Below are 54,527 nucleotides of genomic sequence, written 5' to 3' on the forward strand. Positions count from 1 at the left end.
TCGCTGCCCTGGGTTCAAATAGTCATTTGTAAAATGAGGACAGTGATGCTTGCCCCACTGCATTGATGTGGGTGTTTTGAAAGTGACACCATCTGCTGTCACACACACACACACACACACACACAGAGGCAGCTGTCCACCCTGCCTCAGTACCCCATCCCCTACTCCTGTGGTCCCATCAGATGCCTCCTTGAGCTGGGTTGGCCACTGCTTACCCCCCACAAAGTCCTGGAACCCACTGTCATTGTGTCCCAACGTGCCCCAGGCTCCATCTACCACCCAATGTATCAGGAACGACTGCCCATGATTCATACAGTTGTGAGAGCAGGTGGCTTCGGGGTGAGGAGAGACTTCCGGGGTCCAGACCCAGCAGGTGGGTGTGTAACCCGACCTTCGGGTGAGGGGTGATGGGGGACTCCTGACCACAGACTATCTCCACACCCCCTGGACAAGCAGAAAGCCAGAGCCCAAGACAAGGACACATGAGATTGTCACCGGTGAGACCCCCTGACTCCCTGAACTCAGGACACTCCTAGGAGCTTCTGCCCAAAACTCTCCATTTCATCTTTTGGAAACTGACAAAGTGCTGGACAGGAAAAGAAACATTTGAGGAAGTTGCCTGTACAGGTAAATCATAATGTGCCCAACAGTTAGCTTCATTATCATGTTAAAACCTCCCTCTGAATATTCATCCCAAGCCCTAAGAAAAGGAGCCTGCTTACCTCTGTTCAGGGATCCCGGCTTTGGAAATTATTCCCCTAGATCTCCTTATTTGCTGCAAATAAAGATCATTTTGAGAGGCAGCGCCACGTGGTGTAGTCTCCGCTTGCAGCTCACCAAGGAGCGGCCCCCCCTTCGGTCCGGTAACAAGACCACGCTACGTCCATCGGACCTTGCACACAGTAGGTACTTGTCTCAGTCTGGTTCGCCCAGAGGCAGACTTGACCAGGACTCCAATGCAGGTAGTTTATTCCAGAGAAGATCCCGGGAAAACCCAAGTAGGGGAGAGGGGGAGTGAGCCGGAAGATGGGCCGCAGCTGCGCAGGGAGGGTAACCAAGGGAGCGAGGCAGAGCTCTATCCCCCTGCGGACTAACGGAAGGCGGTGAGCTCCCACCTGACGGTTTTGACAGTTTGAGGGTATTTACACACCAGCGTCTCTCGGTGAGAAACTGCAAAACCCTTAGCCTGAAGTGCAAGACCATTTGGGGTCCTTCTGGAGCTGAATTTTCCTGCTTGCCCTCTTATTCCAGGCCCCTCACCTCTCCACCGTTCCCTGTCCGGGTTTTTCTTCTGCTGTTTCCTCTCCCTGGAATGCCTTTCCTTGCAGTATCATCCTGCATCCGATACCTGCCTCCCTCAGGCTTATTTCAAATGCGTCCTCTGCTCCTTCTAATTTGTTTTGTGAGTCTCCCCACCCTGACTGAAGTCTTATACCTCATTGTCATCTGTTCTCTGCCAGCTGTTGTGAGCCCCTCACAGGTCCCTGCCTCGGACTCCTTGCGAGTCTGGTTCATCTTTGTATATTCCCACCTGAGCACCCACCACGGTGCATTGTACCCAGAGGATGCTTAATAAGAGCTTACCGAAGATGTGATGGCAAGGGAAGTTGGCAAGGGCTGCCTCTCCTTTCTCAGTTTCTCTACTGCTCTCTAGCATCCCGGGGTTGTCCCCAGCCTGCCCAGGGCCTGCCCACTCCCCAGAGCAAGCGTAGCCCAGGCTCCCTGCCTCTACCCGCCCATGTCAAAGATTACCTGACCTGTGTCCCATCCCAGCGACACATGACTTTCCATCTTGTGAACTCATTCCTGCACTTGCGCGCACTGGCTAATGTGTTACCTTCCAGTGAAGATAGGGTCTTGGTCACTTAAGGCAAGTAGGCTCTGGAAGGCCCTCAAGGGTGGAAGTACCTTTTCCTCTCCCTACGGCCCTATTTTCACACGCCCTTTTCTGCTTCCACTCTTCCACCTTCCCTCCTTTCCTTCTTTCCTCTCTTCCTTCTTTTTTTGGGGGGGGAGTGGGGAAGAGAGAGAATTTCAAACAGATTCCCCACTAAGCACAGAGCCGACGCGGGGCTCCATCCCAGGACCCTGAAATCACGACCTGAGCCAAAATCAAGAGTCAGATGCTTAAGTAACCGAGCCACCCAGGGGCCCTTCGTCTCTTCCTTCCTCCCTTCCTTCTTCCTTCCTCCCTTCCTTCCTTCCTTCCTTTCTTCTTTCCTCCCTATTTCCTTCCTTTCTTTCCTCCTTCAACATTTATTGAAAATCAGCTGTGTGCCAGGCACTGGCCTGGGCTCTAGAGGCTGACTGTGTCCAGACAAATGAAGACCCTGTCCTGGAGGAGCATACTGTCAGGGCCTCGCAGACAAGCATATCCACAGCCGTGGCCCTGGGTGAGCGGAAGTGAGATGGGGGAGCCCGGAGGCCCTGAGCTAGCTTGAGGGCTGGGCTGTCAGGGAAGATGGTCCAGAGGAGGGGGCAGAGCTTGCTTTGAAGTCACTTAGCAATGCTAGGCCTGCAACAGGAAGGAGGGCTTCCGGTAGAGGGAACAGCATATGCGAAGCCACGGACGTGTGCAGCTGCATGGCTTCTCCCCAAGGGTGAGGGGGACCACGGAGGGCTCGGAGCCGAGGACGGCCTCTGGCTACAGGTGGATCACAAGAGTAAGCCTGGGGGAGGGAATCCAGGTGAAGGACAGAGGCCTGACCCAGATCAGGGACCGGGCACAGAGCACCTGTTTGTGTCCTAAGGCTGCTGTGTAACAAAGTGCCACAAACTGGATGGCTTTAAAACAACAGGAATTTATTCTTTCACAGTTCTGCAGGCTGGAAATCTGAAATCAAGGTGTCAGCAGGGCCATGTTCCCTGTGAGACTCTGGGTAGAATCCTTCATTGCCTCTTCTTAGCTTCTGGAGGTCACTGTCGGCCCTCGGCTGTAACTGCATCACGCCAATCCCTGTCTTCACATGGCATTGTCCCTGTGTGCAGATACACAGGACAATGCCACTTCTTATAAGGACACCAGCCGTATTGGATTAGGACCCACCCTAATGACTTCATCTTAACTTGATTACATGTACAAAGACCTTAATTCCCAAATAAGATCAGTCACAGGGAACTGGGGGTTAGGACTTCAACATATCTCTTTAGGGGTTACAATTCATCCCACAACAGAGAAGAACGGGTAGCTCCACTGAATTTCTCCCAAGGGACAGCCATGACCCTCGCCCTGGCTTTCACCTGCAGGCCCAGGCCCAACCTTGGGTGCCCCCAGCCCCTCGGGGCCAGGAATGTCCTGACTGGCTAGGATCAAATTTGGCACCATGGCGCCCTCTGCTGCCCAGGTGTGGCAAGAGCAGCCTGGCTCCTGCGGGCTACGAGCAGCTCAGCCCCTTGAAGACTTCATAACATTTTCAACCATGGAAAAGACCTCCGTCCGGAGGCTGAGGCGGCCAACTGGAGTGGCACCGACGGTCTGGAGGCTGCAAGCACCAGCCCTTGGTGTCTGACAGACCTGGGTTTGCATCCTGCCTCTATGGCTGCCTGGCTGGGTGACCCTGGGCTCACTGCTTAGCTTCTCTGCGTTTTGGTCGCCTCCTCAGGAGAGCAAAGGGAATTGTCCATGTTACTATAGGGCACAGAGCTGAGCACAAAGTGCTCGCTCAGTACCACGCAACCACTCACTGTTAAAATATTAATTACGTTAATAAATGAGTTAATGACTCTAATGTTCTTAAAACAAACCAGGCAGATAGTAAATGCTAATGGAGCAATTTACATTCTTGGCATCTACTATTTGCCAGATTTATTCCCCTAAGGGCTTAGAAGGGCCAATATTAATAATAAATAATTTGATGACATATAATATTGTTATTGGCATGTATAGGCCCTTAAGTGTCCAAGGAAATAAAATTAGGGGGTTCCACAAACCCAAGATATTATCATATTGCACTAAGTCATATCTCTCTTTGATTAATAAAAATGTGTGCCCGGGGGAAGATTATCTCGTGAATTTGGAGTCAATAATTTTCTTTCTTTCTTTCTTTCTTTCTTTCTTTCTTTCTTTCTTTCTTTCTTTCTTTCTCTCTCTTTCTTTCTTTCTTTCTTTCTCTTAGCTCTTTCCATATGAATTTAAGGCTTCCAAAGTGTGCTTATTTCTTGCTGCAAAGAACTTTAGGGAGATGTGCACGTTCCTGGGATTTGGGAACTTTCAGTGCAAAAACTGGGACAGTCCCAGGATACTGAGACAGTTGGTCACATCTTCTTCCCACCCTGCTTGCACCAGAAACTCACTCCCAGGAGAAAGACCGATTCAAATCCAGGGAGGGGTCCAGAGTTGACTGATCCGGCTTGAAATCCGGTTCTGGCAGTAATTAGATGTGTGACCTTCCATACATCACTTAACCTCTCTGAGCTTTGGTCTCTAAAGCAGGGATGTTGGCGATATTCAGATAAGGTGTACAGGTACTCGGCTGGGAGCCTGGTACAGACGGTTCTCCAATAAACTCATTTGCCTGTGGTTTCTGCCTTTCGTGTCTGGCTGCTGGCTCCTAGTTAGAGACCCAGGAGTCCTGGGCCCCAGAAAGGGCCCTTGTCCCCCTGGGGAGGCTGAGGGAGGTAGGTGGTTAGAGCTGATGCATCCTCACACTGCGGCAAGGGGTTTGGGGTCCCAGGGAGAAGGTTTAGTTTGCGGTCTGATGTGTACCTCAGTTAAGTCCGTTCTGCTCTCTCAGAATGTCAAGTCCCACATCTGTAATAAGGGATGGTAATCGGGCCTACCTCGAAGGGTGACTGTGAGGATTGATGAGATTATACAAGGAACCCTCAGCCTGAGCCCGGGGCCTGCTGCTCAAGGCTACACCAAGTACTCCCCACCTCCGCGTTCCCCCCCCCCACACACACACACAGACTCTGTCTTAATCTGGCCACACACTGCATCCTCCCCGGCCCCTGTTCCAGTCCTACTGCTTACTTGCTGTGTGATCTTGGCCAGATGACTTTCCCTCTCTGAGCTTCCTTCCTCATCACCGGCATGAGGAAATGACAGTTCCCACATTGCTGAGTTTTGATGAAGCTGAACTGAGATAACCCACTCAGCCTAATGCCGGACACATAACCAGTGCTGGGCTGGAGTCGGTGACATGTAGAGCCCCAGGATGATCACACACACACACACACGCACGCACGCACACACGCACGCACACATGCACCCACACACATGATCTTCCAGGTCTTGGTAGCTCCTGCGAGTCCTTCAACCACACAGGGCTTCAGCACGTAACAGGTGCACACCAAACCCTGCCACACACTGGGCTCTGTCCCACAGACATACCCAGGCACCCGCCCCGCTCTCCTGCGGGTCCCCCCATCCTCATCAGCCACCTCCCACCCAGGGCCCCACCAGTCAGCACCACTGAGGCTGATTAACAAAAAACACAACATCAAACGCCTTTACTTCTGAACTCTCCCCTTTAAGGGGAGGCAGGAAATAGAACATTCTTTTTTGGAGGGAAGAGGATTTAAATCTTTTTAAAAAAGCTAGAATTAGTCAAATACTGATCTGAGGCCCTGTGTGCCGTGGGCCCAGTCCCCGCAGCAGCCCCACCTCACCCCCAGAGCTGGGGTGGCACCAGGAGGGCACAGGGGAGGCCGGCGGGCCCCCTCCGCCCAGCGCCCCCTCAGCGATCCGGCGGGCAGAGGGGGCTGCCGGTGGGCGGGGCGTCACCACCTCAGAAAGTCCCGGATGAGCTTCCAGAGCTTAGTGACCCACAGGTTGACGCCAAGGTCCATCAGGTACTGGATCTCAGGCGTGAGCATGCGACGGCAGAGCTGCGCGTGCCGCTGCCCGATGCTCTTCTTGAGGTTGTAGCCGAGGATGGACTTGGCGCCCAGCGGCTGCCAGGGCTGCATGGCCGAGTCCTGGATGGCGGCGGCGTCCACGGCGCGGCCCCCGTCGATGCAGATGCGCCGCATGCGCTCGTTGGCGCGCCGCAGCGCGGCCACCTCGCGGGCCATGCGCTCCCGCCCGAACGCCTCCACCTTGCGCCAGAAGCTGGCGTTGAAGTGGCGGTAGAGGCGGGCGTCCAGCACGTTCCAGGCCGTGGCGCGCCGGTACAGCTCCCCGGAGAGGCGCGGCACGGCCGAGGCGCGGCGGGCGTTGAGCTTGAAGTAGAGCACGTCCTCCAGCTCCCAGCAGAGCAGGTCCTTGAGCAGCACCAGGGACTCGTCGAAGTACTCCTGCAGGAGCACCAGGTGGAAGCGGCGCTCCACCTCCAGGATGTGCTCCTGCACCTGCGGGTCGCCGGGGTCCAGGCCGCTGTCGTAGCCCAGGTCGAAGAAGAGCAGGTTGCGGAGGTAGTGGGCGTTGTAGCCGTTGGGGTCATAGTAGCGGTCTGGGTCCTGCAGGAACTCGGCCAGCTTGTCGCGGCCCGAGAGCTTCCACGTGAAGGGCACCACCGAGCCGAAGTAGTGGAAGGAGGACTCGAAGAGGCGGGCGGGGTCGCGGAGCACGGTGATGAACGTGGCGTTGGGCGGCACCAGCCCGCGCACCTCGTCGTAGTGGAAGCGCATGTGGTTGCAGATGATGTTGAAGCACGCGCCGGGCCGGTAGTCCTGCACCAGGCTGCGCGCGAAGAAGGCCGGGTAGTCGAAGTCGTTGCGGCCGTTGGGGAAGGCGAACTTGAGCCCGTGCTTCTGGCCAAAGCGGAACAGGATGTTGAGCAGCGTGCTGCTGGCCGTCTTGTGCGTCTTCATGAACACGATGTCGCGCCGAGGCTGGCACCCTCCCGCAGAGCGGTTGGCCGGGGCCGGCGCCTCGGACTCACCCGGCGCCGGGGAGCAGGGCGCTGTGCCCTCTGGGGTCCTGCTGTGGGTGGAATGGTGGGGGGAGACTCAGGGGCTGCTGGGGGCCCTCGGGTTGCAGAACCCCCAGCGCCCTGGTGTCTAAAGATCAGGGCTGTTGGGGATGGTGGGTAGCAGGTGAGCCAGGACAGGGGACCAGACCAAGCGATGATGCTCGGCCGGGTGGTTTGGTCTGTTTGGCCTCACGTGCCTGCTCTGTGAGATGGGGAATATATCAGGCCCATCTGTGGTGCTGGTATGAGGTCGAAGTGAGACAAGCGTGCTGGTTCTTGTCTCTTTCGTGGTCACCACGTCCTACATTTATCATGAATTAGCATTAGATTGGACCACATGAAATTTGGTAGGTCGGTTTTTGACAAAAATAGTCAATTATCAGTAATTTCTTCTGGTTCACCTTCATACCACCAACTGAGAGGCCAGGCCTCTCAAACCATGCCAGGCCTAGGCTGAGCAGCCCCAGGAGGGGGTGGGCTAGCCTCAAGGTGAGGAGGCAGGCTTGGAGGCAGACAGACCCCAGTCTGAATCCGGGCCCTGTGCCAGTGGGACAAGTCACCCCCACCTCCCAGCCCCACTGGGGCCTCCAATGATGATAACCCCAGCCCTGTACACGGACAGCATGATTTGATCCTCATGCCCCATCAGGCAGGCTCTGTTATTAGGCCCGCTTCACGGAGGAGGACACTGAGGCCCAGGGTTACACAGCTCTGCCCTCAGCAGCACCATTTCTGCCCAGCACAGCATGATGCAGGGCACAGGGAGCCCCCTCCCCTCCGGCTCCCACCCCTTGGCCCCCCAGGAGGGCCACTCACGTGGAGGCCAGGCCAGCGTGCAGCGGGGGGGCAGCATAGGAATACAGCAGCAGCAGGAAGCTGGTGAAGAGTGCCCCCAGCACCAGCCCCTTGGCCATGGACACCCAGCGCTTCTTCTGCGGCAGCGGCATCTCAGACACCTGCGGGGTCGCAGAGCAGGGCAAGCGTTAGCAGGCCAGCCCCAGGGAGCTTCCACTGCTGCCCCAGGCCTGGCTGGGTCGAGGGCAGCCTTCGACATCGGGACTGCCCTTTGCCAGCTCTATGGCCCCCCAGCAAGGTCCACAGAGGGACAGAGAGACAAACACATGGAGAGACATGCAACAGGGGTGCAGACAGAGATGGTGGGCAAAGCCAGTGCAGAGAGAGACTGGGGGATGGGGAAGGAAGAAGGTTCTGCTGCCTGGTTCAGTTTTAATTTTTAAGCCGAGGGGTAGGGTGGGTACTTGGGTGTCATCAGTTCATACATTTTGGGGCTTCATAATGAGATCATTTTCTAAGACGGAAAAGAAGACCCTCTCCCAGTGCCCTGTCCCCCCTGCCCCAGGCCTAGGGCCAGGGCTATTCACAAGGAGGGGTCAGGGGCCTCCCGGGGCCTGAATCGCCCACCTTTCAAAAGACCCAACCAGTGCCACCTGTTCCCTGTGCCACCCTTCCCAGCTGCCCAGTGAAGGGCTGAGTCTCCTCATCTCTTTTCACTGGGCCCTGGGCCCCTGGGCCTGTAGGACAGGCAGATGGAGAAACTGAGGCTCAGGCCTCTGCCCACACACCTACCTCCTCTCTGATTGCCAGCACGCAGGGTGGCCCAGGTAAATCTGAATTCTAGATAAACAATAAAATTTGTGTAATTTTATCTTTTTAAAGATTTTATTTATTTTAGAGAGCGCGCACATGCACAAGGGTGGAGAAGGGCAAAGAGAGGGAGAGAGGATCTGAAGCAGACTCCGTGCTGAGCGCAGAGCCCTACATGGGGCTCGATCCCACGACCGCAAGATCATGACCTGAGCCGAAACCAAGAGTTGGGCGCTTAACCAACGGAGCCACCCAGGCGCCCCAAAAGTTGTTTAATTTTAATATTGCACAGGACATACTAAAAATCATTCAATGTTTATCTAAAAATTACACTTAACTGGGTGTCCTTTTGTTTGTTTTGGGTTTGGGGAGAAGTTTTTGGTCTAGTCTTTTAGTCTAACTGTGGCCACCCTAACAGCGGGGGACTGAGACATGGACTGTAAGGGGGGTAGTTCATGCTGAGGGATGGGAGTCCAGGAGAGAGCCGGGGCTCGGGGCGCCTTCCTCCCTCCCCATAGCTGTAAGACCAGGGCTCAAAACTTTCCACTCCACTTCTGACACATGCAGCATGGGGACCTTGGGCCTCTCAGGCCACGAGAAGTCATGCGTGCTGCCCCATGACCATACGCAGGGCACGTCCCCACCATCCCTGGGGGCAGAGGCTACGTAGCCTACCTGGAGGAGGACCCCACATACTTCCCTCTGGGAAAGTTACCCAAGGCACCCATAAACCCTTCTCGGGGAAGGGGCACTCCAGGCCCCACCCCACCAGGCAGCACCAGTCCCTGAGTCTTCCACTCATCCTCTAGAAATTTCTCATCACAGGAAGCAACGTGCAGAGGAAGAAACTATGTAAGAGGGAATTTGGCCTCCCTCATGACAATAACGCATCTCCGTTCACTCCTAGGTGGGCAAGGTGGGCAAGTCAGGGGTAAATAAGAACGGGGGAGAATGTTTCCAGAGGGCAGTTTGTTCCATCAAACGATTCTACAGAAACACTTGGGCAAAGTCCCACATGGCATGGTGTTCATGGCAGCTTGGTCAGAAATTTAAAAAATTAGAAACGACCTCAACATCCATCAGTGGGAAACTAGTACACAAACCAAGGCCTGTTCCCAGATGGAGTCCTTTGTACCCATTAACAAAACAAGACAGAGCTAAGTGGACTGGCTCAAAAACACATCATGATCTAATAATGTGAAAAAAGAAAGTTCCAGAACACTATGCCCTCAAACCCGTATATGTATACATGTAGGCCCAGAAACAACTGGAGGGCGGTATTCTAAATTTTAACAGTAGTATCCTCTGCATAGCGAGGAGAAGGGGTATATACGGGAATATTTTTCTATATTATGCATTTCTATAACAATTGCTTTTTAAAAGGGAGCATGTATTACTTTTTTAATTTAAAAGAAGGGCAATAAAAGGTATTATATTTAAATAATAGGTGATAAAGAATGCAAGGTGGGGTAAGGTGGCTAGTCAGTCTGGTCAGGGAGGGGGAGGTGCTGACCCCAGGCTCTGGAGGCCCCAAGCCTGTGTTTCTTTTTTTTTTTTTTTTTTTTTAAGATTTTTATTTATTTATTAGACAGAGATAGAGACAGCCAGCGAGAGAGGGAACACAAGCAGGGGGAGTGGGAGAGGAAGAAGCAGGCTCATAGCGGAGGAGCCTGACGTGGGGCTCGATCTCATAATGCCGGGATCACGCCCTGAGCCGAAGGCAGACGCTCAACCGCTGTGCCACCCAGGCGCCCCACCAAGCCTGTGTTTCAATCACAGGAACCCCCATGGAGCCTCACTTTCTCATCTGTAAAATTGGGAAGCTGACAGCCCCCCCTCACTGGCTCTTGCAGGGATGGAGGGGGCAAAGAAAGCAATTGGAACATAGTTATTTCTCAAAGAGTGTTGGCTGTTTCCCTCCTGAGCCCCTGGCGACCTGCTCCAGGTCTCAGTCTTTGTTCCCCTCAGGGTGGGCACCGCTGAGCAGGGACTGGCTGCTGCCCACTCCCAGCACAGACCAGCTCCATGCATCAAGTGCCCCAGCTGGGCTTCTGCCACCCCTCACCCCGGGGGGAGCCAGTGGAAAGCAGGGCAGAGCCCTGGGCCAGGCCAGAGCCTCAGACTCGGGCCCAATCCCTGAGTGGGGCCTAGACCGCAGGTTCTCTGACTTTAAAACAGGGAAGGGTAAAATTCCTGCCCTGCCCCAATCCCCAGGGCCCACTCCTGCCCCAGCAGCCCCACTCACCAGGGCACTTTCCGGAAATCTGGGAGGCTGAGGGCAGAGGCTCTGGGATGGAGGCCCAGCAGCAGGGGGCAGACCAGCTTCCCAGAACCACCAATCAGGCTCCACCCAGCCCGGCCCAGGACAGCGCCCCCAACCTCCCCATCTCGGCTTCACTCATTTGTTTGTCCACTCTGCCACTTGGGCTTCCTGAAACTATGCCTGCCCTCAGGTTTCACTTTCGAGCCCCTGCTAGGAGCCAGGCCCTGGGCGGGGGCTTCTCCAGAGCATCTCCCTGTTTCTGCTCAGCTCTCCCAGCAGGCTGACCCCACTGTCACCCCCATTTTGCAGATGCGGAAACCGAGGTTCCAGGAAGTGATGTGACTTGCCCAGGGTCACTCGGCAAGGCAGGGGGCAGGGCTGGGATTCAAGCCCAAGTCTGTCGGCCTTCAGTATGCACCTTCCAGCTCTGTCTGTGGCAGCCCCTGCCTGGCATGTCCCAGGCCCGCAGGAAGGATGTGTGCAGCCAGAAGAGCCACCACAGGAGGCCGACGTGTGGCTAATGGGGCTCTGTCCCAGCAGCACAGCAGGGTCTGGCCTCTGTGGGCTGGGCCAGGGCAGCCGGGAGGAAAAGTGGAGAACCATCGGGGGCCCTGGTGGCTGGTCCCTACTGTGTCAGCAGCCCGAGGCATTCGAGGCTGGTGGCTCCCTCGCTCCCTGGCCTCTGTGAAATTGGGCACGCTGCTTAACCTCTCCGTCTTAGCCTCCTCACGTGTACGATGGACACACAGCACCAAGATCGGCCCACATAGGGCCCTTGGTAACCATAGGCAGAGTCCCTGGGTAGACCAAGGTCCAGACAGGGGCTGGCTGGCAGCCAGAAGCCTGGCTGAGAGGAACAGTCATAAGACTGCGATCGGAATGAGAGAATGCATGTACACACGCAGAGATCGATACATATTAATTATTATTATCATCACTATTGACCAGGGCCCAGGTTCCCAGGCCCAGCCTTATGGGAGGAGAGATCCCCTCTGTGCTCAGCGGCAGGCAAGCCCAAAGATAACTCATCCCTGCGCTGTCGGAGCCTGGCACCAGGTAAATGTTTGATGAATGACCCCCAGGACACTCAGGGCAGAATGTAGCCGGGGTTAACACAAGTGTGTGAGAGCCACATGTGTGAGTCATACATATTGGGGCCAGGGGCCTGGGTTTGAGACCTAGTTCTGCTGCTTCCTTTCTGTGTGCCCTAGGCAAGGCTGTGTCCCTCTCTGGGTCTCAGATTCTCCTCTAAAATGATGATGCCAACTCCCCCTCCATCACAGGGCACTATGCAGATCTTCCCTGTCCCACAAGGAAAGTGACCAGCACAGGGCTCGCATAGAGCAGACACTCCCTGGGCATGGGTGGCCATCATTACTACTATCATCATTATGATTGCCCTCCCAAACTCCCAGTTATCGCCCCTTCAAGGTGTATGCCCATGGCCCATGATGGAGGCTTGCAGTCAGCCGACAGCCCCAGGTCCAAGGCCATGCGGTACCAGGGACAATAACAGTGTGGCCCGAGCTTCATAGCCTCCAATCAGGAAGACAGCACAGCAGGGAGGCTAAGGCTCAGAGAGGGCAGGGCCACCCTCAAGGTCACACAGCACAGCCACAGCAGACAGAACCAGAACCTCGGTCTCTCTTTCTCTGCCTATGGTGGTGACAGTCCCAGGCACTCAGGGCTGATGGTTCCCTCTCCCCAGCCCACCCCTTCTATTCCTATCCTTGCTTACCCTAGCCACATCACCCTCCACCTATGCTGACAGCTGGCTCCTGGCCAGGCCCAGCAATCCTCCTGTTCGTTTGGACCAGCACCCTCTAGAGAACGAAGGAGAAACAGGACTCATCCCCACGGCATGCACAGAGGGAAACCGAGCCCAGGATGGTAAACCTTCTGTCCTACAGCAGCACTACCAGGCAGGCCTTGGTCCCAGGTGTCCTGCTCCACCAGGGACCCCTGTGCAGGGGTGGAGAAAGACACACTCACCTTGGGCCGTGGTTGGCTGCCCCTTTCCTCTCCCTGTCTGAGCCACATCTGACTCCCAGGCTGCCTCGGCGGTCACTGGGAAACAGGAACGCTCCAATGACACCCAGCAGTATTCTGGCTGGCTCCCTCACGCTCCAGCGGGTGTGAATATTCATGAGTTCCCTCCGCGGGGATAACAGGTGGCATGTGTCTGTACCCTGCAGGTGCTGCCCGGGCCCTCTGCCAGGGGCACCTTGCAGGTGGTCCCTGACTATCTCTAGACCTCAACAGCCAGGCAGCTCCTTCACCTAAGGGCTCAGCAAGGTCTTGGGTGTCCTTGGACCAAGGACACAAGCAGCCGCAGAGCTCTGCAGAGAGTCGGGGAGGCTAATTGCTCCTCGAACTGCCTCTCATTTAAGTCCCACGGCTGCCCTATGCATTAAGCACCGTGATTAGCCCACTCTCCAGGTGAAGAAACCAAGGCTCGGAGAGGTGAACTCACCTGCCCAAGGTCACACAGTTAACAGGGGACAGTCAGAGCCAGACAGAAATCCAAATGCAGACTTGCCAAATTTCAGGACTTAGAGATGCCAAGACGCAACCAGAGACCAAGGTTTGTCTAAAATCTGTGGAGCCCCGGGAGCAAGCAACTCACCTGGAAGTCGTCCTGGGGGCAGAGAACCTGACCAGCTCTGGGAGGATCAGTCTGATGAGATTTCACCTCTGAGCTCCAAATCCTTCATCAAAGAGGCTATACGGATCATGCCTCTCCTGCCTGCACCCTGTGTGAGGGATCAGTCCATGGGACACCGCGGGCCGGCCTGGAGGGACTCGGGCCCGCTGCAGGGGCCAAGCCTTCCCAGGGTCTTGGCAAGAAGAGGCAGTTCTAGGGGCCCTGTCCTAAACCCCAAGGGCCCTCAGGCTCACCTGAGGCGCCGAAATCTCTTACACCCCACTCTTTGCTGGGTTCAGGTCTGTCTTCGGGTCTGGGTTCGGCCTTGCCATGAACAGAGGATGCCCAGAAAAGCACCTCACATCCTTCCGTCAGGCACAGGGGCTCTAGGGACCAAGGTTAATAGTAATCATTACTGTGAGAGGCATTTATCTCACACAGAGCACTTTCATAGGTGGACCAGCTGCCGGGTCCTCCCAGGAAGCAGCAGGCCTCTGACACTGCTCAACACTTTGCCCTCCCCCACCCGCCGCAGCCCCACCCAGCCTGGGAGCAGCCGTCAAGGCTCCACGAAATACCAGAGCTTAACCAGCCACAGGGAGGACCAGAGTCCATATCTCTCTGTGGGCTGGATTGGCACGGAGTAGAGTTGTCTCATCTGTTCTGGACTGAGCTAGTTTGAAAACAGATAAATATATGGGGGCAGGGGGTGAGGCAGGGCAGAGCTGGTATCAAACAGCAGAGAGGTGGTTTATGAGTATGGCCTCTTGACCAAACAGAGTCTGGTCCTGTGCTCAAGACTTCCCATGCATCACACAGCTTCATAACCCTTGCCCTGTTACCGCCCCTACTTTATAGAGGAGGGAGCTAAAGCTCGAGGACGCCATGTGACAAGCCCCAAGTCACAAGAGGTTAAGGGTCTTGGGCAGGAGGGAGTGGAGGTCAGGCTCTTGAACAAAAGGTGAGGTTGCCGTGAGGTGGGAAGGCAGGTAAAGAAGAGCCATGTGAAGCAGAGCTTTCTAGAGTAGGAAGCACTGATAGCAGAACCCACATTTCCAGCCCCGCCAGGGGGTTCTCTTCTCAGGGTATCGATAGTGACAGCATCTCTGGCTGGGTCTCCCCCAACCCCAGCCAAAAAAAAAAAAAGTTTTTAATGATAAAAGCAGTACATGATTACCGTAAAAAAAAAAATCAGACAATTATGGAAAAATGTAAAGAAGACAATGAAAAGAGCTCCATCCCCAGAGGTCACCGCCCTTAAAACTTTAGCACAAGCCTCCCCACATTTTTTCTGTCTATAAACCCATACAGATGCTAGAAGGGGTCTCTCTGGGGGAGCGCATTTTGTTTTTAACTTAATCTATTGACTCTCCCATGTCAATAGATTGTGGACATCTTTTTGTGACCACGAGTTTTAAATTGATCTGTTCCACAGTTATTTAGGGAGCACCTGCACTGTGCCTGGCGCTGGTTCATGATTCCCGTGCCAGAGTTCTGGGCTCACAGTCATGGGGGTGAGAGGACAGGCAGCCGCAGGTGCTGTGACAGAGGACACGTTGGAGGGGCTCGCTGGAACGCAAACACCTGATCCAGCCTGGGGGGCAGGTAGAGCATGCTCAGGGAGGCTTCCTGGGGTTAGGGGCCCCAGGTAGCAGAAGCTGCTATGTCTTTTCTGATTTCCAAAGGCAGTTAGCCCCCTTTTCTCCCCGAGTACATGGCTAAACTACATTTCCCATCCTCCTTGGTGGTTCAGTGTCCTCGTGCAACCGAATTCTGGCCAATGGAATGTGAGCAGAATAATAGCTGTTGAGGTTAGGTGGGCGGACCTTCTCTGTGTTCTCCTTTCCCGTAAATTGGATGGATGAATGGGGCCATTTCTAAAGATCTGGAGATGGGCGGGGCCATGAGATGGGAGGAGGCTGGTATTCGCATCAACACGCACGAAACACCCGATTAGATCTCATGAAAATAACAACTCGTAACTGCCACTGTGTTAGCCTTTCGGAAGTTGGGGCTTGTCTGTTACAGCACCTAGCATTAACTAATGCACTTGTTACCCTGGAATGAGCCAGGCAGAGAGAAAAGCGTGTGCAGAGACCCAAGGCCACTGAGAAACTAACAAATGTTCAGCTTGGCTGGAGTGTCCAGTATGTGCATATGTTAGAGGATGGATGTGCAGGGGAGACTAGAGGCACAGCCAGAAAGGGGGCAGGGGCAGGGGCAGGCAGGAGACACAGGGTCTCAGGAAAGCATGCTAAGGACTCTGGCCTGGATCCTGTGGGCAATGGGGAACCCTGGAAATTCTTCAGCAGAGAAGTGAGGAGATGGGATTCCCATCAGGCTGCTGGATGGAAAATGAACAGTAGGGCTGGGGAAGGACTGGGAGAAGCCAGCAGTGGTTGTTATAGCTGTCTAGGTGTGAAATGACCTGGACCAACACAGCTGGGAATGAACTGGAACCATCGGTAGGCCATGGCATAGACAACATTTGGTGAATGATAGGGTGTGGAGGAGGGAAAGGAAGAACCCCTGTTGGGGTAACCAGGGGTGGAGCTGGCTGGGGGTGGAGCTCGCCCTTGAGTGGGGGAAGCTAAGAGAGGGGTAAGTTTCATATTGGGGTTGGGTGGGCAATGTCAGTTTCAATTTGGACAAGTTGAGTCTGAGGGATGTGTGGGATGCCTGTAGAACATGCCAAGAGCAGTAAGACCCCTTACCTGGAGCACAAGAGGGAGACCTCAGGGGAAAGAGATTGGGAGCCATGGGCACAGAGGTGGGATCTGAGGTCAGAGAAGCAGATGGAATCGCCAGAGAAAGGGGGAGGAAGGTGAAAAGCCCTGCAGGGAGAGCAAGAGTCCCCCAAGGAGATAAAGACAAAGGGGCCTCTTAAAGCCACTGGCTGCAGAACAATGTGTGGAACACTACTCCCCACGAACCACTCCCTGATTGATGGGCATCCATGCTGTTTGCTCAGTGCGCACACATAAGAACAGGGTTCTGGAAGACAAGGTGATGGGGTGAGAGTGGCCGAGGGCTATTTCTTGTAGCTAGAAGGGAATCTCATGGGGACACTGGAGGAGACTTGAAAAGTGAAGCAACAAGACTCCCCCTACAGTGCTCGGACTGCATATTTGACAGCAACTATTATAGTTCTAAGGTGCCCATCTTCAGACCCAGCAATTCCATCTGTGGTAATTTGTTCACGGAAGATAATCTAACAGGAGATCTGAGGTGGGTGCAAAAGTTTAGCAAAGGGGAAAGATAGAAACTAATGTCTAACAATAGGGGATGGTTAAAAATATTACATGACATTCACTCCATGGTTTATTATGTCCTCATGTAAATGATGTCCACAATATATAATGAAGTCAAAATATATATACATACACACATATGATTTTGCTTTACAAAGAGTCTGTATTACTGTGGGAAAAAATTAAAATGAAAAATAAAGATACTTCCACTTTTGAAAAACTGCAGTCCGGCTGGAGGAGGAGAGAGAAGCGGCTGATATGAGCCATACCCCACCCGCCTGTGCGACCACAGCCCTCTCCGAGCCTCAGGGTCCTAAAGTGGGGAAGAGGCAGCAGGGGCCTGGGGCAGAGAAGCTGGCAAGTGTGGGCGGCACAGTTAAAGGTGCAGATGGGAGAGGTTGGCCCTTCACCCAGGAGCCCTGGACAGTGCCCTGCAAGGACCCAGAAGCCTCCTCGCTCTGCCCCTCTGGAGTGGGGTGCTGGAGTAGAGATGGGGAGGATCACCCAGAGAGGGAATTCAGCGGAACCCCACTTGCTGGCTCACAGGACCACCCCTAGACTGTCAGCCCTGACGTCTTGCCCCTCCTGCCTGCCCCCAGGGCTGGGGGAATGGCTGCCAGCTGGGTACCAGGTCCAGCAGCTGACTGAGAAGAGGGCAATGTTCTTTGATGATTCAGAAGGCACTTTTTGATCTTGCAGGGTCACCTATCTCTACTGTTTCAAATGGCAACCATGCCTGGGACCCCCACAGACTTCCCAGAGTCACCTGCTAGCCAAGGGATGAGTGGCAACACACAGCGAGGTGGAGGGGGGCTAACCGGCAAAGTCAGAACTACAAGCGAGCTCTTCCTGCTACACTGCCTTGTCTGGGCGAAGCCATCACCAGGGCTGAGATGCCCCAAAGTGGCTTCAGAGGGGTAACACACAGGGTAACCAAGAAGTCAGTGGTTTCTTTACTAGCTCCCAGTTACTGAGAACGCCAGAGGTGAGCATGTGGAAGTTGGTAATATCATTCGCTGTACCTTCTAGCATGACTGAGATGTTTTTTTAAAGGAATGTCATGCACTCATTTGCATAAATATATGTAACAGTATAAAGGTTTTTAAGAGGAGCTGAGCACTTGCTATGCACAATGCCGTGATCTGCCCACCTGCCTCTCCCCTCCTGGAGAGGCTGAGACGCTCTGGCTATGAATTCTGACTCCACCAGTCCCCAGCTGGGTGATCTCGGGCAGGCGACTTCCCTGCTCTGAGCCTCAGCTTCTTAACAGTGGGAATATTTTGCCCCTCTCAGGGTTCGCTATGAGGATCAAATGGGATGAGGCATACAGAGCCCTTTGCTCATACCTCGGATTATTATCATGACCCTTCTAGACCCACTTGGCAGAAGAAACAGTGCAGACTCCTGGAACGCAACCCTCCTCATCCAGACCCCCATATTTCCCATGCTCCAGACCCAAGTTCCCTCACCCCCAGATTTCGCATTGGGGGAAACTGAGGCACGGATAGGAAAGGATCTGCCTAAGGCCCCATGGCAAGTCAGGGCACTGCTGGGATCAGGTCTGGGAGTGCCCAAGCCACCCGGAACTGGCAGGTGGGAGAGAAGGTGTCACCTGGGACCCCAGTTCTTCCCAACCATCGCTCCTCACCTGATGATTCCTCCAGCCCCCAGCCCACTGACCCCCACGGGCACCTCTGCTCACTCCTGCCCTTCCTGTCTGGAGTAGAATAGCCCTCATAAAAGGGGTTGTTCTTCCCATATTCGTCACCCAGTCCACGTGAAGCAAGAAGCCCTTCACCGGCCTGCTGCCGTGCCTGGAATTCCATCTGTCCCTCAGTCACTTAGGTTAATCATTGCCTCTCACCGGGGTGACACACTCAGTCCCCGTAGAGCCCGGAGTGGGGACTGTCAGGAAAACACTCCTTTCTTGCTGGGTGACAAGGGGGCATCCGCCCCATGCTCTCAAACAGCAGACCCATGCCCACTGGACAAGGGGATACGCAGGAAGCAGGCGGGCTCCTTTGTCCACAGGGAGCTTCCTTCAGGCAGGGCTCTGCCTGAGTGAGAAGCAGGGAATGAAGCAGCCCGAGGTGGCAGCTGGGAACAGGGCTCTGTTGTCTCTGCTCCCAGGGTAGCAGCCTGCCCACCCCCCGAGTGTCAGGCAGAGCTGGGAGCTAGGAAGGCAAGGGGGGGGAGGGGTCCTGAACTAGGGGTTTGGGGCGGCGCAGGCAGATTCAAGAGCCTAGGACCCCAGAGCAGCAGAGAGGTCTTGAGCAGGGCTGCAGTCCTGAGATGCCGGCTGGGACAAGGCTGGTACAAGACTCCTGTGATTCGTAGTCAACTCAGCCACCTTTGAACTATGCATGACCTTGGGCAAGTCACTGAATCACCCTGGGCCTCAGTTTCCCCCTAAGGATAATGGGAATGCCCTCCTTTGCAGGGCAAAGTACAGTGCAGCACTACCGGGGCTGCTCTAGCCCAGGCCTGCCCGTGGCCTTACCCTCTCTGGGCCTCAGGTCACCCCCTTGGTAAAGGAGGAGGTTGGATTCTCCCAACTGGACTGTCTTCCTGAGGATTTTCATGGCACCTGTCACCTTAGCAACCCTGGCGATCAGGTGTCAGGCCTGTGGCCCTCTCTCCCTTCTCCCTTCTCCCTCCCTCCTACTCGTGTGGCTTACTGTAGCCAGATTTGCGATCATCACCTCTCCTGCTCTAGGAAGGTGGGAAGAGGGGCCCTACTGGGAAGAGAACACAGTCTTGCTCTGTGCTGTGACCAAGTACCGGCTTGATAATGAGGGGGCAGACCAAGGAGGACCCCCTCCTGGCCATTGGTCCTGGAAACTCAACGGGCTGCATTTCCTATGGGCCCTTCCTGGATATCAGGGCTTGTCCCATTTCCACAAGCTTCTCTTTGGTGGCCTTGCCCCCTTTGTGGTATAGGACAGGGCCTTCCCCAAGCAGAGGGGGATCCATCCCTCCCCCTGGTCCCCAGTCCCTGGTCCAATTTTCCCCCCTCCCCAAACACCCCTTCTGGAGAGCGCTGAGAACAGGGGAGATCCCTGCCCTTCCTCCCCCAGGGCTCAGGCGGCTGTGTCCAAGATTAATCATTAATGGACTTCCAGTCCCAGCCCAGCGCCAGCCCCACCCACCCATGTCCAAGGTCTGGGAAAACCCTGGCAAGGGGGCTGTGAGGAAGAAACCAAGGGCAGGGCACACATCAACGTGCCCTCCAGCTGCCCCCTGTCAGCCCGCTGGGCACCGGGACCCTGGAGCAGTTGTTAGCACTCCCACGCCACTCAGGTCTGAGAGTCTGACTCCCCCTGTCCCAGTTTGGAGGTCTGGGTAGTGCCGGCTGCAACCCAGACACGGCACAAGCAGGCAGTGGGTGCTGGGCCCCCAGGACATACCTTGGCCCGGTTCTCCTCGGGCCTGGCGTGGCTGCTTCGGTCCCGGGCCGCGGCGCCCGGGCGCTCACTAGGCGGCGGGGCGTACCCGCCCGGGCCCCCGACTCCACCGGGCCTGGACCATGCTCCCGCCGCCGCCGCCGCCACACTCACCCCAGCCAGGTGCGGCCGCCAGCCTGGCCCGTCCCCCGGTGCTGCGGCCAATAGGCGGCCTGGCCCCGGCCCCCTCCCGGCCCCTCCGCGCCCAGCCGGGACGCACAGAAGCCGCATTCAGCGTCCCCGAGCGCAACGCCGCGCCCCCGCCGCCGGCTCAACAAGGCGCGTTTGTCTCGGAAGCGCCAACGGGGCCATTGTCCCACCGCTGGACCCTGAAGCTCGGCTGAGCTCCCAGCCCCGGAAGGGGATTCGAGGGTGCCTGGGAAACGGGGGTGGCGTGGTGGTGGTGATGAGGGCAGCCGAGCTCTGGGCAAAGGGAGGTGGCTAGACTAGTTGCCGAACTTTTATTGGGGGCTCCGGAGCCCTGAATATCCAATGTGAGGTATGGCCTCCTGCTGGGGACACACGTTTGGGGTCTAAAATGTAGATGAGAAGGGAGGAGAGGGGGCCAGAATCCCTTGAGGGAAGCTCAGGCGAGGGACCCATCTCCAACCAGTCATGCTCTAGGAGGTCTCCGCTGACCCCTCCTCTCTACGGTGTCCATAAGGGCTGAGCATAGCACCATCAGCATGCAGGTGCCCCATCCATGGGCCACCTTCTTTCAGTACCTGGTTTCCCTCCTCACCACAGAGGAGGACCAAGGATGGGAACTAATGCCCACCTAGGTTGGGAATGTGCAGCCCCAGCTGTGGGCATTGCACAGTGGGGCATGGGCTGGCCACTCAGTGGGTCATGGGCTGTGTCAGAGCCCCGCTGCCCCCGCCATTACTGGGCGACTCTGGAATGGGGAAAATTCCACATCCGCATGGCTGCCAGGGATTTTTCCGGATCCAATTAGCTTGCTTTTCAGCCTTGCCCTGGCACCTCCACCATGGCCCTGGGATACACATGCACCCAGGCAGGCCCAACTCATTCCCTAGGGTGGCAGGCTTTAGGCCAGATGCCCTAATCCCATCCCTGCCTCTGGAAGCACATCTGCACATCCACACCTCCCATCCCCACGAGCACGCCAGAGTGTAACATAGCCCTCTCCACCCACAGCAAGGCCGGGCCAAGACAGGGGCCCTGGGTTCTCTAGTCCCTCTGCCGGAGCCTGCCCAAACTCTCCCGCCACCCCATCCCCCCTCCTCTGGGTGGGTCTGCAGCCACTGCCCAAAAACCTTCTACAGAGCCTGGGTACAGTGAGGGGCAGAGAGCCAAGGCCCTCAGGTACCTAGATTGGGGGTACCCCGAGCCCAATTCCAAACCCACACTCCGCCACTCCGCTACCCTGGTCCCTGCTCCTGAGAGCCCTCAGCCCCCTGGGGGCTATTCAGAAATTCCCTGCCTGATCTGGGAGGAGCTGAGTGACCACCCTGAGCCCTGGTGTCCGGCCCTGGCTCTGCTGTGAGACACTGGCTGTCTGGGCAAAAGCAAGTCTCTCCATGCCGCAGCAAGGGCACTGTCAGGGACAGGTGGGAAGCTGCAAGGAGGGCCCAACAAGGGTCACAAGCCAGACTGCATGCAACGCCCACACTGGGAGTTACTGGGAGGTTCTGCCCATGAGCCTACAAGGTAAAGCTAGGTACCCGCAACTCAAGCCCCACAGATCCTTCAGGTGCTGGCTTCCATGTTCTGGGCTCACTCCAGCAGCAAGTTATGACAATCACAGTTGGTATGTACAGAGTACCTTACTTACTAGACACCTGACACTACTGAGCCTGCATAACGTTATCACTGAAACCCCCTCCCCCAACCCCCAGAAAGGCTCCAGAATTTCTACCCCTAATTTACACAGGAGGAAGCAACATTCAGAGAGGAAAAATACCTGGGCTGGAATGTGAACCAAGGGCAAACTCCACTTCACTAGGTGGCCCTTCTCCAACCCCACGAAGGCTCAGGAACATAGAATTCAACTGGTTCTGAAACTCCAGCTGTTTTTTAACAAACGCTTCCCCACCCTCACCCCATCACAGCAGCAGGAGAATCACAGGTCCAACCATGGGGGGAGGGGTGCGCTGCAGAAAGCCAGGGAAAACGGAAGCAGCCGGTGAGGAGCTGGTCAGGTCCCTACCCCCCACGTCCTGGCTCCTGGGAGCATCAAGTTGGGCTGGGCACAAAGGCCTCTCCACTGCCCAGCCACCAGCAGGGAGCTCCATCCAACAGAGGCTGGGGCTCCAGCCAGAGAGCGTGAGAGGAAGCCAGGGCAGGCAGGGGGAGGAAAGGGATGAAAACAGAAGAGACTCTGGTCTGCCACCAAGCCTGGGTCCTCCGGCCTGCCTGTGCCAAGTCCAGCTGCCGGGAGCGGGCCTCGCCCATCAAGAGGCTGCCGCCACTCAGACTGGCCTGGCCTTCTTGGCTTTCTTCTGAGACCTCACAGCCTCATCGTGGGCTTTCCGCTTCTCTGCCAGTTTGTTGGCCTGTGAGGAGGAAGGGGGGGGATCAAGCTGTGATTATGGGGTACTTCTCCTCCTACTCAAGGTTGTCCCTTAAAAGCAGAGCTTCCAGGAAAGCTAACTAGGCAAATTACCAGGAGGAAAAACAACTATCTGAACAACCTCAGGCAATACAACAGACTTTTACCTTTGCTTTTAGGGCTCTATTTATTTAATGGGCCCATAACAAGTTAGGAGGATTCCAGGCTCCCAGAGTTGGAAGCAAATGCCCCATTTACCTTCCTCCTTGGGAAAGCTGAGTGCCAGTCAAACCTTCACCGGGCTGCTGGGGAGGGTTCCTCCCCTGGGGCCCATTTGGCAATATCAAACAAAACATACATAAGCCTTTCGACCTGGCAATTCGTGCCTGTGAATGTACCCTGCAGAGACTTCAGAGGGAGGCAGGCATGTGTTCAAGGGTGTTTTCTAAGAATGCCTCAAAATGAAAAACAATCTAATCCTATCTAGAAAACAGGTCACTTTTATGAGGTCATAGCAAGAAATTCACCCTATGGTTAAATGAAAAACAGAGTTCTGGTGTGCAAAAAAATTCAAAAAAAAAAAAATTTTTTTTTTTTTTACAATGAGCATCTGTGGCTTTGTGAACAAGACGAAACAAAATAGAAACCTAACCCAAACCTCCCACAGTCCCTCCTGCTTTATGCACATCTGTTAAGTGGTCATTTGTGAAAGCAGGCCCTGAGTCTGCTGGGACACCTCTGTCCCCAGACGCCAGTAAACTCAGAAACAGCTGGGCCCCAGGGACTGGGCCAGGCCAGGCCAGATGGGCAACCTCAGAAAAAGGCCCAGAGAAAAGGCCCAGAGTCCACGCAGAGGAGAGCCAGATGGCCCCCAAGTTCACCTGTGCAGCCACATCCGGTGGCCACACCTGGCGTCTCAGGCAGGTGGCAGGGACTCACCTCTCGGATTTTGCGTCTCTTGCCGAACATGATCTTGTTGTAAAGGTACTTCTCCCGCTTCTTCATCATCATGATGGCCAGGCGCTTGGCTTCATTTTCCTCCTCCTGGGCCAGCCTCTGCTTGTCCTCCAGCTTCACGGTGCCTTCCATCACTCTGGGCTTCTGGGGACACAGGGCAGACACTTGTGGATGAACGGTCCCTCACCCCCACCAGTCCCCTGGCTCTTGCCCTTCTGGGCCGGGGCTAGCACCAAAGACGGCCAGTGGGGCTGCTTCCCCGGCTGCGCCCTCCCGCCGGCTGCCCAGTACCTTCGCCTCCGTCCTCTGCTCCTCCAGGGCTGCGAGCCGGGCCTCTTCTTCCTTCTCTGAGCCAGCCTCTGCATCTTCCTCCTCCTCCTCTTCATTTTCTCCCCCTTCATCACCATCACCATCACCATCATCGTCTTCCTCCTCATCCTCCTCTTCAGATTCATCCACATTTCCTATAAAAGGCCAATGACTTCTGAAAACCCTGCGAGCCTCTCCTTGCAGGGCAAGAGCTGGGCCCAGGCACCACGCTCTTCAGCCATGAAGACACTCCAAAGACGGTGCAGGGCTGTCCCAGTTGTGGCTCCCTCTAGCACCTCTCCCCACAGCCCCAGCTGCCTTCAGAGGAAACTCCAGGCCCCCAATCCTGAGCTCTGCCACCTCCTACGTAAATACCCATGACAACTTCCTCCTGCTTGGTTACTCTGAACTTCAAGTAACAGCTGACTGTAGGACACACATGTTCCCTTCTCCTAAGCCTGACTCCAAAGGTTGGTTTAAAGGGCTCTGTGCCCCTGCTGTCCCATTCTCAGGAGCTTGCCACGTTTGTAGCCAAGGAGGGACACAAAGAGGTGAGGCCAAAGAGGCCAAAGCTAGCCTGGAGGAACCCATCTGCCCCATTGCCCGGCCCACTCACCTGGGTGCTCTCCCCGCTGCAGGGCCAACAGCTTCAGCTTCTCGGGAGGGATGTAATCTCCTTCCTTCTCCGACACGAAGGGCGAGAGGTGTGGAGGCAGCTGCACTCCGGGGAAGTAGTCTGCCACGGGGAGGAGGAGCCGGGCGTTCACACAGTCAAACACCCACTGGGGCTGCACATAGTACCTGGAGGCAGACGGGTCACGGAAGCAGCCTGAAGCCCCTCTGCATCTGGGGCTAGAGACAGACCTCCACCCCCAGAAAGCCAAACGGGGAAGACGAGAGCCCTGGGGACCTACCTGCCGATAACAGGTGTCTGCTGCCCAGGCCGGTCCACGATCTGGTGGGTGATGCAGGAGTCTGTGACATCATACGTGGCCCCAATGCACAGGGACCTGTCCCAGGACACATCCCCCCCAAAGCTCCTACAGGCACAGGGGGAGACCACAAGAGTATTCAGCATCAAGCGTCTGCCCGGGGACCCGGTGGCCCACAAGCTCACCCTCCTGGGACAGGCCTGTCCCCTCCCCTACCCCAGGATCTCCCCCGTCATGGGGCCGACACCTCCAGGGCTGGCCCAGCGGAGGCCTGCCCCAAGCTGGTGAGAAGGTGGTGCCAGCTGCCCCGTGCCGAGTGCCTCCGGCGCGCTCAGGCTGAACGCGCTCCTCACCCACTCTGGTCAATCTGCAGTGTAGCCCTGCAGGGTGGGTGCTGCCACCGTAGATGCTACTGTGGGGCATCCAGGGCGGGACCCAGCCCAGAGCGGGGCAGAGCCGGGGCCGTCAGCCTCCCACCTGATGACGAAGGCCAGGGCCTCGCGGGGCACCTCACGGTTCAGGAAGAACTTTAGGCCCTCAAAAAGTTTCTTGTGCTTTTCCTGTGCCTCCAGCTCCTTCCTGCGGTCCTCCTCCTGCGCAGTCGTCTCCTGCCACGATAGAGGCTGTGGCACCATCGGGCCTGCCCACACCCGCACTAGAGGGCAGAGGGTGGAGATGGTCCCCAGCTGCCATCCGGACCCCTCAGTCCCAACGCGCCCCCACCACCCTGGCACACGATCCTCACCCCCATCAGCAGGAAACTCATCCACCTCAGCCTCCTCCTCCAAAGGCACCACCATGCGGGCCAGACTGGCCCCCAGGGCCGCCAGCTTCTACAGGAAAGAAACAGGGCTGCTGCTTGCGGTGGGAGGTCTTGTCTGGGGGCATGGTCAGGGTGGGGAAGGGGGAGCAGTGACAGTTCTGGGAAATCAGTGGGCTTGGGTACCAAGGGCAAGCCCCGAGCCCACCACCCTTCTGCGGGGATGCAGGGCTAGTCCTCTGGAAACTTCTCTCACCTCCATGGAGCTCTCGGAGTCCAATGCATAGGTGTCCTCACTGGCCTTCGCCTCTGTATGGGCCTGACCCTCCAGCTAGGAGGCAGGGGGAAGGTCAGAGGGAGAGGATGCCAGAGCCCCGGCCTCCATGTGGGGAGAGCAGGGCTATGGCCCTTGAACACTGAGAAGAACCTGGGCTGGGCTGGGGTCCTACCTTGGGCGGGTAGTGCAGGTTGAGCGACTGGTAGAGGCGGAAGTTGACGAAGCCCAGCAGAGTGGTATAGAACTCGGTAAAGGTGGCCATGACCCTGTAGTCCACATCTGTCGGGTGCTGGGGGGCACAGGGGACCCGTTGGCAGTGTGGGTGCAGGTAGAGGGGAAAGACAGCACTGACAACCCCCCCAGGAGGGGATTCCAGCCTGCCCAAGGCTCCTCCATGGCGGCCCTGCCTTCAGACCTCTGCCCGAGAAGGGGCTGTGTGGCATGTCCACCACAAGCACTTTGGGGGAGGCTCTGGACAGGGTTCCCCAAGGTTGGGGGCATCCTGAGGCCATTGCCAGATCTCCAAGCCATAAAGAGGAAGAGGAAAGGGACTGGCTGGAGCTCCCCTGTTCCTGCCCCAGCTCCCCACTCATCCTGCAAGTCCCAGCTCAAACCAGACTTCAGTCACAAAGGCGGCCTTCAAAGGCCAGTCTGGTCAGAGCTCACCCTTCTCCACACGTCATCCCACAATCTTCCTTTAAATGTCTTCTCTGGGGCTTGCCTGCTAGCCTCCCCGTGCCTAGCCCCATCTCCAGCCCAGCTGGGAGAGGCAGCCCTGCAGCCGTCTGTCGGCCTGGGTGGATGGAACTCGGCACCCACACACCTTGGCAGGAGCCTTGGGATGGACACTCAATTCAGCGACCCAGTCCCAGGCCCAAGCCAGAGACAAACGCTCAACTTGAGGACCCAGAACAGGACAGAACAGCTGCGTGGCTCAGCCCCAGGAAGCTCTGGCGATATGGCAGGAGAAAAGCTGCCTGCTTGAGGCAAAAGCACACGGCTACCCTCAAAAGCTGCCAACCAAGCAAGCAGGGGACAGGACGGGGCTCATCTCTGCCCCTGAGGAGTTGACAAAGCAAAACAGGGGAAGAATCTGAGAGCCAGACAAAGTCTCGACTCTTGAGCAGCACCATCCCCCACAACCAGGGAGGCTAGCCCAGCCCTGCTGACCCCCCAGGACCTGGGTGGCAGAATATCTTAAACAATGTCAAAATTGGTAGTGATCACAACGTCCCTTTTATGCCAGGCGTGCCGATGACCTTGAGCTGTTTCTCTATTCTGCCATTAGGCAGTGTGAGAGTGCAGGGACCACGAGGTACTCCACCTGTGCGTGCCCCTCCTCACACCTCCGTCCTTCCAAGAGCATCTGCTAGCATGGGAGAAGCATCTGAGAACGAACTCCGTAACTCCCATTTTCTGCAGCACAGTGCCGAGCAGGGCCCCATCACCCCCCGGCCCAGCCCACCCTACTACTTGCCTAGGTTCTACTTCGAGGAGCCCAGCACTAGCTGCTCAGGGGAGGAAGGCACATGAGGGCCTCAGTAATGACCCAGGACCGGTCCCCCATCCTCCTGCTGAGAGGAAGTAGTGGCAGTGAGCTGGCCAGAGAGGAAGGAGGAATGGGCGGCCTGTTCCCTTCCCCCAGGGCCAGCTGTGTGGAGGCTAGCCTCCACAGGGCCCTATTCACCACTGGGAGGACATACAAAGACCAGTCTGAGCAGCATGGGGGTGGGACATCAGAGAGAAGGAAAAAGAGGGAGGGCTAGAGACGAAGGGGGCATGGCAAGAAGACAGGAAGGAAGGAGGAGGAGAGGAGGGACGGAACGGGGAAGAGGGAAGGGCCACAGGCTCTGGCACACGTGCCAGCCCCAGAGAGTGGGAAGAGGGGACTGCTGGGGGCCAAGTCGCCTCTCACCCACGGACTGCAGCTTGCCCCCAAACATGTCCGCTAAGGTCAGAGTGGATTCTGGCCTTGGACCCCTGCCAGCCCAAAGTAAAGGGGAGGGGCCCAGATCCCCAGCTCACCCCGCAGCACCTGATAACCTGGTCAGCAAACAGACTGTCCAGCCAGGCTGGTGCATCTGCTGCTCGAGGCACAGGCAGGAGACCGGGCCACATGCAGATCCACAGGACAAGTCAGGCAGGAGAAGAGCCTGGCCGAGACCATATGGGGAACTAGAGGCTAATACTGCCCCAGGAGGAGGCAAAACCAGGGTTTCTCTCTGTGAATCCCTGCCAAAAATACCCAGTCTAAACCCAGATAAATAGGAAGTTGTGCCATGTCCTAATGGCTTCTCATGTACTCACCATCCCCCACCTCACCAAGTCCCCCAGTCGTGGGTGGGAGTCAGGGGAAGCTGAGGACTTAAGCATAGCAGCTTAGCCAAGGCCTGCCTGGCAGCCACGAGCGGCAGAGGGACGATGACTCCACGGCTCTGAAGGTAGGGCTGGGCTCGGCTACTGTCCGAGCTTTGGCAGCTGCTGACTGTTCACTCAGCAATCCCGAAGGGCCAAGCACCAGGCACTTGGAAAGCTTTCTTTCCTTAAATCCTCAGAATAAGACTTAGAAAGTGGAAGTACATCGTTCATTAACTGAGACACAGAGGGATGCAGGAACATGTCCAAGGTCACCCAGCTGGGGAGGACTGCACAAAGGCTGGCTCCAGCTCTATGACACCGTGCGATACACTCCTCACCCCACATCCTACCCTGGCCGCACTCGGGAACCCAGAACGTGCTGGACTATGCAGGACAACAAAACCCCCCTCTGCCCAAGTCCTTATGTCTGTCTAGGAGCCACAGCAGGAGCAACGGCCCAGCACAAGCCCCCGCCTTCACCACGGGTATACTCACGTCATGGGAGAAGGCATAGGGTGTGATCCACACGATGGGCTGCCCCAGCACCTCGGCCTGGTAGTAAATGCCTTTGATGGACAGGAAGACCTGGGGGGACGGGACAGTAGGGTGAAAAGCACTGGGAGGCAGGGCAGGGAGCAGAGTGGTGTCCCCTCCCGCAGGCAGCCCTGGGCTTACCTTGCGCAGGGCGCGGGCAGCAATGACGTAGTGCAGGAACTCCACAGACAGCCGGCGGCACAGCTGAATGGTCTGCACATGGCACTTGCCAGTCCGCGGGAAGGTGGAGAAGAGGAAGCACATAGAGAGGGCATCATCTAGGTCCCGTAGAGCGTCTATGAATGTGGGGTACCTGCATGGCCAGGGGGGCAGTGCTCACAGGCTTGGTCAGCCTGGGCTCCAAGAGGGGCCCTGGACTCCTTGTCCACTTTGTCACCCACCCCAGAGGCCCCATTCCCAAGTAGGCCTTGCCACTCCCACCTCCTAACCACAGAGTTGGGCAATGCCCAGGGACCTGGCAGTGCCAGCTTCCCCACCGCCTTGGAGGAAGCACGGAATGAGGACATGCCCACTTAGCCTGAGGATCAGAGAAATTCCAATTGGGTCCTGAAGACAGCCACTGCCCACCAAGGACTCAGCCTGGACCCACTTCTATTTGTGGTCAAAGAGGGTAGACTGAGTCAGTGGCTCTCTAACTCTTTTCCAAGGTGGGAATTGCAGTTCAAAGCAACTATATCCGGATGTCTAAAACTGAAAGCAGAAAAATGCACTGCTGCCCTAGTGGGTCAAGGCAGAGGATGGGGGCCTGCCAGCGCTCGGCAGCACTGATGGCCGGACCACAGGTCACCAGACTGAGTTATGTCTCGTCCCTCATCACCCAGCCCTCTGTCTAGTTTGCACAACCAATTGGACTCAAATGGTAAAAATGTTGGGATTTTTTCAGTCCTGGGCCAGGAAAAGCCAGAGCAAGAAAGCGCCTCCAGGAATCCTGTGACAAATTAGGACGCTTCCAAGAAATGAGCCATCCTTGGCAGGATTCACTACTGCGTGGCTGCCCTACTGAGGGATGGGGGCCTGGGGCATGGAGAGGACACTGGAGCATGTGTAATGACACCCAGATTCCAGTCCCAGTTGTGACCCAGCATGGATCACTGGGCCTCACCCAACCCTGGTGATTTCATTTGGAAAATGACATTGTTGGACAGACTGTTGGTTTAAAATTGGGCTCCTGTAGCTCCCTGGAAACGCCTGGGGACGAGTGGACAGACAGGGCCTCAGGCCTCCCTTCCCTAGCCGGAGTGGCTGTCAGCGCCTCTGGCACCCAAACTGCCTTCCAGGAAGCTTTCTTCTGCTGGCAGTGTTCTACTGCTTCAAAAAGGGACTCTGAAAGCCACGAGACCAGAGATGGCCAGGGTCCTTCCAGCCCGAGATGCCATCACTCCCTGCAGTGCGCCAGGAGGGGCATCTGGTTTTCTGGTGCGCAGGTGGAAACCTCAACCGGCCCCCTCTGGTGCCTCCAAGTTTCCTCCCTCTACACCTCACGCACAAACCCACGCCGGGCCGGGACCTTTGTAGAAAAAGCACGAACTATTTCTGAGCCACCTGGTTTTCTGTAAGGGATGGCTAAGGAGATGGGGGTGACAGAGATTTGGAACACCATAACCACACTGCCACCTGGTGTGGGCATGAATCCAGACACAGGGCTTTTTCCTAGTGTAAGTTGTGCATTTGCTCCACACGACAGCTGTGTGTCGCAGGCGGGACAGGAGCTATCGTCTCTCTCTGAGAGGAAGACGTGCTCAGAGCAGGAACTGTTCTCAGGCCACCCCGCCTGCAGGCTGCAGAGCTGTGGTGAGAACACATGTCGGGCTCCCAGGCCAGAGCTCTCTCCATGCTAGCCCATGGCTGGCCTGACTCAGTGATGCCCAGTCCATCCAGCCCGGAGCAAGTGTTTCCAGGCCGTCGGACCCTAAGGGAAGATGGACATTCATTAGCGCGGGGTTTCTGAATCTTACTACCACTGACAATTTGGGCCAGGCTGTTCTGTGTGGCGGGGACTATCCCATGCACTGTAGAGTGTTCAGCAGCTTCCCTGGTCTTTACCCATTAAACACCAGTAGGACTCCTTCCCCTGCCCCACATCCAAGTCATGAGAACTCCAAGTGTCTCTAGACATTGCCTAATTGTCTCCTGGGGGCCAAAACTGCTACTGGTTAAGAACCACTGACTTAGCCAATGGATGAGTGGGACTACTGAGAAGGCTGGGCAAGAACACTTTAGATCAGAGGCACCCAGGGGCGCCTAGGTGGCTTAGTCGGTAAGCGTCCGCCTTTGGCTCAGGTCATGATCCCAGGGTCCTAGGATCAAGCTCTGCATCAGGCTCTCTGCTCAGCGGGGAGCCTGCTTCTCCCTCTCCCTCTACTGCTTCCCCTGCTTGTGCTCTCCGACGAATAAACAAAATCTTAAAAAAAAAAAAAAAGATCAGAGGCACCCAGCCACATCTGCCACGTCTGCCCCAGGTGCCTGGGTGCAATCCCAGAACTCTGGCTCTCAATCACCACAGGGCCTTTGCATCTGCTGTTTCCTCTGCTTGGACCATATTTCCCTTGGCTGGCTCAAATGTCTGCCCCCAGACACCTCCTCTGACAAACCTGTAGGTAACATATGTCCCCCAGGTACCTTCATGCAGTTAGCATCCCACATGGCACTTGCTGTGACTTGCAATCATTCTAGCCATTTGCTTTTTTTGGTCTGCTTCCTCCAAAAGGATGCCAGCAACTTGAGCAGGGTCCTGGTCTTGGTCCCAGTGCTAGGACTGAGTCCCCAACTCACCGCTCCTTTACAATGTGGTCAAGTTTGTAGTTGGGCTTGTTGTCCTTCAGACGCTCCACAGTGTTCCACTCACTCTTCCCATAGGCCTTCCGGAGCTTCCGGACAAACACCTGGGAGAGAGGAAGAGATCACTGATGCTGGGGCCAAGGGCTCCTGGAGACCACTCTTCCACCAAAGAGGGATACATGGGGCGGGAGGACTCTCAAGGCCTCCTGAGACTGACCACAGCTGTCTGATTGTGCCATCTGATCCCCTCAGCCTGGGATGGATAAAGTGAACTCCAAAACACATCAAAACTGAACCACACGGATGAGCAGAGCCAGCCTGCTGCACCCCTGTGATGGATGACCAGAGATAACCACTCACATGTGCTGACTCCACACGTTTACATGAAAACATCATGTTTTCAGCCCTATTTTCCAACTGAGGCCAAGTGACTTGCCAGCAAGGCAGCTCAGGACCAGGAAAGCTGGCCTTCACTCTGAGCACCAGTCTGTGTGGGCGTGAAACAAGCTATGGGTCCATACGTGGGGCTAGGTGACACAGGAAAATGCAGCTGAGGCTAGGCATGGGCCCAGAAGGCCCTCCAAACCAACTGATGTCTTCCCTATAAGTACTTTCGGTCCAGCCTGCCCTTGGTGCTCTTTAGAGGCTCTAAGGCTGCCTCTGTTGAAGAGCCAAGATAGCCGTTTCCCACCACGGGCCCACTTCCAATGCAGTGAGTTTAGGTAGTTAAAAAAAACCCAGCAGCAAAATAGAGCCAGCCACCTACATCCCGGACTTGGAGAAGAGGGCCAGGAACAGGTGCTGGCCAGTCTCCTGTGGCCACCAGGTGGCGCCTCACCCCTCCCAGCCCAGGTCTCAGTCTGGCCCTGCTTCTCCGCAAAGGCTTCAGTAACAGCACTCTACTTTCGCTTATCAGCATTTGGTCCAATGAGGTTTCTATTTTCCCTGTGGTATTTAAGCATTTAATGGTTTCTATTTATGGAATGGAAAGCTTGGTCTCCTGGGAGCAATTCCAGAAAGAACTTGAAAAGGAGCAGTTTCTTCGGGCAGAGAAGAATACACCAAAGAGCCCCCGAGATAGTACCATCTTTGCATCTTTGCTTCAAAGGCAATAAATTTACTTTGCAAAAGAACCAGGGGAAAGGTACAACAGGTAAAGCATTAATCATTTGCCAGGTTCTGTGCAAATGACTTCCACACATGATCTCAGTTAATCCTCGAGACATTCCTCTGAGGTAGAATCACCTCACCCTTCTTGCTCAGAGAGGTTAAACGATCTGCCCAAGGTCACAGTTGGTGGGTCACAGAGCAGCGATGAACGTCCAGACCCTAGAGGTCCGGTCTCACCTTGTATTCCCGAAACTTGTTGACGATGGGTTCATGGAGGAGGAACTTGATGTCTTTAAGAAGGTAAAAAGTTCGGGCCGCTGTGGAGCCCTTGTTAACCTTCTTCTTATGTTTGGGTTCATGGGGGTAAATGCCCTTCAAGATGCACAGCCGCCTGGAAGATAAAGGCCACTCCTTCTGTCAGTAAACGTGCCCAGCACTGGCTACACCAGGCCTGCAAAATAGCAGTGAACAGAGAAAACAGGGGCCCTGCCCTTGGAGAATTCATGTCCCTGTGCAGGATCTGACAATCACAAGCCCCCGGAAATCACCTAATGTAGATTGTCACACGCACCAGAAAGCAAACAATCCGGATGCTGACAGGGGCCAGATGGCAGGTACCCCTTTTAGCAAGGAGAGTCAGAAAAGGCCTTCCTGAGAAACCGACATTTCAGCCATATAAAAGGTAGAGGGAAAAGCATCTTAGAAGGAGAAGCTATAAGGGTAGAAAATGCTGGGTGACCAAAAGTGGGCCACACAGCAGGGCCCACAGGCTATGGAAAACTATGGATTTGACTCTACAAGGAGCTGAGAACCCCTAGCTGCAGGATAAGGGGTCTCTTCTGCCAGAAGGGAGGGGATGGGTGACAAGGACCCAGCCAGAGAGCAGCAATGCACTGTTAACAGCGGGCCCATTCTGATGACCCAGAGTGGCATGACCCATTCTCCAGCTTCCCCACAGACCCACCCCTGACAAAGCAGAGCTCATTATAGCAAAGCCAGACAAGAAAGAGGAGGGCTATCAGAATTCTAGACAGTTTGTGGGAGCGCAGGTAAGACAGGGATGCGACTGAGTTTTCACCATCACTGAGTATGACTCATGGCCCAGGCACCCCCCCCACCCCCCGCAGTTCCCCTATTCCACTTCTGTCCAACCTCACCTGAAGTCAGCCAGGCTCAGCTGCAGCTTCTTCCGGGCTTTGTTTCGGGTGATGTAGTTGGTGGCAGAGCCTCGTTCATACTTGGGAAGAAAAAAACCAATTGACCATTAGCAGTGATTGCAGTGATGACATCAATTTCAGGGCATGCCTCATGCCAGAGGCAACGATCAGTGTGGACAAGTAGCCAAGAGGCTTCTGGGACATGAAATGCTATAGGGAGGGAGTCCACCCGCCTGAACAAGCTCTCCTGCACTGTCCTTGCAGTAACCAGTGTAATGGATACACACATCTGCAAGATCTGGGGACCACAAGGTTGCTTCGGATCAGCAATCCCAAGCACTTGGTAGTGACTCTAAGTACTGGCCATCATGATTAGTGATTTCCACACATTATTTCATTTAATCCTCACAACACTGTGGCATGGGTGCCATTAAAATTCCCATTTTACTGAGAATAAACAGGCTCAGTGAAATAACCTATCTAGGTCACATAGATTTTAAGGGCTGGCATTCAAACCTAGGTCTGAGTCCTGAGCCTCAGTCCCTAACCCCCTAAGACAGTTTTTTCAACTTTTTCATTATAACCAACCCTTACCATCAAAAGCCTTTTTAGACTGTTTCCCCCCTTAATTGTTCCCTCTCACAGCCCCATGAAATGTTAGTACTACGGACATACCAAAGATCTGTTATGTAATGCAGTCTTTTTTGTTTGTTTGTTTTAAAGATCTTGTTTATTTATTTTAGAGAGGAGAGAGCCAGAGAGAGCTCTCGAGGTGCAGAGGAAGAGACTCTCCAGCCTCGCTGAGGGCAGAGCCCGGATGACCCTGAGATCACAACCTGAGACGAAGTCAAGAGTCAGAAGCTTCATCAACAGAGCCACCCAGGTGCTCCTGTAATGTGGTCTTTTAAAGGGCCACAAATCATTGAAATATCTAAGACCCCTTCAACTAATTCTTGTTCCCTTGTGGGTGACATCCAGTTGACAATGCATGCTCTAAGCCAAAGCCTCTCCCCTCCACCATTCATCCATTCATTCATTCAACAGAAAATAAGAAGACCTCTACTATGTTCCACGTATTAAGCTAGATGCTATGAGGGCAACGAAGACAGAAGGCCTGGTTTCTACCTACCCCCAAGGAGCATACTGTCTGATGCAACCATGTGGATGTCTGTAGTGCCAAAATGCTGCCTCATGTTTGCATCTCTGCATCAATGGTAAAGAGTAGCAGTGCACTGTACCAACAATGTGTTTTCCAAACAAGATCATTCTCTGCAGTAAGGCAGCAGGGGACCTTGATGGCCAGGTCTAGCTCTAAAGAGATAAACCCCCTGAAGAGTATGTTTATGACCCCCCCCCCACCTTCTGATCACCCCGTCACAAAATACACTCTTCATTTATTCTTTCCTCCAGAAATTGTCTACTGGGGCTACAAAGATGAGCTTCAGACTGTCTCAGAAAGTTAGGTCTTCACTAAAAGTGTTATCCATTGCCTTACATTACACATACGTCTGTCATCATGCTTATCCTTTTAAACATCAAGTAGATAAATAGTTCTCAACTAGGGTCATTTTATTCCTTGGGTGTGCGTGGGATGGAGGGAAGGGAATTAGGCATTTTGGACTGTTGAGTACCAGTGGCACCTAGTGTGTAAAAAGTTAGGATGCTACTGAATACGCTATGATGCACAGGACAGCCCCCTCTACGATACAGCGTTATCTGCTTCGGCGCACCGGGGTGGCTCAGTCGGTTAAATGTCTGCCTTAGGCTTGGGTCGTGATCCCAGGGTCCTGGGATGGAGCCGTGAATCGGGCTCCTTGCTCAGCAGGGAACCTGCTTCTCCCTCTCTGCTGCCTGCCACGACCCCTGCTTGTGCTTTCTCTGTCCAAAAAAACCCCAAAAAACAAAAACAAAACAAAACACGTTATCTGGCTCAAAATGCTTGTGAAACCCAGTATTAAAAACTGTCGTGATTTGTTTACACAGCAGCATCTGTGCTGCAAGGGAAGATTTTCTATCTTATATCTTTGCAATTCCAAACAACTAGCACTTACTGGTTGTTCAATAGTATGTGGGTTAAACATAAACATGCAACAGAAACTTTTAATCTGAAGGAAACAGGAGGCAGCTATCTTCCTCACCTTCATCCCTTCCCCAGTCTTTTCATACCACCAAGATGATTGTCTATACAGCAACAAGAGATCCCTGAAAAACCCACCATGGTACTTCCCCTTTAGTTAAGGCCTACTGCACTTGGAATAAAATCAAAGCTCCTCCCAGTGGCTCCACAGGCCTTGCACATCTGGTCCCTATCTAACCTCAACCTCACCAAATGCCATTCTTCACTTGGTTTACTATACCTGTGCAATTTCTTGCACGCAGAAAGCCTTTGTTCCTAACGGTCTCGGCACTGAACTTCCCCTGCCAGCTTTGCTCGCTTAAGTACTTCCATGGCCCAGAACCCATCTGGGATCTTCTGATCTTTCAGATTTCAGCTTAAATGTTGAGTCAGAGAAACCTTCCAACACTAACTGAAGTAAGTATTCTTTTATATTCTCCATCCTTATCTTTCACATTATATTTAACAATCTGTGACCGTTTTTACTTGGTTGTTTAGTGTTTTTCCCCACTAGAAAGAGTTCGGGAAGGCAGGGACCACACTTGATTGTTTATGTTTCCCTCCCCAGTGTCCAAGGCAGGTTCAACCGAGAAGGGATAACAAGTTTTGGAGATGATAAACTTGACGTTATGGTAAACTTTACATAATGTTCATTACTGTTTCAGTAAACAGTTGTCTTTCGGCCCGGTCTGCATTTGGGGTGAGGCTTTCTTTGGCAACTCCCAACTTTCTTTTACAGCCCTACTCCAAAGTTCTTTCCTGGACTTCATCGGACGAGCACTGCCATCCTCGCCCAACCTCGGACCCCTTTTCATAGCTGTCTCTCATCCCGTTGATCCCAGCCGTTTCTGAACGCACGAGTGGCCACGGCCTAGAAAGGTGAGGTTCCCTGGCTCCCTCGCCCCCACCTCCCTCCCCGCCCCTCTCTCCCCAGCGCCACCCCGTCCGGGCTTCGGCCCCACTCACCTTCTTCTTCTCTAGGCCTCCCATAGCTCCACGCTGAAGGGTCTACGAGCGCCGCGCGGACGGACAGCGCCACTTCCTTCCGCACGTGCCCTGCCTAGGGCCCCGAGGCCCCCACGCCGCGGTTCTGAGCGGGCTGCCCGATGAGGTGCCTGAACAAGTCTACGAAAATATTCGGCTTTCCGCCTCGAAATTTACAACTGAACTTTCTGAAAAAAAAAAAAAACCATTGAGATCAGTCTTTAGAGTTCTTTCTATCTGTGGACGTATTACAAGCAGTTATAATGTTTAAAGAAACGCAGCTATTCAGGCGTTTCTATAACCATCCTGGTGACGATCGGCGAACTTTATGAGCCCCGTTGCATGTTGGGATGGAGGGTGGCGGAAGACTTAGCGACAGCGCAGTACCTTCTGGGATGCAGGCGACAGCCACACTCTGAGGTAAGTGACGGTCTGTGGTGTCACGGTAACGGTTGCGAGGCGCCCTCGGAACTAGGCTCCTCCGGAGGAAAAGCGGCCGCCAGGGGCGCTGAGTGAGGCTGGGCTGTGTTCCCCGCCGGGCGCTTGTGTCTTTCCCTTTGGCTCTTAGGGGGATGAAGTACATCAAAAACAGACTTTTTTCCTCAGAGAAAAGTACAGTGACCCGAGAGGCCCCTTATATGTTCTGAGCCTTAAAGATAAATTGAAAAATGACAAAGGCGAAGCAGAGGTATAGAACTTGTGGTATATTTTAAATGTACATTGAGGGGCGCCTGGGTGGCTCAGCCGTTAAGCGTCTGCCTTCGGCTCAGGTCATGATCCCAGGGTCCTGGGATTGAGCCCCGCATCGGGCTCCCTGCTCGGCGGGAAGCCTGCTTTTCCCTCTCCCACTCCCTTTGCTTGTGTTCCCTTTCTTGCTGTCTCTGTCAAATAAAATCTTAAAAAATAATAAGAAAAATGTACATTCAGAGCGTTTGAGCTTCATATATATATATATATATATATATATATATATATATATATGTATTACTTTCTGTTTTGTGTTGCTCAAAGGATAATTACAACGTTTATACAAATATTCACACCACCTTGGGATGGTGTGTGATATGGAGAACAAAGGCGAAAGAAATATAGGAAAAAAATTAAATTTCCTTATAATGTACAGCCCATTGACAAGTACTTAAGACAGACAGGGTGACTCCTCCAAGGAACTCAGCTGCCTCAACGATAATACTTTGCTAGAAGTGAAAGGCAACCTTTACTTCACATTAGCCCAACCTCCAGGATCTTGTAAATCTTCTTTAACATATGAAAACCTCTTTGGAAACTTCTTTTATCTCTACCCCCCCCCCAATATATATGTTAGTAATTGATGTACATCTGAAGGGTCTCATGACTAATATTCTACTAGACGGTAGTAAATGACCCCTCAATGTCCTGGAAACCTTGCTTCCAAATTCCTTAGGGACTTACGCTATCCCTAATCCCCTCCAACTTGAAAGTACATCATCAGCCACTCCTCAGGACCTCAATGCAGCTCCTTCTGCCCATGGGTCCTGTCCCTGTGCTTTAACAAAATCACGTTTTTTGCAAGGTAAAACATCTCAAGAATTCTTTCTTAACCATTCCCTCCAGACCCCAACAAATCACATCATTTTGGTGTCCCAGCATGCGCCCAATCTTCTCATCTGGACTCAGCCTTGGTGCAAATTTTCTCTTCTCTTCCTTTCATTTCAGGGGCTTTTCAAGGAGTACGGTCTTATTGGAACACTTTCATGTCTATTGCTCAGGCGGCGGTCTTCTGGCTCATGGCTGCTGTACGGGAAGTAAAAGGCCTGCCTTTTGGCTGGAAGTTAGTCCCCTGGCCAGAATGGTAATAAGACCCAGAAACTTGATGTCCTCTCTTCATTTCTGTCCTTATACAAAGTTGTCTTTTTGGGGGGACGGGGACATGGGAGAGCCACCTAAGTCACTAGGACAGCTGCCAGTCTTAAGACTCCTATGTGAGGTTTCCTCCTCATTGGTCTAATGTGGTCCCCTCCACAGCTCTGGTCATGCCACTTCTGGCCGTGAGACCTCCATTTGGAAGCTAGCCAAAACCAGTACCCGCCCAATTGAATTAAAACCCAACCCAGGATATTTCCTTTGGAAATGAGCTGTAAGGCTACATGCTTTAGAATGTCACTTAGATCATGATGGATTTCTACCTTAACTCTTTTCCATCAATGTCCCCTATCAACTACTTAAATTACAAAATTGGGTAATTTCCCCTTGTAAAGCTTTTCTAGTGTTTTCCGTGGGTTAAAAAGGGCGCATTCTTCATGGCAACGGAAGGCATGGGATGGCATCTCCGTCCATACACTGGCAGCCATTTGTAGTCTAGAATGCAGTGGGGAAGCAGGGGGATGCTGGCACCCCTCCTACAGGGCAGGGTGGTGATCATAGGGATTTCATTCGAGGGACACCTCGGGTCACTTTGACACCTGGAACTTCTGACATATCCTGCGTGGGAAGCCCCCCGGAGTCAGGATGGGGGGCAGATTTTCTTGGCAATGGACCTTCTCTTCTTCAGTTCCCAAGGACTCTCCCTTGGAATGCCTTTTAACCCACTGGAAATAATTCGGATTGCAAAATTTAGGAAAGGACTGGTCTGTAACACTGTATGGCCTCAGTATGGTCTATCAGTTAGATCTCTTCTGCGAGAAACAGGGGAAAGAGACGGAGGTATCATAGGTCCAAGCCTTCATGGCTCAAAATCAGGACCCGGACCTAAGGGCCTGTTGCAGAATGTGTTTGGCTTCAAACCAGACTGATAAACTCCCTCCTGACGTACTGAATGATAATTATCTAAATAGGCCTCCTCCTGATCAATCCAGGTTGCTGGAAGAAACACAGGCTATCCCTAACAAAGGGAATGCTGATCCTCTCTTACTCTTCCTCCTCCTGATAGATGTGGGAGCCTCTCCTTCATTCATTTTCCAGATTAATGGCTGTGATAATTGGAGCCGACTGTGGTTAGTCTACCTTGGGATGGGAACTTTAAGGAATATTTCCCCAGCAGCTGCTGAAATCTCCTTTTGTTTTGAGGAAGTTCCCTGTCTTCAGACGTGAACTGCATATTCCCCTTTGTTGGCAGAAAAAAACACGGTGTCTGTTCATCTGTCTGAGCTGACAAGCTGTAGAACCAGGAGTCCTCTTCTCTGCCCACACGTCACCTCTTCTGCCTCCCCCTCCTCCTGTTCCTGCACCACTTTGGGTGCCGCCTGCATAACTAGTTCCTATACCATCCTCAGTGCCTCTGCACCGCACCATTGGCTGCTCCTCCTCCCCTCACCATCAAGGAGCAAAGAGCACCCCCTTGGATTTAACATCACCCACTTCAAATTTCCCCACCGGTGCCCTGGGTAAAAATTAACAACGAGGAACAAATTGATTGACCTTTAAATGAAGCCAGGTGGAACACAATTCAGTATTTAAACTAATTTAAGTTTGTTGGTTTAATTAAGATAGGCACGTCTTTAAGTTATCAACATTAAATCTGAAACTTTTATTCTACCAAGGCTGACTGAAGGTCAGATAAGCTCGTATTTATCTCTGTTGGAATTTGTCAGCAAAAAATAACTTAAATGATGGTTAATTTTGTCTGTCTCAAAGTTTTCATGCGTAATTGTTAAGATAGCTTTCAAAGTCTGAAACTTTAAAGTTTTGCTTGGATGGTAAATTGGAATTGAATTCATTGGACATCTAAGTCTTTTCCAAATGAGATAAAATATTAAAACCTTGATTACTGAACGTACGTTTGTGATTTTGCCTTCTTATTGCAGAGAAACTAAGGATATCTGAGTCTCTTGTTAAACATGCTTTGTGTTTAATTGATTCATAAATCTGCCATCTAAAGAATTCTGGTATAACAGTTCACTGTTGGTTACTAATTAGTTTCCACTGGAGACTAAGATTTCTTAGATTTAAAATTCTGCTAAATATAATTAAGACTGGTGGAAATAGGAAAAGCAACACGTAAGAAAGGTACAAGGAATGGGAATACATTTTTATTGAAGGAAAAAGAAAGTAATTTAGTCCTAAAATGAGACTGGTTGTTTGAAAAGGCTTGAGACAGAATTCGAATGCAAAGGAAAGTTGTAGAAGGTTTGTGAAGGGAAATCTTTGGAAAGGAATTTTATATGTGGTCAGGACAAAGATTGAAATGAATGGATTTTAAAAGTACACAGGTATAGGGATGCCTGGGTGGCTCAGTCGGTTAAGTGTGTCTGCCTTGGGCTCTGGTCATGACCCCAGGATCCTGGCATTGAGCCCCGCATTGGGCTACCTTCTTGGTGGGGAGTCTGCTTCTCCCTCTCTGCCACTGCCCCTGCTCATGCTCTCTCTCTGATAAATAAGTAAAATCTTTTAAAAAAAAAAAAATACACTGGTATAAGACTGAAATTCTGCTTTGTCTCTGTTAAAAAGAGTTTTCTTGGATTCCTGGTCTACTCCTGATAAGCAAATGTAAACAAAGTTGTTTTTCTTTATCTGCCCAGAAAAACCAGTTTCTGTGCTTTATCAGGTCTGTAATCCTATTTAGGCATGTGCTTTCAAACTTTCTGAGGTTTTTAAACAAACATCCAACGAAGTCTCTGACTTGTTTATTTGGTATGTTATGTTCTGGTATAAGATCATCACTCAATATTCTGATTATAGAAATGTTATATGTCACAGAAATAACTGAATTTCCTTGTCAGCTACATCGTAATGAACTCTCAGAACTTTAACCATTTCCATTTTTGAGTCTTTTGTCATTTATAGTTATTGTTCTTATTCCCTTATAAAACGTGTTTCATCTTCAAGGAGATTCATTAAAAGGGCTTTTAGGACAAATACAGTTATTCGCTATCTTCAAGATCATAAAACTGAAATGGTTAAGAAATTCCGGAGCTAACTAAAGAGCTGCATTCAAACTGAACAAGAATTGGTAACATGGGACTAAATGAATTGAGGAACATGACTATAGTTTTTAACTCTTGTTTGAAACATTGCTGGTTCTCTAATGTTTGCTCTTCCAAACTTTCTCTTAAGATATCTAGGACTTACAGAAATATGTTTTCTTATAAGGGATAAAGTATTCATTTGTGTATATGAAGAGATATATATGTAAGAGATAAAGTGTTCGTATATATAAGGAATAAAGTATTCATTTGGGAACAGATTAAAACATTTAAGTTTCTACCTGAACCCTCTGAAATTCAAAAACTCTCAGTGAGTATTTTCTTTCCTGGCAATCATAGTTACTTGCATAAGTTCAATACAAGTCTGTTCTCCTTGTAACAGGACACCATTGGAAACACTGGTTATTTTACCAAGGCTTCGACTGGGATGTCATATTTGAGAGAGACGTGCATAGACTCAAATATTACCAGACAGCTTTAAGGAACTGAGGTTGACATTATGAAACATGGAGCCATAAAGCACCTTGGAAATGTTGCTTACACCTTGCTTATAGAATTCTCAGCAGCCTTACCAGATTAGTAAAGAACGTCACTTCCTGGCAGGTGCAAGAAATTCAGGGTATTTTAGGGCCCTCGAGAAGAGGAATTTGTCCAAATCTACAGGTATTGCAGGCATGTCTGATGACAAATATTTGGCTTGGCTTCTGGCCCAGGGAGGCTACTAAAAGTTCAGTCTAGATTCCTTTCGAAGAGTTCCAGCAAAGCAAATTTTGAAAGATCTATGTGGTCAATCACTATTCTTACTCAGCTTGTGTAAATAATTAGGCCAAGTTTGTTAAAATTGGACTTGTTTTTCAAACGAATTACTCTTGATTTGGCTATCTCTAGAAATAAGGGTAATTACAGAAAATTGTTTCAATAACACACCCTTGCAGTGTTAAATTCTAGTTCTAATTGTCTTTGAATGTTGTTTGCCTAAGCTAGACAACTTGAGGTAAACTTCAGGGAAATTGCCACAATAGCTCATGTATACAATCTTCTTGTTATTCTGTGGGGATGATAACAGGACCCCATGCGCATATGATTATTTGAACTGCTGGAAATTGGACTAGATTCCCCAACAATTGTGTAACTCAGCTGTCACCTTGACCATTCTGTGTGGCTGGGATGATAAAATCATTCCTTAAAAGCCAGAGTGTACCCCACTCTGCGGGATTAACTATGGACTTAGGGAAATAATGGAGGCTATCACCAGGAGTATGCTCACAAATCATTATTCTCCAGGCCACTGATTGGTTTGCTACTGACTGAACAAGGAAGCCCAAAACTAGACGGCTGGCTCCTAAGGCCTAAGGGGACCCAATAGCTTGCAGCTCTAACTTGTGGTCATGGCTTCCCGCAGGCTGGATAGGCCTCTTTACTCTGGGTTTTGCCTGGATGCACAGACACATTAAAACCATTACCAACCAGCCAAACTTGCAAAAAAAATTTTTTTTAAGATTTTATTTATTTATTTGACAGAGACCGCCAGCGAGAGAGGGAACACAAGCAGGGGGAGTGGGAGAGGAAGAAGCAGGCTCCCAGCAGAAGAGCCTGATGTGGGGCTCGATCCCAGAATGCTGGGATCATGCCCTGAGCTGAAGGCAGACGCTTAACGACTGCGCCACCCAGGCGCCCCTAAACTTGCAAATTTAAAACAATGGTGGACACATTCTGTATTTAATTGGTATGAACACCTAGCATCCTTCTTTAGGACTAGAGAATGTCATTTGGCACATGAAAGCTCTTAAAAAAGTACACGGTCAGAGCCCTAAATGATACTCAAAATAGCATTTACCTATTAAATACTGAAGTAACACAAACGCATAAAGCAGTTTTACAAACTAGAATGGCATTATATGTTTTAACTGTGCACAAGGTATAACTTGTGCTAGCATAAAAACAGAATGCCACCTATACTTCCAGATTACCCCCAAAATATTTCTGGGTTTCTGACATGAGTACTCAAATTGGCACTTTCATTTCAGTGTATTCCTTGATCCTTATGTATTTCAATGATCCTTATGTATGGATCTCCCTAAGTGGAAAGGATCATCCATGGGCTTGAAATTATAGCAGTAAAGAGGATAAAGTGTTCATATACGTAAGGAATAAAGTATTCATTTGTGAACACATTGAAACATTTAACTTTCTCTCTACCTGAACCCTCTGAAATTAAGAAAGTCACAATGAGTATTTTTTTTTTCTGGCCATCTTAGTTATTTGCATAAGTTCAATAAGAATCTGTTCTCCTTGTAACAGGACAAGGAGTCTTGCCCCTAGGTAGGGAAGCTGCAGGATCGTGGAGCCCAAAGCTCAAGAAAGAATTCTTGAGACTTTTTATGGTATGAAAAAGGTGATTTCGTTAAAGCACAGGGACGGGCCCCATGGGCAGGAAGAGCTGCATTATAAATGTGGGGAGTAACTGATCATACACGGTTTTCTATCCTATGGAGGGGAATGTGACCTTAGGGCTCCAGGAATTTGAGTCTATGGGTTTCTGGAGGCCTATTCTCAAGATGTGTTTATCTCGTAAATCATTAAGACAGTGACAAACTGATGGAGTTTCATGTTCTTCATGACTGTGACCTTTATCAGTTGACCATTGGCTTTTTCCTTCCTTTATTCTTGGTCAGTCATGAGTGCCTGAGAAATATTACAATATCCCATTTGATAAGGGAGCAAAGGCAAGCTGAGAGCAAAGCACGAGCTAACACCCTGCAACCTCCACCCCCTAGGTGGGATCTGTGTGACATTTCTTTTTCTTTAAGATTTTATTTATATGATAGAGCGTGCAGGCGCACAAGCGGGGGAGTGGCAGAGGGAGAGGGAGAAGCAGGCTCCCGACTGAGCAGGGAGCCGGGACGCGGGGCTCGTTCTCAGGACGCTGGGATCATGACCTGAGCCGAAGGCAGCCGTTTAATGACTGAGCCATGTGTGATATTCCTAAGCACTCCTGGCTGCCCAAGAGCAAGGAAAAGGATAAAATAAATTGTTAACTGATAGAGATCGCAGTCATGCAGGACATGAGTCTCCATCATTTGCAACTATCTTTAATAATTTAATCTATAGACTCAGTTTCCTGGACCTAACATCACCCTCCCCTCCACAGGATAGAATCTTTTATGATCAGTCTATCCTCACACTTAGAATGCAGCCCTTTCTGCCCATGAATCCTATCCCCATGCTATAATAAAAACACACCTTTTGCATAGAAAACGTCTCAACAATTCTTTCTTGGCCTTTGGCTCCTGAACCCTACTTCAAACCACATCACCACTCCCACCTTGGGGGTGTGGGTATATGGAGTATCAGTTTAACCTTTTGCCTCAGCTTGCCTTTTCTTATCTCATCATTTCCCCCCTGAGCAATTCTGACCCTTAAATTTTTTTAGACTTTATTTATTAGAAAGAGAGAGAGTAGGAGGAGGAGCAGAGGGAGAGGGAGTGGGGAAGAATCTCAAGCAGACTCCGTGCTGAATGCAGAGCCTGATAGGGGGCTCGATCTTACGACCCTGAGATCACGACCTGAGCCAAAACCAAGAGTTGGATGCTTAACTGAGCCACCCAGGTGCCCCAACCCTTAAATCTTCAAGGTTGTTGAAGGCAGAAGGTCTCATCATCTGTAACTTCTTCCTGCTGAATAGGGGCATAGAGATGTCCCTACCTATGGGTTAATGTTGGTCAGTCAGGGAATGTATGGGAAGTTACAAAAGGCAGAGGCAGCTGAGTCCAATTTGGACAGAAAGAAGTATCTCTGTAGGTGGTAATAGCCATCTGTCAATGTGAAATTACTGTAATGATGGAGTCTGTGCAGAGAAACACTGAAAAAGGCAACATGTGAAAAAAAAAGAAAGAAAGAAAAAGGCAACATGTTAGAATTAAAATGGCTGTAAGAATGAGAAGTCCAGGGGCGCCTGGGTGGCTCAGTCATTAAGCGTCTGCCTTAGGCTCAGGGCGTGATCCCAGCCTTCTGGGATCAAACACCATTATCGGGCTCCTCCGCTGGAAGCCTGCTTCTTCCTCTCCCACTCCCCCTGCTTGTGTTCCCTCTCTCGCTGGCTGTCTCTGTCAAATAAATAAAATCTTTGGGAAAAAAAAAAAAAAAAGAAGAATGAGAAGTCCAACAAAGAGACCAAGAGACCTTAATAGTTGACCACAGTCCTCCCCTGAACCAGGAACTTAACCAATCATTGAAAGAGACAGAAGGATTTGTAGAGCCTTTATTTGAGTATTCATAGTTTTTTTTTTTAAAGATTTTATTTGATCTATAAGATTTATTTATTGACCGAGAGCACGCAGAAGCAGGGAGAGCAGCAGAGGGAGAAGCAGGCTCTCTGCTGAGCAAGGAGCCTGATGTGAGGCTCAATCCCGGGACCCTGGGATTATGACCTGGGCTAAAGGCAGATGCTTAACCAACTGAGCCACCCAGGTGCCCCAGTACTCATAGCTTTGGTGGGCCTGTGACATTTTTGTGATAATCTGGGACGTATACACAGCATTCTGTTAATAATGGCACATTCACCTCCTTGTGCTATTAGGACATCTAAAGCCATTCTGAGTCATTTCAGGCTTTAATTGTGAAGCAGGTGGTGTTAGCCATCATATACTGTTTTGTTTAGCAAGTAATTGCATAATTAATAAGAGGCACCTTTATGGAAACAAAAACATAAGGTAATGGTTGGAACAAATTACAACCCCAGTGTCTTGAGTCTCGAGTGCTTAAATCGAATTATCTCCAAAGATGGGTTCTTAAATGTATTTTCTCTTTATAATCACCCTCATTTTTATCAAAGATAGCCAAATCAAGGCTAATTCATTTGAAAAACAAGTCCAATTTTAACAAATTTGGCCTAATTATTTATATAAGCTCAACATGAACAGTGATTGATCATGTAGATCTTTTAAAATCTGCTTTGCTGGAACTTTTATAAGGAATGTCTTGAACTTTTAGTAGCCTCTCCAGTCCAGAAGCCAAGCCAAGTGCTTGCCATCAGACATGCCTGTAATACCTGTAGATGTCAGTGAATTCCTCAAGGTCCCCAAAATAACCTGAGGTTCCTCTACCTGCCAGGAATTGACATTCTGTACTCACTTGGTAAGGCTGACGGGAACTCTGTAAGCAAGATCAGGCTAACATTTCCAAGGGGCTTTACTGACTTCATGCTTCATGAAGTCAATCTTAGTTCCTTAAAGCTGGTTGGTTATGGGGCACCTGGGTGGCTCAGTCGGTTAGGGGTCTGACTCTTGGTGTTGGCTCAGGTCATGATCTCAGGGTCGTGAGATCCAGCACCAAATCAGGCTCTGCCTAAGATTCTTTCCCTTCCCTCTCCCACCCACTCTGCTCCTCCCCCTGCTCATGCTCTCTTTTTTTTTTTTTTTTTTTAAGATTTTATTTATTGGACAGAGAGACACAGCGAGAGAGGGAACACCAGCAGGGGGTGTGGGAGAGGGAGAAGCAGGCTTCCCACCGAGCAGGGAGTCCGACGCGGGGCTCATCCCAGGACTCCGGGATCATGACCTGAGCCAAAGGCAGACGCTTAAGGCCTGAGCCACCCAGGTGCCCCTCTCTCTTCTTTCTATAAAAATAAAATCTTAATTAAAAAAAAAAAAAGCTGTGTGGTTATATCTGAGTCTATGCATGTCTCTCAAATGTGACATCCAGTCAAAGCCTTGGTAAAATAGCCAATGTTTCCAACGGTATACATGGAGAAGATTCTAACTGTGCTTACACGCAGACAGTTGTAGTTGCTGTGGAAGAAGGAATATTCACTGAGAGTTTCCTGGATTCTGGAAGGGTTCAGGTAGAGAGAAAAGTGAAACACTTTAAATTGTTCCCGAAGGAACATTTTATATTTCTGTGAGTCGTGGTTATCTTAAGAGAAACTTTCCTTAATCTGGAAGAGCAAACTTTAGAGAACCAGCAATGTTTCAAACAAGAGTCACAAAAACTATAATCATCTTCTTTCATGCGTTTAGTTCCATCTTACTAATTCTTGTTCAGTGTGAATGCAGCTTTTAAAGGTTAGTTCTGGAAATTCTTACCCATTTTAGTTGTACGATTTTAAAGACCTCAAAAACCGTATTGGTCAGAAGCCCTTTTTATGAATCTCCTTGAAGATGAATCTTGTTTTGCAAGAGATTAAGAACGATAACTACAAATAACAAAGACTCAAAAATGGACATGGTTCAAGATCTGATCTGAGAGGTCCTTATAACGTAGCTGACAAGGAAGTCCAGGTATTCTGTGACACATAACACTTCAATAATCAGAATATCATGTGATGGCCTTACATCAAAATGCGTTAAAAATTTTAGGTTGCATATAATCTGTAGTATAGTTACAGCATTTATCCAAACACCATAACCTAAGGTTTATCATTTGTTTAACAGCGGCTCCGGAGTAACTTAACATTCCAAATAAAAAGGCCTAATTAGTCAAAAATACTTCATTTATAATTTAAATCTTGGGGGAGTTTGTTTCAAACCTCAAAGTTTAAAACACATGCCTAAATAGTATTATGGATTATTACTTATACGGATGAAAACTTAAAACTTAATGATTTATTTAACCAAGGTGGCAATAAGAAACTCCCAAGGGCAAATAGGTAGGGTTATATAGTTGTTAGCAAAAGTTAGCTCCTTTGACATTGAGGAGTTCTAACTCCTTAGATTAGATTAACTCCATAATCTTAGATTATGCTAGGTGAAATAGGTCAAGCAGAGAAAGACAATTATCGTATGGTTTCACTTATTTGTGGAACATAAGGAATAGCATGGAGGACATTAGAAGAAGGAAGGGAAAAATGAGGGGGAGAGGGATGTAATCAGAGGGCGGGAGATGAACCGCGAGAGACTATGGACTCCAGGAAACAAAAACTGAGGGTTTTAGAGGGGGGTGGGGGATGGGTTGGACTCCAGGAAACAAAAACTGAGGGTTTTAGAGGGGGGTGGGGGATGGGTTGGCCGGGTGATGGGTATTAAGGAGGGCACATATTGCATGGACCACTGGGTGTTATACACAAACAATCATGGAACACTACATCAAAAACTAATGATGTACTACTGTATGGTGACTAGCATAACATAATAAAAAAAAATTTAAAGAAATTAAAAAAAAAAGTTTTAACTACCTTAAGTAATCAAAGACCTGATAAAGACCAAACATAGAAACTTTGGTTTTCCGGGCAGACAAAAGAGAAAAAAAAACCCAAAACTTTACTTATATTTTCTTATCAAGAGCAGATCAACAATCCAAGAAAACTTGTCTTTTTAACAGAAAGAAAAGCAGAGTTGTAGTCTTACACCAGTGTACTTTAAAAATCCATTCATTTCAAACAGTCCTGACCACTTATAAAATTCCTTTCCAGTGATTTCCCTTTGTAAACCTTTACAACCTATTCATTCAGATTTTGACTGAAGCCTTTTTTTCTCCATCAGTCTTAATTACATTTAGCAGAAGAATTTTAACTCTTAGAAACCAGTCTCCAGTGAAAACTAAATAGTAACCAATTGTGAGCTGTTAACACCAGAATTTTTAGATCTGAAACATGAAATTTATCTCAGATCTTCTAGATCTGAATTCTTTTAGACCTGAAACTTATGAATACATTTTACAATTTTAAAAGCATATTTTTCCCTAGTACAGTCTTTTAATAAAGCACAAAGTATGTTTACCGACAGACCCAAGTATCTTTAGTTTCTTTGCAGTAAGTCAAAAGCAGATAAACCTTATGTTCAGTAATCAATGCTTCAGTACCTTATTTTATTTGGAAAAGACTTAGATGTCCAGTTGTTTGGAGTGGTGGGGTTCGGAGCCGACAGCCAAGAAAGAACTCTAGAGACGTCTTTGGTGCAAAAAGGCAGTTTTATTAAAGCATGAGGACAGGACCCCTGGGCAGAAAGAGCTGGGCCTGAGGATTTTGAGGAGGAACTGATTATATGCTATAGAATTGGGGGAAAGTAAAGACTAGGGAAGTTTACAAAAGGACTTTCATATGCTAAAGAAGACTCCTAGGATACTGGAGGCCTAGCTATTGTCAAGCTAAGGTGGTTTTTCCCTCTAGCCAGGTATTAACATTAAGACAGGTTGGAGCTTCCTGGAGAAATAATTACACTGAGTGCCTCAAGTATTTGTCCATGGGCTGCAAGTTATAAGGAAATTTAATTTTACCTATATTTCCTTCTGCCTTTGTTCCCCACATCATAATGAATTCAATCCTATTTATCATCCAAGTAAAACTTTAGTTTCAGGTTCCAAAGACCCTGAAAGCTATCTTAACAATTTACTCATGAGAACTTTTGAGACAGACAAAATTAACCATTATTTTAAGTCATCTTGTTGCTGACAAACTGCAACAGAGATTGATGTGGTTTTGGAATACAGGTTCGGTTTGGTGGCGTGAGCTCCAGAGCCAACGACCAAGAAAGAATTCTTGAGACGTCTTTGGTGCAAAATAGTGATTTTATTAAAGCAGGGGGACAGGACCTGTGGGCAGAAAGAGCTGCTGTACTGGGTTGTGAGGGGTGGCTGATCATATACCTGGGGGCTGGGGGAGGTAAGGAAAAGGGAGGTTTCAAAAAAGGATTTTCCTGTTAAAGAAGACCCACAGGATATCGGAGGCCTTGCCATTGTCAAGTTAAGGTGGTTTTTCCCTCTAGCAAGGCATTAACATGAAGACAGTTGAGAGCTTCCTAAAAGAATATCACACATATCCCACCCAGGTCAGGGTGGGGAGGGGAGGTTGCAGGGGGTCAGCTTATGCTTTGTCCTCAGCTAGCCTTCTGCTCCCTCTTCAAGATCATGACCTTATTCGACTTTAGTAAACCTAGGTAGAATAAAAGTTTCATATCTAATTTTGATAACTCTAAATGATGAGGGAACAGAAGGCAAGCTGAGGACAAAGCAGAAACTGACACCCCGCGACCCACCCCCCCAAGGGATGTACGTGACATTCCTCAGGCACTCCTGGCTGCCCTAAAGGACAAAGAAATAGTTAACCTATAGATACCACAATCCTGCAAGACTTGAGTCTCCCTCAGTTTACAAATGTTTTAGCAGTTTACAGGAATGAAGCATTTCTATCAATAACCTAGCTTCCGGAAGGGAATGTAGATACAATTAAATGTCCTTATAATCTGCAGCCTCCAGGAAGTTCCCAACCATCTTAATGTTAATGCCTTGCTAGAGGGAAAAACCACCTTAACTTGACAATGGCCAGGCCTCCAGTATCCCACGAATCTTCTTTAACATATGAAAGTATTTTCTCAACCTTTTTCCTTACCTCCCCCAACCCCATGGTATATAATCAGCCACCCATCACAACCCCGGGGCAGCAGCTCTTTCTGCCTACGTGTCCTGTCCTCCTGCTTTAATAAACCACCAATTTTGCACCAAAGACGGCTCAAGAATACTTTCTTGGTCGTTGGCTCCGGACTCCACCCCACTGAACCTCACCTATATTCCCAACCTCATCATAAAGACATGAAACCCAACACATTTAAGTTAGTATAAATATCAAGTATCTTCCACCTGAGTCCACTTAAAAGTTAATCAATTTGTTCCCCATTGTCAATTTTTAGCTGGGATACTGGTACGGAAAACAGAAATGGGCAATGTATGTCCAAGGGGGTGCTCTCTGCTCCTTGACAGTGAGGGAAGGAGGAGCTGTTTACGCAGGCCCCAATCAAGGCGCCACAGAAAACAGGAGGAGGAGAGGGGAAGGCAGAAGAGGTGAGGTACCGTCAGCCAAGGCTGGAGGTGGATAAAAAACTTCCAAGGACAGAGAAAGAGGCCTCCCAGTTCTAAACCTCAACCACTTGGCAGATGAAAAGACAGGTTTTCTTTCCACTAAAGTAGAAATAGGCAGTCCATGTTGGGCCAGAGAAGACAGGGAACTTCCCCAAAACAAAGGGAGTTTGGTCGCTGTTGGAAATATTCCTTAAAAGTCCCCTTCTTGAGATAGACTAAGCAGAGACCATTGGTTCCAGTTATCATGGCCATTAACCTGGGAAATGAATGAGGGAACAGCTCCCACATACAACAAAAGTAACCTGGGTCTATTAGGGGAAACAGTGAGAGAGTTAGCATCCCTTAGTGTTTCCTCCAGCAACCTGGGTTTATTTGGAGGACTGTTTATAGACAGTTATCATCCCAAATTATCAGGAGGGGGTTTACTGGCCTGGTTAGTTGCCAAACACATTGGGCTAAACACGTTCTGCAAGAGGCCCTTGGATTGGGATCCTGATTTAGGGCCATGAAGGGTACCTCTTGTCCATTTGCCCTGTTTCCTGCAGAAGAGATCTCACTGATAAATTGTATTGAAGTTTAATGTCCCATTAATGGGCCATTTTTCCTTGTCTCCTAAGGAGTACTGAGACTATGCAGTGTTGCAGAAGGCCAGTCTTTTTTTTTTTTTAAGATTTTATTTATTATTTATTTGACAGAGATAGAGACAGCCAGCGAGAGAGGGAACACAAGCAGGGGGAGTGGGAGAGGAAGAAGCAGGCTCATAGCGGAGGAGCCTGATGTGGGGCTCGATCCCATAACGCCGGGATCACGCCCTGAGCCGAAGGCAGACGCTCAACCGCTGTGCCACCCAGGCGCCCCCCCCTTTTTTTTTTAATCTTGCAATCTGAATTGTTTCCAGTGGGTTAAAAGGCATCCCAAGGGAGAGTGCTTAGAAACTCAAGATCCTAATGATGAGGTTGTGGAATATAGGTGAGGTTCAGTGGGGTGGAGTCCGGAGCTGACGACCAAGAAAGAATTCTTGAGGCATCTTTGGTACAGAACGGTGGTTTATTAAAGCACGGGGACAGAACCCATGGGCAGAAAGAGCTGCTGCCCCGGAGTTGTGAGGAATGGCCCATTATATACCCTCAAGTTGGGAGGGGGTTAGGGATAGCGTGTCTCTAAGGAATTTCAGAAGCAAGGTTTCCAGGAGCTTGAGGGGGCTAGCTATTGGTGGGAAACGGTCATTTATTACCGCCTAATAAAACCTTAGTCATGAGACCCTTCAGATGTATATCGGTGGGCGATATGCTTGGGGGATGATTGCCAACACGTATCTTGGGGGGGGGGTTAGAGATAAAGGAAGTTTCCAAAGGAATTTTTACACATTAAAGTAGACTTACAGGATCTTGGTGGAGGGAAGGGGGGTCAGACTAGGACTGCCTTTTGCCCTTAGCAAAATATTAACATCGAGGCAGCTGAGTTCCTAGAGGAACGTCACCATGCCTATTTCAAGGACTTGTCAATGGACTGTAGGTAGTAAGGAAATTTAATTGTGTCTACATATATTCCCTTCTGGAGGCTAGGTTACTGATAGCTTTGTTCTTGTAAACTGCTAAGACATTTGTAAACTGAGGGAGACTCAAGTCTTGCAAGATTGTGGTATCTATAGGTTAACTGTTTCTTTGTCCTTTAGGGCAGCCAGGAGTGCCTGAGGAATGTCACATACATCCCATGGGGATGGGGGGGGGGTTGCAGGGTGTCAGCTTCTGCTTTGTCCTCAGCTTGCCTTCCGTTCCCTCCTCACTAACACTCCTAGAAACGTAGAGAAGGTCCATTACCATGGAACTCCTCCCCCCGCCCCCGCCACCCCGCCTGACTCCCTAGTGGTATTCCACACAGGATATGTCCGAGGTTCCTGGTGTCAAAGCAACTGGAGGAGTCCCTCAAATGAAATCCAGAAGATCACCACCCTGCCCTGCAGGAGGGAGCTTCCACATTGCATTCTAGGCTACAAATGGGTGCCAGTGAATGAACCAAAATACTGTGCCGGGCTGCGAAGAGCCTGCCATTTTAAACCACGGAAAACACTAGAAAAGTTTTACAAGGGGAAATTACCTGATTTTGTAATTTTAAGTAGTTAGTAGTGGATACCGATAGAAAACAGTTCAATCGGGTACTGGTTTCTGCCCGCTCCCAGTGGAGGCCCCTCAGCCAGAAGTGACTAGACCAGGGATGTGAAGGGGATCACATTAGATCAGAAGGAAACCTTACAGCGAAGTCTTAAGAGATTGGCAGCTGTCCTGGTGGCTTAGGTGGCAGTCCTGTGCCCAAGACAGACAACTTTGTATAAGGAAAGGAATAAAGAGAGAGCATCAAATTTCTGGGTCTTATTTCCATTCCGGCCAGAGTACTAACTTCCACCCAAAAGGCAGACTTTCTCCTCCCGGTAGAGCAGCCATGGGCTAGAGGATTGCAGCCTGAGCAATCGTCATGAAAGTGTTCTAATAAGAACATAACTCCTTGAAAAGCCCCTGAAATGAAAGTAAAGGCAAAGATGAGAAAGTACTCACCAAATTTGCACCAAGCATGGGAGTCCAGCCCTGGAGAAGACTCAGGCTGCACTTTGAGACACCGAAATGATGTGAGATGTTGGGGTCCAAAAGCAAACGGTCAAAAAAGAATTCTTGAGACATTTTTGGTGCAAAAAAGGTAGTTTTATTAAAGCACAGGGACAAGACCTGTGTGGGTAGAAAGGGCTGTACTGGGGTGGTGAGGAGCAATTGATTATATACTTTTAACTTGGGAGGGGCAGAGAGAAAGGAAGTTTCCGAAAGGATTTTCATATGTTAAAGACGTACAGGATCCTGGAGGTGTGGCTCTTGTCAAGCTAAGTGTGCTGTTTTCCTCTAGGCCATAGGATGTCACAGCACAAAGAGTGAATCTTAATGTGTACAAATTAACAACTATGAGAGAAGAATCACTTACGAGGT

The 54,527-nt window shown here is 51.0% G+C and overlaps 2 protein-coding genes and 1 long non-coding RNA gene across 7 annotated transcripts; 1 reads left to right on the plus strand and 2 right to left on the minus strand.

Moving 5' to 3' along the window:
- Window positions 1-2,781: 2,781 nt before the first annotated feature.
- On the minus strand, window positions 2,782-20,181 carry GAL3ST1 (galactose-3-O-sulfotransferase 1). Of its 5 annotated transcripts, XM_044379024.3 has the most exons (4): window positions 13,621-13,751; window positions 13,349-13,475; window positions 7,671-7,810; window positions 2,782-6,865 (listed from the first exon to the last, which is right to left on the minus strand). In XM_044379024.3, the coding sequence occupies exons 3-4, from the start codon at window positions 7,799-7,801 to the stop codon at window positions 5,722-5,724; spliced, it is 1,275 nt and encodes a 424-aa protein (XP_044234959.1). In that variant the 5' UTR covers window positions 7,802-7,810; window positions 13,349-13,475; window positions 13,621-13,751; the 3' UTR covers window positions 2,782-5,721. The 5 variants fall into 5 exon arrangements, with proteins under 5 accessions (XP_044234959.1, XP_026340610.1, XP_026340609.1 ...); XM_026484825.4 differs by lacking the exons at window positions 13,349-13,475; window positions 13,621-13,751 and adding an exon at window positions 20,025-20,181 and having other exon boundaries at window positions 2,782-6,862; XM_026484824.4 differs by lacking the exons at window positions 13,349-13,475; window positions 13,621-13,751 and adding an exon at window positions 20,025-20,181.
- A 1,889-nt stretch (window positions 20,182-22,070) lies between these two features.
- PES1 (pescadillo ribosomal biogenesis factor 1) lies at window positions 22,071-36,956 on the minus strand. Its single transcript, XM_048221492.2, has 15 exons — window positions 36,848-36,956; window positions 33,766-33,845; window positions 32,846-32,999; window positions 31,493-31,602; window positions 28,841-29,012; window positions 28,661-28,750; window positions 25,980-26,096; window positions 25,787-25,861; window positions 25,516-25,603; window positions 25,248-25,377; window positions 24,753-24,878; window positions 24,455-24,639; window positions 23,821-23,993; window positions 23,512-23,673; window positions 22,071-22,576 (listed from the first exon to the last, which is right to left on the minus strand). Exons 1-15 carry the CDS (start codon window positions 36,869-36,871, stop codon window positions 22,493-22,495), a joined length of 1,770 nt encoding a protein of 589 aa, XP_048077449.1. The 5' UTR covers window positions 36,872-36,956; the 3' UTR covers window positions 22,071-22,492.
- Window positions 36,957-37,212: 256 nt separating this feature from the next.
- LOC130542453 (uncharacterized) lies at window positions 37,213-40,488 on the plus strand. Its single transcript, XR_008957015.1, has 2 exons — window positions 37,213-37,285; window positions 38,561-40,488. It is a non-coding gene; the product is annotated as an uncharacterized LOC130542453 (long non-coding RNA).
- The last annotated feature ends 14,039 nt before the right edge of the window (window positions 40,489-54,527 follow it).

The sequence above is a fragment of the Ursus arctos genome, unplaced genomic scaffold (genome assembly GCF_023065955.2).
Source record: "Ursus arctos isolate Adak ecotype North America unplaced genomic scaffold, UrsArc2.0 scaffold_34, whole genome shotgun sequence".
Lineage (NCBI taxonomy): Eukaryota > Metazoa > Chordata > Mammalia > Carnivora > Ursidae > Ursus > Ursus arctos.

What these genes read in the sequence shown, in the direction of transcription:
- GAL3ST1 (XM_026484824.4), bottom strand. Translation starts at nt 7,801, where the DNA reads ATGCCGCTGCCGCAGAAGAAGCGCTGGGTGTCCATGGCCAAGGGGCTG. An exon ending in CACGCTGGCCTGGCCTCCAC is followed by an intron (nt 6,866 to 7,670) that starts GTGAGTGGCCCT and finishes TTCCACCCACAG; the next exon opens with CAGGACCCCAGAGGGCACAG.
- PES1 (XM_048221492.2), bottom strand. Translation starts at nt 36,871, where the DNA reads ATGGGAGGCCTAGAGAAGAAGAAG. An exon ending in ACTCCGAGAGCTCCATGGAG is followed by an intron (nt 25,604 to 25,786) that starts GTGAGAGAAGTT and finishes TCTTTCCTGTAG; the next exon opens with AAGCTGGCGGCCCTGGGGGC. An exon ending in TGAGTTTCCTGCTGATGGGG is followed by an intron (nt 25,378 to 25,515) that starts GTGAGGATCGTG and finishes TATCGTGGCAGG; the next exon opens with AGACGACTGCGCAGGAGGAG.